Consider the following 72089-nt stretch of genomic DNA (forward strand, 5'->3'; position numbering starts at 1 on the left):
TAGACATGTTATTAGCTGCCACCTACCAGCTCATTTTGTTCTTCACCATTCATTCCATGATCATACTGAACAACCATGAGGTCATCTCATATTCTTACATCACTCCCACTTTCACCTCAAAGCTCTCACTTACTTTCACACAAGCCTTCATCATCATCATCATTTTACGGCCATTATCCACACTTGCGTGGATTACCTAGCCACGGTTACCTGATGACAATTCTCCATGCTGCATACTCTCTTAACTCTAATGTAGTTTCTTACAACTTCCCATGTCATTCTTGGCTTACCCCTCACTCTCCTCCCCTTTACATTTATGCCCAATCACCTCTTGGCCCAATTGCTCATCCAATCTCTCCACCTGCCCAAACCATCCTAGCCTGCCTCTATGCACGACTTCAACAATACTCAACCAACCTTTTAAAATGTCTTCACTGTATCAAGCAGCTTTCCTCCCACTCCATAATTCATTATCATATACCTTCTCCAAATCCATAAATGCTGTTTCCTAGTGTTTCCATTGTATTTTTCTGCCAATATTTAAATAAACATATGTTTTATGCAACCACTACTTCCTGTAATTCCCCACCGTTCCTTGTCATAATTATCACCATTTTCCATGGTTGTGTGGGTTATTCATGTTTACCTGATGGCAGCTCTCCACACTGTAGCCTATCTAGCCAGGTCCTTTTCTCTGGGGTTATATCTTTCAACTTCTCCCCAGGTCATTCTTGGCCTACCCATAGCTTTCCTGACCTCCACTTTCAAATGCATGCACTTCTTAACCCGATAAGTCTTATCCATCCTTTCCACAAGCCCATACCATATCAGTCTACCTCTACACAAAACCTTGCCAATACTGTACTCTCAATACCTACCTCATAGCTCTAAATGGGTGACCATCTTTCAACATTGTATTATATGTACATCCATCTCACCATTCTCACTTCAGCTCGCTCAAGCCTATAGATGTCTTCCTTATTAACTTCCATGTTTCACTGTCATACAATAACACATTACTCACTCCACTTACATACAGCAATCCTTTCACATGAAGAGAGAGCCCTCTCTTGAGGTTTAGTGCTCCCCATGTCACCCGTGTAGCAAAACTCATCAACAGTCCAGGGATATATCCCCAATGTGAGTTCTCCAACCTTGACAAGACTACATGATTAGTAGCACACACTGCACACTTAAAGTCAGCAATATCCTGCAGTCTGTAATATACACTACTGCACCTCTTGTGCACTCACCGTACATTATTGAGTTGTTGCAAATACCCTTCTTACAGACAGCACATGATTATTTTCCAGTTTCCAGAGGTACTTCATCTGCCCCACTAATAACTTCTTTTGTATTCACTTTCACTCATCTGTCCCATTTGGTTATTTTCCTCGCCCTCTCAATTAAAACCCTTCCACATACTGATAAACTCAGTAGACCCATTCTTCTATACTGTACAGTACATTTTCCGTGTTCCAACATGTCATGATACGTTCCATTCCCAGAGCTTTCCTCATTATAGTTCGCTTACTGCTGTTTGTATCTTCTTCACAGATATTTCCTTCTGTACTTTTAGTTCCCCCCTTCTACATCACCCAACATGAAATACAACTCTTCATCATAATTATGTACCATTAAACCTTCAAAATATACCTACCACTAACTATCTCTTCTGTTTCATTAATATTCTTCCCACTGCATCTGTATCTTTGTTGCAGTTTCTCCTTTCCCCCCTCCTACTCTTTTATAGTTACAGTTGAGTCTGGATTTACGCGGGAAGCGGCGCGGGCAGGGTGCGCACAAGGTCGCCCAGTCATCAAAACATTACCGAGTTCTTCACCCGCCACCCACCACCGCCGGCCCAAGTCAGTGATAGTGAGGATATGGACTTTGAGGGGTTTAACAAAGAGGCCCTGCAAGCCTATGTGGTGGATAGTGATACAAGTGATACAGGTGAGGGCCAATAATCTGCCCTCTGCCTCGGAACCAACCTCCCATCCCCATGTGCCCATCCATCTTTTCTACAAACGTAGGTGTTAAAAAACCTAATATTATTGATATTTCTCTTAATTATTAATTGTGTGCATACCATCATAAAATTAAGATTTTATTTTGACTACAAGGTACGTAATGTATCGGAAAAAGTGGAGTTTGGGGGTCGGCCCAGTCTCTATTTCAATTAATCCCATATGTTCTGTTATTTCATTTACGCGTTTCTCGTTTTACGCGGGTTCAATTGACCGCGTAAATGAAGACCCAACTGTACAATAATAAAATTGTCTATTTCCTACCAAATCACTATTAAACATTCAATTCTGCAGGCTATCCCTCTCTAGTATCTTGTACCATTTTCTTCAGGACTTCATTCTTTTGTCTCTTCAACTACTTCTCTACTGGTATATTTTTTGACAAAGACTTTTTTCTAATTCTTGCTCATTCCTTTTTCTCTTCCCTTTTCTTACCCTCTGAAAGTGTCTTTATTTTCTATAACCTCATCAAACTCTTCCAAGTTTTGAATACAAGGTGGTCCACTCTTATCCGGCATTCCAACAGCTGGTAACTCCCAATTAACGTTAAAAAAAAAAAAAAATATATATATATATATACCTGGCAAACCTCCCAATTCAAGGCATGTTCAACCTCCGTGTACTGTAGTTGTCCACAAACCCATTTCTACCATTATTTCTTGATATTCAAACAATAATCACCCCATAAAATAAATTAATAATCATAAAATAAAATAATAATTCAAATAAAAGAATGAAGTCATTGGTAGCTTATCTATTTGCACTGAAGCTCTTACACTTTACAGGCAGATGTATGATCCTGAAGCTGAAAAAGAGTTGTCTCAACTCATATACTGTACAGTACAATTTGTTATTTTTATAATGCCCTCTGAAGAAAATTATTATACCGTACAAGGTACAGTATCTAAAAACAAAACAAAAACATGGCAACGGTATTGTACAGTAGCTGACAGCTAGATTTTTCAATTCGTAATTCCACACTTATCAGCCTACTTGCTGTTCAGGCAGGTAGTCTGTTTTTTGTTATGACCTTCATTGTCCGGTTAGTACACGAGGAAACCGAAGTACCAAAAGAAAATCTGCCATGTTTGGTTGGGTCACACTGAATACCATCCTTCTCACATCAGACCCGGGATTGAACCCAAGACTTTGAGGTCAGGTGCTGTCCTGCTGCTTTTGTTGTGTTTATAGATATTTAATTATTATTTTACCCCCAATTCACAGAACATAATGTCTTATAAGTGACCATTAAATTAATCCTGGCTTTATTTCTTCCAAGAAGACACACACACACACTAACTACAGTATACAGTAATACCTGTAGTTTCGTGAAATGTAAGATGTTGGTTCACTTGTGCATGAACTGAAGTAGCAGAAAGGGGAACTTCTTGATTTTTATGTATACAATTGTCTTCATTTAGTATGGTTCTTTGGTGAAATATTAATTGTTCCCCCCAAAAATATAAATATTTTTCAAATTTCAAAATTCTTAAGATAAAACTTTAAATTGCATGTATTCAACTAGTACCTCCTAGATACATAGAGATACTTGTAACCAGATTTTTTGCATATGTATACAGTACAATAATTTCTTTACAGATCACCCCAAACTGTGCATTATGACTATAAAAACAACCTGCCAGTGCTTCACCCAGCACACTTTCTATCAAGAGCAGTGAAAGAGTATTAGTTTAAAGGAGAAATTTGACATTATTAAACAACATGAGTGAGGTGAAGGAACAACAGCTGATCATCAGCCACGAGAGGGCAAACATGACCCACAAGCTTCTCATTAATCGTTCATTACCACAACTTATATAATTCTTTTATGCAATCTTACAATTATTAAATACTTGTTGTTTTAGTATTGAATGATAATAATGGGTATAGATGGATATGCTGGCTAGCTGATGCAGGTTGGTCATGGTGCTGGTGGGTGGTCAGTAGACCAACAGCTGTGAGATAGAGATTATGCACAAACTCTTTCTTTATACAGTACAGTACAGTACAGTATTACATTTACTAGGTAATTTTTTTTTAGAAAAAAAAAAAAAAAAAAAATTGGGTGGAACATAGCAGTGAGAATAACTCAAAATTGTTTTGGACATCAGATCATTGGTGTTCTTATTTTAAGTACCCATCTATGACTGAGCATAGCTAGGATACATGAATTCTACATACAGGTACTGTATTTTTTTTTTTTAATTACAGTACAGTATTATTCAATTTCTTATATGCAGTATTTACTGAATATTATTGACATAATACTTGTTTATTTATCAAATATATTCACTATGATGTGTGTCAAATTTGTATACAAATAAATCCATAACTTTTAGGGGCATTAGGCGAAGCTGCACTTAGCCTAACGTACCATCTTGTGCATCGTGACGTGAAGTACTTCAAATACAATATTTGCATCGGTGAATCAAATCCCACCATTAAACTTTAAAAAAATTTGCCACACGAAAGTTTTCAAAATAATTGTGTCAAATTTCCGTGCATCATACATGACTGCATCTTGCAAGAAATGCTTCCAAAAAGTACCAAAGTGTGGGTAGAGTTCCACTGTCGATCAGTTTTCTTCTATCAGCCGTGCTGGTAGGTCGCATTTGTTTATCACCTCTCCAACCCTCCCCACTATTAGTTGTATCAAAATGCCAAAGTCACCGTTGGAAGTTAATAAAATTCTGCTTCTATAACTTTGATAAACTTGGTAGGTTTGTGAGAAAATATCCGAGATATGATGTTGGGAACACATAATTTTGTTCTTTATTTGGAGTAAAAAAATGGTTTTATTCGCGTCTTTTTTTCTTCTTCTGCTTACGTTAAAGCCAAAACAATAAAGAAGGCAGTAATGTATAAATCGAGAAAAAAAAAGAAAAAAGTATGAGATGAATTGGCCGCAGAACGAAGATGACCAAACCTCATGTGAGTGGTCTCATATGAATTTTGTTGTGATCACGGAAACTTAAAAACTTATTGCATGCGCCAGAGTTAATTATCAGCCTTCCATTTAATAGGAAGTCTTATCATCCAACATGGCCCTAGTCTTAACGTTGTTAGACTGTTAAAAGTCCATTATCCCAGATACACTTTATGTCCACTGCTGTTACCTATCATCAAGACCAATGCTCTCACCATGCTAACCAAAAGCTCATACACACACACCATGTCAGACACCTATGTACCTGTTGCCAATCCAAAAATATACAGGTATCCCTCGTTTAATGTTGTTGTTGCGTCCCCCCTAAAACCTAACGTTAAGCAAAATTATCGCTAAACGAGAGATAACAGCAAAGCACTGAGGGTAAACAACAGGGCGGTAAACACCGAGTACAGTACTGTACTCCCTAATAATAATATCAATAAACGAGTTTGTTATTAACGGTTTCAAAACTTCTATATAAAACAATGTGGTTCCGAGTTAATTAATTTAGTGAGCAAAAGGTGATCCTAATTCGAACAAATTTCAAATTGCATACGTCAAAAATGAAAAGAATTGCTATGATTAACAATAAAATTAATACATAGCATATCTATCATAAAATAAAATGGCACATATTTTATTATTAAAAAAAAAAAAAGCCCCTTCCAAACTCAACCATCCTCTGGGCAGCACGACACAGTTCAGCCAGGAAGTCACCCTGCTGACTCAAGAAACATGTGGTTGCTGTCGTGCTTGCACTGTGTGTATGCTATGATGTCACATTGGGGGAGGGAATCAGGGAGCACGGCTCAGCTCTCGACACAAGTTACTGTCCACTACCTCCACAAATATGTTCACTTCACACATATATACCCATCCCATGCTCTTAATTTTTCTTATTTTATAATTTTATATTATATTTTCTTTACTTTTAAGCCACATTACAGTATTGTAATGATTTTTCCAAAATGGCAACATGCCATCTCACAGGCTGCCACATCCCATTTTTTTTCTTCTTTCCAGTCAGTCAAGTTACTGCTAAACCAAACTTTGACAGACTGTTGAGTGAGAAACACTATCATATATTTTAAATTGCTGAACCGAATTGAAGTTAAGTGAATTAACGCTAAATGAGCGATACCTGTACTGTAGTTGCATCCAATATTAAACATGTGTAGATGCACATTTGTCCAATACTGTACTAAACACAATCATCATGCCATTCACATGAGTGCTGTCACAGAATCACCAAATTATAATCCAGGCTGCTTCTATACATGCCCTTAGTCAATATCAGGCCCACTCAACTGGTTGAGAAGATTAAAATCTTCATGCCATCAGTGTGACTACTACCAAACAATCTCCCCAAAAACTGATTACAGTGTACAACCATGCTCATACCAATGCAGCCTTGTGTTTGTTGACTTTTATTTCATACATTTGCTTCCAAGCAAGAAAATGACTATTACTGAACTCATATTATGCCACACACTTGGCTGTTAACATGCACTCACTAAAGTCTTGATGGTTTACCTTCATCGAAACTTCAACAAATCCACATCACTAAATCTTGGTTTACATTCTCACACAGCACACCCAAAAAATACATAACTTTTAACTTAATATTAAACATGTGTATGACTTTTGTCTTTGTTTCAATCTTAAACTTTTCACTAGTTAGCTACCCTATTCCTTGAGTAATATATGTTAGAGATATGGGTAGTCCTCACTTAACATCAATGTTTCATTCCTGAAAATTGCAACATTAACCAAAACAACCGTAATTTAAGTAAAAAAAAAATAAATAAAAAAAAAACATAGGCCTAATATTATAGGTATGGGTTGTGCACAAGGGGTATTTTGGGGTCCTGGGAAGGTTGAGTTTTTGGTAACTTTCCCTCACCTACAGTAAATGTTACTGTGCTTTAAGATATGAAACAAAACTCTTAAGTAAATAATGTAAAATAAAAAATAAAAGTTCCTGGAGAAGAGTAAACACAGTTGAAAGAAACACAACTACACTAATATCAGGTACAGTTACACTTGAATTAGTCTTCCCCTCCAATAAATTGCTATTGTAATATTTACTGTAAGTATGTTTCCAAATATTTTCTAGGGAGTCTTGTATCTGAATACTTGATGCTCACTAACTTCCACACATCTTATGACTTGCAGTTTAACATTCATATACTGATGCTTTTTCTTGACTGCTTGGCCACATTACCTACAACAACATTGCAGACCTTTTACCAGACATTAGGAGTAAAAAATAATTTAAAGGGAGTTAGTACCAGTGGGGTGAACAATGGCTGCAGTATACATTTAAAACTGAGATGGGTGCTATGTGGTAATCAGTATACAGAACAGTACATCACTCTCAGAAAAAAGATGAGTGTTGCATGTTATAGTCTTCCTTGGAACTTTTGAACCATTCTATTGATTTGATTTAATTGTTATAATAAATATTTTTTGCCTGACAACATAAAAATGAAACAACATTGATCAGGGTGAAGTTAAGTGAGGACTTCCCATTAATTGCACACATTTAATCCCCCTATACAGTACATACTAACAAAACTAAGCTTTTAAATCTTTGTTCCATAAAAATTAATGAGACTAGCCCCTCATAATTCTAATAGTGAACCAACACTACCTTGTAAGAATGAGCTATACATCCTACCTTTTGTTTCTTCATTCATGTGCTTATATACAGTACACAATTAATTCTAGTCAAAGTCAACTACAGGTTTGTCACTTAGTCATAAACTCCAGTAGTATGGGTTGTCAAAAAGTTATCTCTGTCAGTCTGGATTGGTATTACAGTTGGTTAGAGCAATTATAATTTCCCTTTTTTCATATTTCTCCTAACCTAACTAAAGTTACAGACAGACAGACCAAGAGGTGAATATCTGACACAAGAGGGACGAGACAGAGGTATCACCCTTTAGCTTTATTAGCCAGGAGGCCAAATATTTCCACAAGCTACACTTTGGCTTACACACCAACACTATTGCTTACAGTAATAGCTGGGCTTAATCTTGAAGCCAATATTTTTTACAATTTTAATGTTTTTTTTTTTAGATCTTAATATAGTGTTTACATACAATGTACATTGTGCATATCAGGCATTCATGTGTAAACAATTTAACATGAATTAAAATAATAAAATGAGTAGATTACACCAAAATATTCAGAGTGCAAAATTTCAATCTTGTATAATATACAGTACATCCTTACATTACCATCATCAAAAGTTAAGCCTGTGAACCTTTTGCCATTATGACACTCTTTCACTAAAGAAAATCTATTTTCATATGAGTACCTGCTTAATGCAAACTCAAGTGCAGTTAAAATATATTATTTTTAAAAAATTCAAACAATGCAAATTAAACTGCCTGTCTGTTTTAATGAGTCAAATAGATGCACATGCAAAAGGAAATAACATATAAGTCCCCTTAGCTGCAGACCTATTTTTAAAACCCTATCAACAGTCAGGGTGCTTGGAGCATCACTCAAGAAATAAAGAACAAAGATTCAAATATATCACATACGAGGAAAATAGCATCACTTTATCCATACCCTTCATTTAACTGCACTGGGTCAACAAGTTCAGATACTAACAAACCTGATATTAAACAACTAAAAGGAATTCAAACAATTGGGGAACCTAAATAAATTTGTTTTATAAGCAATTTCAATGAATTGAATGTACTGTATATATAAAATGACTCTCTTGGTGCTACAATGATCATGCCATCCAAGTAATTAATTCCAATCTTATGGCAGGATACTGATGGTTCATTAGGGATGACAGCTGTAGTTACTTACAATCAAGAATATTGGAGAACAAGCTTGTGCCTATACCTATAGCTATGGGTCAGTTTGTAGCCATAGTACTAAAGGATATATCCAATCTGAAGATACAGTATTAAACATTTCTGGTGATGGCCAAATAGAGAATTTAAACAAGCTGATGACATGATATCACTGAAATTTGGATCACTCTTGCAAACATTACTCTATGTGACCGTGTATCAATTTGCTCAGACATGGAGAGAAATCAAAAGGAGTAAAGTTTGATGAAATTAAAATAACACTTGTTACCTTTCTAAAAATCAAAACAAACTGGAGGATTGATTCTGAAATCTTAACCTCTAGCTAAGCCAGTAGCAAAGCAGCTCCTGTTAATGCACAATACAACTATTTGGGGATATTTGACAGTAAACCCTCCTAACTGGTACCTGGGGTTAATCTTATAATTGGCCATCCGTCATAAATATCTCACCTGAATAGGTAAACTGGAAACAAAGATTAACCTTTAGAGGCAAGAAGTCTGAAAGGTGGCCGTGTATACTGGGCCAGTACACTAATCACACCAGCCAGAGTAAATCTGCTGTTTTGGATATTTTCAGCTGGCTATTGACAAACTGGAGGGAGGTTGTCCTACCTACCTGGCTGCAGGCTCAACTAGAAAACCAGATTTCAGAATCAATCTTCCAATTCTAGCGTGATGCCCACTAGGCAGTTCCTGTAATCACAGCCAGTAAAAAATTGGGGAGGTGGTGGTACTGTACTATCAATTCCCCAAAGAGCAGCAGACAAGCACTTCACAGACGAGTTCCCAACTGTGACAAGGACAGGAGCTGCAACCCAAGCTCATTTGTACCACAAAATTATTTGACAGTACCCTCTAATCTCAAGGAAAACATAATGGGAAGGTATCCAGAGCCCAAAGGAAAATGAAATATTTATTTAATGTGCACATTCAGGGCAGGCCAAGACTATTAAAGACATGGATATGTGAAATCCATGGCACAAAAATGTAATCGTGACTCAATATATTTACTGACTATAAGTTAGAGATGGTCACTGAACAATATAATTTCAAAGCCTTAATATAAAGGGAAATCAAATTTTAGCATGCAGGAGAACAGAAGAAACATATAAACCTGCTTCCATTTTGTCCAAGAACAGGAAAATATATTTCCTATTAAAAAATCCTCCTGAAAAGCAGTTTGGACATACAGTATAATTGGAAGTTGTTCTTAACCTATTCCCTCTATATGGTAAAAAAAGAACTCCAATGCTGTCATAGACAGCATCACAGAGTCAGGATGCATCAGGATGTGATTCCTATGGTATCTATCATAAAACCACATGATCTCATGGAGAAGAAACTCTACCATCCAGTAAATTTGCTACTCTCCACATTCCCAACTGAACATAGGAAGAAGGTACAGTGCCCTGCCAGAATTCCTGAATTTGCACATAAAAGACTCCAATCAAATAAACTTGACTGAATTCTTAATTGGAATCCTTCAAGTCCCTGAAATACATTGGGAATAATGCCACTGCAGGGGTTCAGAAAAATCCTAGAGAGGAGAGGTCCCTAACATACAGCTCCTGCAACATTTTCCCTCAAGCAGAGGAAACAATCCAAGGGGAGAGGAGTGCCAGACATGCTTCTGCCCAATTATATTCTATGCTAAGAAAACAAGACATTTAAGCAAAAACCTAACCTGCACTAAGTAACACAGCTCAGATGCAATGAAGTGTGAAACTATCAATCACAACATGAAAATTCACATGTGCAATACTGTTTACACAGCTGCTATATGGTACCCCTATAATATCAAATCATAATGTTAAGTGACCTTCCCCTATTTATATTTAATGAATACAACTTAGAAAGCCTAAACCCTCATTACTGTTCTGGGTGCAAAGATGGTCTGAAGTCACCAGCACATTGAAGTGAAATAGTAACTCAGGTAGTGGAAATTATAAGGGACTTTGAAGTCACTCTTGAAATTGAACTCGGTGAACTCAATCTATCCAGGCCAGATAGCAGATCCTCTGAAGGGATTATGTTTAATCTAATCATGAGAATCATGTAAGCACATAAAACTCCTTGGACTAAAGCTACAGAGAATATTACATGTTGACTTCTTATATACCCATGTAGTCACAAGTAAGTCATCAAAACCCTTATTATGATGTTCCAGAAACCATAAGCCAGTTTTCTGTAACCCACATAGGATGACCAGTCATCAACAAAAAAAACAAAATAAACATGAGGTACTACTTGAGCAATGTAATTGAAGTCACACTCCCTCGTGCTAAGATCATTTCACTTGCTGGTGTAATAACCTGGACTTGGAGGAGCCAGTTGGATATATACAAACCCAAAGAACTGAAGCAAGAAGACAAAATGACAGATTTACATAAATGTTTACACTTAGAACTGTAGTAAACCTCACAATTACCCCTCAAAGCATATCCAAGTTGGAATACGATACTTAGCTCAACATTATTATGAAGAGCTTTGGGATACGCCTACTAAGATAAGCATCAGCTGGTAAAATTCAAAACAGCGAAGTTTCTCTGAAATTATGATGGCAGCCATGGCTGGTACAATGTGTTTAATGGCCAGATAGACATCCTAACTCTAGAGGGTAACCTTTGCTTCCAATCCAAACTATTAATGGTGATTGTTGTAACAAGGAGAGATGATCAACCATAAGCTGTCAGTTAGAGGTAATTAACTGTCCTGGTCCCCTAAAAAAGGCTTCTGCATAAACAGAAACCCCTTGGCAGAGGGCTAGAAAAGCCTATTATTAAGGACAGTTTACATATCTGTGAGCATTCAAGTTCTGCATATAATGAAATTAATATTGCATATTTTAGTCTGATATACATTCAGATATTTAATTTGAAAAGCACACTCATGTTTTCAAACATCAGATCACCATAAACAATAAAAAGTTTTGGCAGACAAAAATAATTTATGTACCAAGTACAAACAAGATTTCCTATGAATCTGGATAAAATCCAATGATTACAGATCTTAATAAATGCTTTCTATTAAAAAATAGAACCCCTCTCAAGAAATATGATGTATTACATATTACAGTCTCTAGCCACCATAAAGAACCTTGGAAGCAATAACAAGGTGGAGAGGATTTTCCTTAATGGAACATTCAAGGAACATTCACTTCACATGAGTAGGAATATTTGTACCATCTACCATTAACACAATTTTACATATTTTCACACATCTTTAACATGGATTGTACAGTTTAGCTACTGATAGTGAAAACAGTAGGCATAAAATTTTTTCTTAAAAATTCAAAACACTACTATGCCAAAATATTGTATCGATATTTACCACCAACCTCTTCCCCCTCTGCCACCTCTCCTGCCCCCTCGTCCTCCACCGTATGATTCTGACCCGCGAAAACCTCTTCCTGATGGGTTGTAAGGAGGAGTTCCATGCTGAAAGTCGCCATAACGGCCACTATAAGGAGGTCCAAAGCTGCCTCTACCTCTACCGTGTGGTGGATAAAAGTTGGGGCTTCCCCGACCCCTTCCCCTGTAGTTCTGAGGACTACCGTAATATCCTCCATTGCCCTGCTGTGGACTATACCCGCCTCTGTATCCTCCACCTCGATTATGGCTCTGACCCTTGGAATTACCCTTGCCTCGTTGCTGATTAAACTCTTCATCTAGGCTTTTCATAACATCTATAACATTTTTTTCACTGCAACTACGATTATTACTATAATCCCTTCCTGTGTTTCCTCTTCCCCCGGTCTTAGCAATTACTGTTGGGATATACTCTTCCACCGGACTCTTTTCTTTGTCCGATTTCTTGAAATCTTTATACCACCCCCTCCCTGCACTTGAAGCTTTATAATCCTTGTCGCTGATATCCCCGTTTGAATCATTTCCAGACTCTTTACGAATCCTCAGAGGTTGAGGTGTGTAACCCTCACTTTCATCACTGTCTACTGATTTTCTTTTTTCTGCTTTCTTTCCTTCAGATTTTAGAGCTCCAGTGTTGCCAATGACAGATAGTATGGCACTTACATCAACAATACCCGATTTATTGTTGGGTTTAGTGGTAATGGAAGTAGTGTCAGCAGTTTTACTAACTCTTGCTATTACACTGATAGCTGAAGTGGAAGTAGTAGTAGTTACACTCTTTGTGACTGCAGTACTCGTACTACCGGCAGGTTTTTCAGGTTTAGTCTCTTTGTTATTATTTACCTTTTTAAGAGCTTCTGTTTTATTTTCTTTGGACTGACTTTTCTTTGTTGACTTTGATTCACTTGTTTTTTTATTATTACTGTTTCCTTCTTTCCCGGACTCATCACTAATATCCATGTCATCTGATTCTGAAGCACTGATGTCCATGTCAGATCCTGAATCATCATTACTTTGTTTTACTCCAGGCTTTTTTACTCGCAAATCTAAATCATCACCACTTGCAAATAATGCGTGAATAGAAGGTGTTGGAACTGCCTTTGACTGTGCTGTATGATCTGAAAGAAAACTGTAATCATAACAACGGTAATCACTGTCTCTTCCTTTTGGTTTAATACTCACTAAATTTGTTCTGTGATCACTGTCCTCCCCTTCCGATGCCAATTCTCGTAAATTGCTTCGAGATGGCGCACAAAAAGCTGGGGGCAAGGGAGGTGGAAGTAAAACCCCCGAGAATCCTTTCTCAAAAGTTGGGGGAGAGGATGGGGTATCTGAAGTCAGTGCTTCTAGTTCTTCATTGCCAGGAGGCTCACCCCAGTTACGATCATCTGACTCATCATCATCATTTACATCCCCAGGGTTACTATATTGTTCATAATCAGGCCAACCTTGGCTAAAACTCCTAGAAAGTATTTCATACTCATTTCCCGACCCACCGGTTCCATCATCTAATACTTCAGGAGGAGGTGGGGGCGGTGGTGGAGGAGGCACCCATGCAGTTTGGGTTTCATAAGGTGGATAAGGAGGCTGTTCACCAGGTGTTGGAGGAGGGGGATATGCTGATTTGGGAGATGACTCAGGTGGTGGTGGATATGGCTGAGGAGTGTAAAGTGATTTTGGAGTATATGATGTGGGGGCACTGACAGGCATTGGGGTATATGGAGAAGGGGAATCTGTGGTAGGTGGATTACTGGGGGGTAAGGGTATGGAGAGGCTAGGAGGTGGACGAGAAAGATCAGGTATTGAGTGATTGGGAGTGGATGTGTTGGGAGGTTTGGAAGGTTCATATGGAGGAGGTACAGGCACAGGTACAGGTACGGGTACAGGTAAAGGTACAGGTGACTTAACACTGCTGCTTGTACTCCCACTTCCTCCGCTGGATTTGCTAAGGTAAGCCTTGCCAAAAGTATCCAGCAATTCGGCAGCACTCATGGGCTTCAAATCCTGAAAACAATTAAATTGTAAACATCTTTTGTTAAACATGACAACAACATATATTCTACTGTACATGTGTCAATGAATAACAGAACAGTATAGCATTGAGTGTCTTATGGATGAACAGGCTGCTGATGGGTGGTGGTGAATCATATGAAGGAAAAGAGATACACCAAACATATTTTGGGGCCTTGTTGTGGTAGAGGAACACCACAGCAAAACTCATCAGTTACAACAGTGAAAAAAGAAAAGCTAATGTAGAGAAAATATATACTTGCTCTTGGCTCTGACCACCCTGCAATATAGTAAGAAAAGGCTTGCAAGAGTGGAAAAAATTTAAAAAAGAGATGTCGTATATTGAATAACAACAACGGTAAAGTATGGATATTCATACCTTAGGAGGATGAACTGGGGAGTCATAAGAGCTAGTAGGAGTGTGAGAATACTCCCGGTCTCTAGACTTGTGGGTGTAGTCACGCTCACATGTTGCACGGTCCCTGCTACTGCCCCTGTAGGCTTCACGACACTCTGAGGCGCCATCCCGGGAATCTCGGGAGTCCCTAGAGCTTCTAGAATTCCTGTGTTCCCTTAATGATACATAGTCCCTTCGGTCGGCAGAATCACGATCCCACGAATCTCGAACGTCTCGAATCTCTTGAGACTCCCTTCTTTCATCGGGATCCCTCGAACTTCTCGACTCCCTTGTGTCTCGGGTCTCCCTGTTATTTCGCGAGTCCCAGACTTCACGAGCTTCATACCCATCTAGAGAATCTTCAACATCCCAGACTTGAATATTATCCATAGTTGACTCATTAGTTGACAGTTTAGGTGACTGAACATCTTTAATCTCTTGGGAAGCAGATGTTTTTGGAGATGATTTTTTGGGGGATGCTTCACTTTTCCTGATAGCTGATAAGCGACTCTCCAGGTCTCCACTTGTTCCGCCTAAAGCATCCTTAGCAAGTTCAGCAAATTTTGATGAATTCAAAAATGAATCAAACCCTGTAATAAATTAGTGAAAATTAATACGTATCTCAACTGTTATAATGGCTAAAGAGACTCCATATCATATCAAATCAATATGAAATTTTTCTAAAATTAAGGATGGAAGTATAAAATGTAATTCACAGTCAACAAAAAGAAAAGTAACATGTGTCGGCCATACCAATAAATCACAGCCTGCCTACTGCCAGAGGGCCTTGATGTGTTTAAAAGCAGGATTCACTATCCAGATAGGACAAGACTAGATAGTGTTTTGCTTTGTTTGTTTTTTCTACTCAAGTCAAATCTAGTATACTGTATTGTGAATTCAATTCCACTTCATCTGGTACCCGACTGAAGGTTTCAGGTTAGGATTTGAAACTCAAGCACAATCATGCAATACATGGTCATAAAAATTCATTTGCCTGTCATCTACAGTAAGTTCCTTCCAATCACACCAGGGAAAGAGAGAGGAAATTCATGTCACTTCATTTCTTCCTCTCCGTCACCCAATGTGATTTCATATACCAATCCATCATTTATGAACTACAGGTCACTAATAAATGACCTGTGAGAGTCTAACTAGAAGGAGGATGGAAAAGGTAATATGTAACAAAATCTATAAATAGCATCTCGATTAAGAACAATTTATTTATTTATTTATTCATTTATTTTGTTTTTTTACGGGGAATAGCCCACCTGGGCACAGGCCATCGACCCAAAACGGGGCCTAGGGGGCAAAAAAAAAATAAGAGTAAAAAGAAATTAAAAATAGAAAAGAAAAAATACTATACTGTATTAATCTACATCACGAAGATGCCGGAAACCAGTTTCTTGAAGTGAGACAGATTGTAAGAGCATGGAAACAAAGAAGAAGGCAGAGCATTCCACAGTTTGGCTGTGTGAGGAAAGAAGGATGTACTATAACGGGTTATTCTAGTGTGACCGACATCCACACAGAAATGGTGGGCACCGCGGGCAAGACGAGGTTACGAGCTCACGGCCTTGCCGGCGGTACACAGGATGCCAAATCCATCGAACATTGCCCGTTAAAGTACCTGCAAAAGAGAGAGTGAAGCAACATTGCAGCGAAGAGAAAGGGAAGAGAGATGAACAAATAAAGGAGGAGAGTTAATAAAACGAAATGGAAACATGCACAAACAACAAGAAGCTTGCAAATGCCTGATTAAGGGCTTAGCCCCATAAATAAGAAACTTGAGTTCCCAAGACTACAAGACTACAGGAAAACTTCCCATCAAAAGACAGGGTAAACAAAGCAATATGATTGAGCAACTCACTACTTGTTTCCGTACTCTGAACTTTCCATCTACTAAGCCCCTAAAACTTACTACAAATTATATTTGTCAGATTTCAGATCAGCACAACTAATATAAGCTAGTCATGTTATGTCATTTAATTTTCAATAAAACTCTTTCAACTGAAGAACAAGAACACCACAGTTAATTATGCAATTAATCACATTCTACACATCCAAACATACATGTAAGAAGTCCTCCAAATGGTGGAAGAAAAGTTTGATGTCATGTGAATATGGTCAATTGCACTCACCTGAGTTGCCAGATTCAGGCAGGGACAAGTCTTCATCATCACTGTTCTCTGGTGAGGGAGCATCTACAGTTGGGGAGGGCACTGGACTGGGTTCTGGGAGAGTCTTCATTTTTTCTGTTAATTTGGTCTTTAGAGTCTTTACCCTATTCCCAAAGTTTTTATATGCCTGCAATAAATATTAAATTCACATTTTATATCAAATTAAAAGTTCAAACATATATTAGAAACTTAAGTGCAGAAGTTATGTACAGAATAATCTATGGGCAAAGCATGTATGCCTTACTTCCCATTAAGGTGCAGTGGGAACAAAGTAAACTGTAGACTAAGCCCTTTTTTCAGTATACGTACAAGGAGATAGTTTGGCCAGCACTCCACTCAACCACCGTAACTTCCCTAACTGTACTTAAGTCAGGTACCCATTCAAAGCTGGGTTGACTTTGAGTGGCCCATGAATGAATAAACCAGTGACCCTTGGAGCAGGAGAAGAGTGCTGTATCCACTTGGCTGCCTCAATTAAGGTTAAAAACCAGCACATCCTAATTGTATACGAAACAGGTAAAAATTTGATCCAGTTTATTTTCCCTCTGTAAGCTGTATATGCCCAATAAACTCTTACTTGTTTAAGTGATAACTGCCCTATTTCTTAATTATTAAGCAATTAATACAATATTAACTTACATTGGCCACCATTTTAGCCTCCCCACGCTGAGTCTCGTAGAATATCTCGGCCTGTTCAAGTAGAGTTACTACCTGCGTCCTCTCCTCTACTTCCTTTTGCACTGAAGCCATATAACATTCAAGGGCAATTACAGCTTCTTCAAACTCCTCCATGCGCTCTCGACTTGTTCCTCGCTCTGTTGGTTACAAAAGTTTAATGTTCTGTTTATTTTTTATATATCATAAATACCAGTACATAACAGAACTATATTCAGTGTGTAATAATAACAAAGAAGTGCCTGGAGAAAATTACACAATGGTAAAAGCTTAAAGTTTACCAAGTTAAAATATTTCAATGTCATTAGCGAGTCACTTAAATATGTTAATTTTTATTACTGAAACATATATACCTTAACATATTTAAAGTTTGATATTTGCTTAAATGTTTTAATTTTCACAAATAATTCATAAGACAAAATGAAATAGATAGCTGGTCAGAAAGCCATCAACTGTTGTGTAACGATAAATACAAAGTGTAAAAAAGAAACATTTTCAAGCATAAATAAAGTCTTTTAAAGTTGTCCTTATTAAAAAAAAATGACTACATACACACTGTATTTAAAATGTCTTATTAACCTCATTCCATATCCCAACTATGATGTGGTGTGGAACACAGACAATAATTCTCACCTTGGTATGCTAAAACCAAAAATAAGGGGGACAGAATTTTGAAATTCCCATTTATGATTGAGGGGAATTAATAAATTGTGATTTAGAAAGCATATTAATCCATCATAACAAAGTCCATATTGTCAATTCTGGATACAGCAGTGAGGTACAGTACTGTTACTCTTCCAGGTGTAATCATATCTTATATCAATTCTTCTATGAAAGGTTGTTACCATGTAAGGTAGGACAGCCACTGAATTAGTGTCAAATACCTGTTATTTGTTTTTCCTCATAAATTGCTGTCTCAACACATAAAACATGGTCTCCTGTATATAGCCCATACTTGTAGCTGCCTTCTTGTTATACATGTGAGAGGAGGGAAGGGAACTTAGTCGTTCTTTCTCTAAAAAAAAATCAGGAGTCCAACACCCATTTAATTATTACAAGCACAACATAAAAAGAGTCGATTTACAAAAGCCATGGTTCAAGAGAGGAAGGAGACAGAAATAAAGCAAAGTTTGTCCCGTTTGGGAAGCTAGGTTATTTTTAGACCACAATTAGTGGAGCCAAGATATTAACTAACATTTCATACTTCTCAGTGTCATGCAGTCCTCGTTATCTGAGTCATCAATATCCATGGTTTTGTATTTACAAGGCCAAATTATTGCTGAACTATACATAAAAAGTCCCCGAACTTATGAGGATTACAAGGAAAAATATCTGTGAAGATGGCATGTTGCCATTGTTACATGAACTGAAACTATAAGAATTGTGGAATAATCTAAATAATAATAATAATAATACAGTACAGTCAACCCTCGTTAAAACGGACTAATAGGGGGGGAAGGGTGTCCGTTTTAGCCGATTGTCCGAATTAACTGATTTAGGGGTTAATATTGCATTATACAGCTATGTGTATGTTCATTTGAGTGCCCCGTCATAGGAGTCCGTTTTCTCTCACTTCAGCACTCCTGAGTCGTCCGTTTTCTCTTAATCTTAGAGTGCACCAGAGACTGTTATATCTTAGTAGTTACACAGAATTTGATATTGCAACTGGGGTTGCAATTGTTGAGGCAACTTAGGTATGTCTGATTACAGTTGGAATATTCAAGATCCATTGTGAGTGATGTTTAAAGCTTCAACTGTCTTTATGGTTGGTAAAACTTGTCAAGTCTGTCAGTCTGAATGGCATGTGTGAGGCCTTGTGTTTGTACAACTGCTAAATATATAAATATATAATGTTATGGTAATTATCAGAAAAACATAGGCATAACGAGGTTTATTACAAAGTGATGAAAAGGATACTGTACAGTGGCTAGTCCACAAAACATGTAGCCATGTCTCTTTATTTGAGTGCCCCGTCATAGGAGTCCGTTTTCTCTCACTTCAGGACGCCTGAGTCGTCCGTTTTCTCTTAATCTTAGAGTGCACCAAGGACTTTGTTATTTCTTAGTAGTGACACAGAATTTGAAATTGCAACCCCAATTGCAACTGGGACAATCCCAGAACCAGAAATTTGATATGGACAGTTCAGATTTCGTCCAATTTATCCGAAATCCGGATTAAAGGGGTCCGAATTAACGAGGGTCGACTGTACAGGTACTCCTTGACTTACGACCACCCAGACATACGACCTCCGCAGTCATATAAAATATTTTTCAACTTAGGTATTTTAGAGTCCCGACATTAGTGATCGTGCTGTGTACTGAAATTTTTTTTTGGGTAATTCCCTTTAAAATGGCTGGCAAGCGTAAAAGTGATAGTTCTCGTGGTGCCGAGAAGAAAAAAAGAGACCCATTTTATATTTTCGATGGATTATTTTCGCATTTTTGACTTACGACCTGGTCGTCGGTCTCTAACCCCGTCGTAAGTCGAGGACTGACTGTACTCTAATGTGGCTGAGAAATAAAGAAAATACAATATAAAATAAGAAAAATGAAGAGCAAGCTTGTGTATGTGTGGGAAGTGAATGTATGCATGGGCTCTTGGAGGCAGTGAACTGTAACTGGTCACCAACTTGCCACCCAATAGCACTCAGAGCGGCTGAGGCTGAGCTGTGAGCTATGTTACGTTTATTTTTAACTCATAATTTCATATAGACATATGTAATTTTCTTGAATTTTTTACTCTGTTACATGCACACACAATCTTCATTACAGAATGTGCAATAAAATAATAAATCATTATCATAAGGTCATAAACATAAAGGGAATAAAAATTTCTTTGAGTGCAGGAGTTAGCCTACAGATTGTGGGAGGAGGAGGGAGAGGTGTGGGGGATCTCAGCTGCTCGTCTCCTGTGTCTTGCGTGTAGTGAAACGATTGCCAGATTGCATTGCAGTATTTCTGTTTTATTTTATTTATTCGTATTATTTTTATTTATTCTTCAGACTTAATGGTACACTATACACACAACCCTTCTAATGATGAAAGGTAAAAAAATATTCCCTTTGAATGTTATTTACTATCGTATGCTCCCAATCAAACCCTATTTCAATTATTTCCTATGGTCAGAAATTCTCCGCTTTTTAGTGCTTATTTTCCTTTCACTAATAGCAGCAGATAATGAGGATCCCCTGTATATCCTCATGAAGGCATCTTGAGAAGAAGGTCCTACTATAGGACCAAGATCCTGCTTATATGATAGAAGAAAAAGATATGTTTCAGGAAAGCCAAAGAAAAAACAAAGGTCATGAGATTTATCTATGCAGCCTGGTATATCAATTTAATTACCCTAGTAATCAACGTAGAAACAAACTTTCAAAGCTTTATATTCTGACTTTAGAATCAAACCCAAGAGACCCTTTTTAAGGAGTTTTGTGTCAGCACACAAATGAGTGTCAAAGAGGGAATTGTATCCATTTTTGTGATGGATGAACCTGAAGATAAAGAAATGCCTGACTCAGTGGCTCTTCTACCTTAAAGAATGACATTCTTTTGCAGGAGAATCATTATGAGATCCAGTTATGCTTGGAAGAGAAGCTGTTTCAATAGCAACTTGCCATTGTATCCTCATATAATTAACACAAGTTCTGTCATGAAGGATTAGAGCACTTTTTAAGTTCTTTGTCATTCACTATGCTCATAACTACAAATCAGGGACTAATCCTGAAACCCCATTTCATAGCCCAGCACAGATTGGGTACATAATTCATATGCCGTAAACAAGTTTAAGGGGCTGAACCACTGATGTGGTTGACAGGTGGTAATATAGAAACAAATTCCAAACCAACTAATTCAGATAAACATACTAAAATTAGTTTATCTTTCTAAATGCAACCCTAGTACCTTAAAAAAAGAGGGTGGGGAATGCAACGGTTACCACTCAAGGCTGAAGGCAGAGTTAAAATCTTAAAGATCATACAGTATACCATTTTAAAATAATTTTCACACTCAGCAGATTTGATACAGTAAATCCACAGCAAGCTTTAAAGTGTGCAAAGTGCTACACAAATAACAGATTGAAGCACAAATGTAACAGTGCAACATGTGCTGAATTCCACTCTGTCCTTTCTCGTGCTTAGAGGACTTCACAACAAACATTTTCAATATTTATATATGAAAAAACAAGGATGACCAAGACTTGGCCATAAGCTGTGTCAGCACAGGTTAGTTATCATGGGCAGGACAGATAGATTTTTCAGTGGGTGAGTGAATCAGGGTCAACAGAAATGACTGACACAACTGAAAAAATAAAAAGTAATTTGAACTTAAAACTCCTTCCTAGATCCTAAACTGCACTTCAATACACATGCATTAAAGCCTGCATTACTATTAGTTTACTGAAAACACATACGACAGAGCGAACCTGTGGTGGGTGACGACCGGAGGAAAATGCTTCTCGCTGGGCAGTCTGCAGCGCGAGTGAAGTTAATCAGTTAAATGCTTAAGTTCTAAATGTATTTTTAGCATGGAAAGTAAATAATAATACTTGGAGGATATCCTTTCTTCCAAAACCATATAATACTATACACAAATAAGATAAAACAAATTTAATAAGAAACTCTGAGGCCGACCTTTCACAGTTTGTCGGAGTTGATTGATTTCCTCATCTGTCAGGGAAAAATCTTGGTTCTTGAGGTCTGTCATAAGAGATTCTGTTGTCTTCTCTAGGGCAGCAACTCCCCTTATTCCTTCTACTAACTGCACAGGCTGTAGATAATGTTAAATTTATTAAAAATAAATAAATCATCTTCACAGGAAAAGTAATAATGTATATATAATAAAAACTGTATATATAATAAATACTGTATATATAATAAATACTGTACATATAATAAATTCTGTAGGGACCAATGTTAATGGCATAAACAACAAGGTGCCTGTGCCAGCCAAGAGATGTACAGTCACCCAAAAAAGTCCTGTCGCCTCTCGTCCTGAACCGCGAACCCCGAGATTCAGACTTGTGAACCCGAAGCAGTAGACACTGATAATTTATTGTCCATAAATGCTTTGGATTCAAGAGTCTGAATCTCGGGGTTCAGGGTGAAAGGCAACAGGACTCTTTTGGTGACTGTACTTTGGTCCAGGACCTGGTAGGTCTGAAATTATATGATTATTGGCTGGTTGCATCCAGATTTTCAGGTTCACATGTTGAATATTCCTCTAAACTAAAGATGTAAGAATGCACCCTTAGTATAAAATTACATCCAACAATAACAATAAAATTACAGATATTTTACCTTTTCTAATTTAAATACAGACTATTGTACTCATTCTTTGCACAAATTTATCATGGACAAAAATAAACTTTACTGGTAATGTAAACACAGTAAGATCCCTCTAAGTCTGATTTTGCAAGCTGGAAGAGACTCTGAGAGTCTGGCTTAAGGGGGGTCGCACCAGGCGGAGCTAGGCGAGACGTCAAATACTGTGTCATGTACTCTGTGTTTTACTTGTATTCATTGCCTCCCTAGTCTATTATTATGGTGTCTCAAGCAATCAAACATAAAACAACACCACTGAGGGCCACTGGAAGAAAAGGAATGGTGCTTAAAATTACCAATTGATGAGAAACTGAAGATATGTGATAGAATTGATGTTGGGATATCCATGATTGTGATCTGTGAGGAGTTTGGGTTGAAGCAGAGTACTTTTCACGACATCAAGAAGGCTAAGCAGAAGTTGAGGGACTAGGCTTTGAAGCGAGATGTTGGTACAGCTAAGAAGAGTAAGAATAGGATTACAGCCCTGAAATATGAACAACCTGACCATGCAGTGTACCGGTAACATAATCAAGCCTGCACTGCTAGACTTCCTGTGTGTCACATTAGAATTCAGTCAGCTGCTGAGCACCTTGCAGTTCACCTTAATATCCACAACTTCAAAGCAAGCAAAGGGTGGTTATTCAAGTTTGGGGATGTATCACTGCCTAGTGAATCTCAAGATTGTCAGAAAGTCTTAGTACTGACATGACGAGTGTACAGCCCTTCAGGGAAAAACTTAAAGCATTAGTGAAAGATTGGACTGCTCCTGAGTCAACTGTACAATGAAGATGAGGCTGGCTTTTATTGGGAGTAATACCCAAGATATCCAGGTTAGAGGCTCATGTTCCAGGTAGGAGGTCTGCAGCATTTCTGCATTGTTGTATGCCAATGCAGATAAGGGTCACAGGAATAACTAGTGATCATTGGTAGAACTAAGCATTCCTTGTTATCAAGAATGTCATGGACAATCTTTCTGTGCATTACAAAGGTACTGTAATATGAGTGCTTGGTTTACTGTACTAAGAACTTATTTAAGTGGTGGTTCCATAAGCACTTTATACCTGAAGTGGTTAAGTTCCAGATGGAAGTTCTGAAAATTGAGCACGAGTGTGAAACCTTTCTACTCCTGGATGATGCGCCTGCGCACCCTAACGTGTAGGATTCGTGTAGTGAGGACGGTAAAATAAAAGTGATGTTCCTACCTGCTAACATAACTTCTGTGTTACAACCGATGGATCAGGGTGTGATTGAGTCCTGCAAGACTGTACAGGAAGAAACAAATGAAAGACTGCCTAGTAGTACAGGAAACTGACCAAGATTTGGTGGAGGACACAAGGGGCACACATTTTACAAAATTTCAAGAATTTCAGTTTATGTAATGCTATTTACAATGTGGCTGATGCTTGGAAACAAGTGTCTGTTGTCTACCTTAGCTAATGTGTAAAGAAAATGATAGAGGGCATTGCTGTTGACGTGATCTTCCTTGGTTTTTGAGTGGATGATTTCACTGACCTTACACATAAGATGATGAGATGGATGTAGCAAAATATGTAACAGAAGAGGATATTGCGGCTAGTGTTGTGGAAACACTTGATAAAGTAGAGGAAGACATGAGTGAGGATGACTCAGCAGATGCCAAGAGTAAGTTATCTGAGGTATGAGATGGTCTGGACAAAACACTGTTGTAGATTGAAAGTCAGAGGATCAGAACTGCAGATGTACTACCCAGGGCTGAGGGACTTGTGCACTTGTGTGACCAATCAGCAACATACACAACTGAATATATGCACCTGTGTGATCAATCAGAAAAATGCACAACTGAAACAAGTTAAAATCCACTAATTCTTCAAGCCAAGAAAACACAAACTGTCTACTAGTAGTAATTCTCCCGCCCTTGTCTTATCAATGTCCTTTGACAGTGACGTACCTGGATCCATCTGTTAATGCACACCCTTGTTTCTCACAGTGATTAAGGCAAGAAATAAGAGCTAAATTTAAGCAAATACTGTATTACTGTAAATATAAGTGTAACTAAATATAAGTGAAACTAAACATTGTGTACAGTATAACTGCTGTACAGTAAATATAAAGTGTACTTAAATATAGGTGTGAATATAAGTATTGTATTGTACTGTACTGTAAGTGTAAGCAGCACCCGATTTTCCTCCACCTCAAGATTCATCTACCACAATAAAAGTAAGTGCAATGTAAATATGTACTGTGAACTTTTAATTTTGTTTTTGGAGCCACGAGCCCCATACAGGTACGACTTATAGAGGTCTTTCTGATATTTATGTCACATTTGTACATATACTGTATAAATCCGATTTGAGACATGTGAACAACTTTATGCAGATTTTACTATCTTGTGTCCTAGAATTACATATATCCATACCCAGGTTGAAGGAATAAACTTTGTATCTTTTGATAAGTATACAACAGAAAATACATTACCTGGAAACTAGAGAGAACAATTTCATTCTCTGAGGCATTAACTGTTCCCACATTTTCCACTATTTCGGTCAAGTCTGAGATGAACTTGGCATCATAGATCCCTCGCTCCTCCCAGATGTTGAAGATCCTTATAATCTTTGGACGAATCTTTTCATCCCTGTCAAAATTCATCCAATATATAATGACAACAACAAAAAACCATATTTGTAATTCAACTTTGACAAAACTTCAAGTGTATGTAAGTACATACTGGTACAGTATATAATGAACACCTGTGGTGTAATGGTCAGCATGCTCACCTCGCAAGCAAGCAGACCCCAGTTAGATCCCCGGGCATGGTGAAACTATGGGCAAGTTTCTTTACGCCATTTGACTCTGTCTACCCAGCAGTAATTGGGAACCTGGATGTTAATCGATTTGCGGACCGTGTTCCGGGGTAATGGTTAGCCAGTGCAGTTGGCGAGTTGTCCGGTCTTCTCGGACTATTCCTTGCCACTGGGTCAGGCAACTCGTTAACTCAGGGTGTGGTTGTTGTGTTGGCGACAGCTTCTACACCTTAAACAAATTCACGCCTCGGTAGCCCTTGAAGGGCAGGCCATCCTCGTTACACGAGGGGCAACCATTATAATAATGGGCACATAAAAAAACTGAGCATACAGTATTCTAATTCACTGTTTAAAAATACAGTATGGTTAAGATTTTTAAAGTTTGTACAAATGCTATATAATTTACGGTATGTGATAGCCCATAGAGGCGTTGTGGAGGTTAGTGATGACCTCGACAGGTCTGCCAAAAACCATTTTCCATGGCAACAATTATCTCCTGAGATGGTAGCAGAAGAGAATTAATAATATCCCAAAATGCCAGGTTATCATCTGTGTTAGGAAAATTTGATGTATTTGAAGGGTTGTATATTGGGTGAGTTGGAGAAGGAAGGGAGGTGGGGTCATCGATACCTGCCCAGCAAACACCAAGAACCCAGCACTCGCCATACACCCCTTCAAATACATCTAACTTCCTCGATATTGAGGTGCAACCTGGCATCCTAGGATATTATTCTATATCTTCTATGGACTCGGGGATAATTGTTACCAATGAAAATGGATTTTGGCATATCAGTCAAGGTTGTCACCTCATATTACAATGGGTGAAATACAGTACATACAGGTACAGTACTTATATATTTATAACACGAGAATAGTCAAAATCAGTAATCCTGGTACCAAGCAATACCTTAGGCAGATTGGGATTTAGATGAATCTTTGTCTGATATACTGTACTGTATTTGTGTGTCCATGCTTTAAAAGAATTTGATCGTTAATAATACTAATCTAAGAAAAACTGTACAAAGGACCTGTTCCTGGAAAAACAACTGTAGCAATTTGTTACACGGGTATCTAGCGGGCAGTCACAGGTGCAATAAATGTGATTGTGATGTGGAAGGAATATGAACACCGTTTGATATGTATTAAGCACTGTACTGTACACAATAAAAATTATGGTAAGAGTACAGTAAAGCTATTGATTTGAACTGTATTGTGGAGTCCCCACAAGAGCTGTACATAAAGGCACTAATGACTTTATAAAAGAAGCATATACTGTACTGTATTGGGCAACTCATGAATTCAATAAATCAATGTAACAACCAGGATTCCCAAGACTCCTTATATGTGTGACTCAGTCTGCATTACAGAAATTCCCAACACTGCCATCCCCCCCCCCCTTTACTGCTGTTCCACCATCTATATATTTGTCACTGTTTATAAAATAGACAACATAATCAAGCCACTCAGATCTGGCTCACCTCTACCCCCACCCCTCTCCAAGGGAGGAGGAGGAAGAGGGAGAGGAAGGATATGAGTTACCCAGTCAATTTTCGGTTATAAAATGAGATTTCATGCACTAGTCCCTGAATTTTATGAAGATCCAATGTAAGTTCTCCATGTGAATTTAACAATCACATTTATTTATTAGAAACTTATTAGAGGTCACTAACCTGACTAGAGGTGCTGCTTCCTTGATAGCTGTGGCAAAGTGCTGCACAAGATCTAGTAATTTTTTGCGTCGGCTGTTTTGTACGATGTCATTGCACACATAAAATAAGGTCAGTCGGTGAGGTACCTTTGCTGTAAAATATATGGCTGTAAGACATCTAGAAAATACTGAAAATATTTATTATAAACTAAATATAGAAAACTGGAGGGAAAAAGACAATTGGCAATACTGTACAGTACAGTACTGACCAAATATGCAGAAAAAATGAGAGAAAATGTTGGATTGACTTTGAAATCCAATTTTATTACTGTGATCATAAGAGGCGACTCATACAGCCAGACTATATATTTGGGATTACAACCAATCTAAACTCTTGAATAAGCAGCTAAGTGCTGCAAATATCTCCTTCCAACTCGAACCAAAACCCTTCCAAAATGGTTACTACAGTCACTTTTCAGATGTTATCAGTTTTTGTATGCCTAGGCCTACTAATTTTATAATAGCTTAATCCTAGACCACAAATCTAATCATACATAATTTTCTACTTACATCTGCACTTCCCGCCTTCAAGATTTTTTTTTTTACAATAAACACAACTTTTGCCTCAGTATTCTTCAGTACTTAAGTTTTGTTCATGCTTGGTTTAATTTTTTGTCACAGAACTGTAGATGAAACATTGAGTAAATTTCAACAATGACATTCTCTTACTCACTATCACCACTGCTTCTTGTCACATTTCCATGTTAGTGGTTTTGTTTGAGTACAGGATTTCTTAATATTGTGCAGTAATTATAAAATCAGCGTTGAGTACAGTAGCATTCCAATGATTTGCAAAATACATATTGACGTTATTAAATTAGTGAGTACCTCTATTACTACCCCTTTACTGTACAGTACGCCCGGATAATTCACGGATTTTTATTTTGCGGTAATCTATTATTCGCGGATGACACCCTGTATGTACCCAAGAATGTCTAAGGGTAGTTTTAAAGTTGCTAGCATTTTTGTGACCAGGACAGGGAGCCATTCATTCCAGAGACAGTAATTTCCTTTACCTGTATTGTATATACTGCATGTGTGTGTGTAGACACACACAAAACACATACAAATAAATAATACCCCTGTAATGGGAAAATCCTCTCACAAATAATCAAAATTTTTTGTATTAAAAATGTTGAGTCTACCCTGAAGTGTACTCCGTGCTTTATTAATAACAAAGCACGGAATGGACTTGAGGGAAGACTAATATTTTTCAAACAATTCTTTCTGATTGTACTGTATATTTGTACATACAGTTTTGTATTGTATACATTGTGTGTGTGTCATGCACACATACAGGTAAAATAAATAATTGTCCTAAGGGCAAACACATAAAAGGAATATACAGTACATTTCTTTGTACAAAAGTAAAAAAATCTACCCCCCCCCCAGGGCCAGCAAATGTGTTATTCGCGGCCATATATAGTGGAGTCGAGATAATTCTCGGGTTAGGTACCAGAAGACATCCTGAATTATCAAATCACAAATTATAGTTTAATTGGTTTAAATGGAAATAATTACCTCGTTACGATCCAGATGTAAAAAACTAAGCATAAACTGTTCCAAAACTGCTTTAATAAACACCAAATATCAAACAAAATACAGCCATCCCTTGTTTATCCATGAGGTTGTGTTCCTGAAAAACCTAATGTAAAGTGGAATTATCAAACAAGGGATAACAGCAAAGCATGGAGGGCAAACAACAGGTTCAAACGGCAGGGCGTTAAACACCGAGTACAGTATACTCCCTAATAATAAATGTTTGTTATAAACAATTTCGTAGATAAACGAATGATGTATGAACGCCAAACTTCTACTGTATATAAACGATGTGTTTCAGAGTTAAATGATTTGGTAAGCAAAATGTGAGCCGAATTTAAACAAATTTCAAATTGCATATCATAAAAGAAAAAAAAACTATAAGATTAACAATAAACTTGATACATTGCATAGTTATTATAAAATACAATGGCACATATTTTATGAACCAAAAATAATGCCTTCTACACTCAAACTATCTTCTGGGCGATGCGAAACAGTTAAGCAGGGCAGTCACCCAGCTGACTCAAGACACATGGCTGCTGCTGCGCCGTGTGTATGCCGTAACGTCACATTGGGGGAGGGAATCAGGGAGCACGGCTGGGCTTGCGACGCAGTTATAGCCCACTGCCTCCACAAATATGTTCACACACACACACACACTATTCATTTTTTCTTATTTTATAGTTTTATGTTACTGTATATTTTCTTTATTTCTAAGCCACATTAGAGTACAGTATTGCAATGATTTTTCCACAAGATGGCATCTCACAGGCCACCTCATCCCCAGTTTTTCCCCTTCCCAGTGAGCCAAGATGTCACTAAACTGAATGTTGACTTAATGTTAAGTGAGAAAGGTTGTCAATCATTTTTTTTCACTAAACCGAATTAACGTTAAATGAATTATCACTAAATGAGGGATACTGTACCTGTTTATCCAGAAAATAGATATTATACAAAAAGTACTTCTATATTACATAAACAGCTCCTTCCCTCTCATAATCATCCTCTGGGTGACACCATTACACCAACATGGAGACAGGAAGGTGCCGGGGCTTGCTGGCAATTTAATACGACACAATTATTCATCTGGGGTCAAGTGTGATTTTTTGGGAGGGAAAGGGGGAGAATTGATTATTTTACGATAATGTTATAAGACCATGTGAGTGCAACAGGTGCTACAGGTTGGTCAAGCTGTCCCAGTGATGTGACCAAGACAAAGGAATGAAGTGAGGCACAGAAATAACACCTTGACTCATTTAAACCCTTTGTCTTGAATGATAACAGCAGTTGCTTAAAGAGCCCTTGAAAGAGCTTGGGTTAGAGCTGGAAAGAGCTGTTTACAGCACTTACTGGTAGCTGATATATCAAGGCATTATATATATGGGTTCTAAATCCCATAGATTTAGTCTGGCTGTATAAGTCCCCCAGAAAGGTAATTAAATTAGTGATCACACATTACCAACAAAAAATATACACACAGTGAACACTTCTGTTATCCACTACACAAAACTTAGGTTATAACTCAAAACTGGAATGACTTATTGAGGAACTGGCAGCAACAAAGAATACTTTAGCAGCTTCTATTCTTTACATTAAAATTCTTTAAATGTACCCAAGGTTAAAAATATGACTTAAACTTCATGATAGAAAATCTTAAAAAAAATAATTTACTTCAGTATTACACTTATCACACATTATATACGAAAAAAAATACACTCACATTTGCGAACCGAGCGAGACCACGCCTGGATTATAGAATGATGATGGTTCTTGTGTTGAAGACACCACCGAGACAATGTCTGGATGTCCTCTGATGTCTCTCTCACTGCCGAGAGACGCTTCTCCAAGGACCTCGAGTCCATCTTGTTTTCTTTGGTCTTACTCATTTTAAAATTGAGAAAAGGAAGTTGCACAAATATTTCTTATGCTTCCCTCTTCCTTACCTAAGCACTTCTTGACTGCTTCTCTGTTTCCATTATTTCTTAATCTTTGAAAATAATCTTATTCACTACTTTTCCATATAATAATATATAAGGATTTTTTTAAAGTTCAGACACTTAAATCATTCATCATAAAACTAACATCAGTGAAAGACATCACCTCATCCTTATATTCTATTGACAAATTCCATCTTCAAGGGCCCTTAAAAAATTGGTCAACATTATAATACAGTATACAGTACAGGCACAACTTTAATAAAATTATTTCCCTAATGTAGCAATGCACTGTACACTAAAATATGAGTGCAAACCTAAGGACGATTTCTAAATACACATGATACATATAGTATTTGCAAGAAACTAGCATACATACTGTATAACTTGAATTTCACTCTCTGGTAGATGGTACAGTCCTAACAATTAAATACGTACAGTATTGTGGTTTGGCTACCACAATACAATACCATCAGTAGACAACATCCAACACTCTCTTGGCAGCTACTGACTTCACCCTCTTTCAAATTCACTGCACACTACAGCTAATCTGTGGAGAGAAATTACAATAATTAGTGACAGTACTGTACAGTACAGTGCATTTTTTCATTTTATGCCCGTGTATATATTTCTCCAGATCTACTTATCTATCCATCAATCTACTGGTAGAGTACTTAATATCAATATCACTGATCCACTTCAATATTTAGTAGTACAGTATAACCATTGACAAAAGCTTCCCAGTGACTAACCAAACATTAAGTGATGGAACATTTCCCCGTGACCTTATCATACAAACTGAATTACAGTACTGTATTAACACCCTAATTTACCAACCTAACCTTGAAGTGTTATTATGTGTTGAAAGGACAATGCTGGGAATTGTTTGTGTGTATTGTACAGTACTGTAATGGTAAACTAATACAGCACAGGTTACAGATACTGGGTACTGTATTATGAAAATTTTAAATCCTTTACCTTTTGGGGGTTTTCTTAATCTAAGATAGATTTATCATAAAGGCTTCCTAAACTTTCTGTTTCTCAGTGAGTAGAAAATGAAAGCATTAATGTGGATGAAACATTCCCTTTCATGTACCGGTAAAGAAGTGAAAAACAATGATGGCGCTTAAGGTGGCAGGAAGTGTCTTCATTTACAGTGGGAAAAAATAATATAACAAATGTGCTATTTCTTCACCTGACTTTTTTTATTCTTGAGGTAAAAAAAAAATATTTGTCAATAGATATTTAAATTTGGTATCTGGCTAACCTGGACCCCAGTCATAGAATGATGATGGAAACTGCAGTAGGCCTATTGGCCCATGCTATGCAGTTCTTGCTTACACCAAACCATTTACACTCCTATAGCTATCTGTCCAACCTATATTTGATGAGTCCCAATGGGTTCGAGTTAATGATGGTTGTTTGGTAACTTGTTCCACTCATCTACAACTCAATTTTTTCAAGGCAGTTTACTGTTGCCTGTTCATTAACATATACAGTAGTTACTGTATTTGTAAAATGAATCAGGAATCTCATTCAAAATTTTCAGGTTATACATAATACTGCCCTTACTAGGGATAATAGTTTAGGCATTACCCGATTTATGAAAGGACTCCGTTCCTGAAAAACATTTAGTAAATCGGATCACATTTTCCGAAAACTTCCATTATACTGTACAGTAAAAGCTGAGATACATTCCTAAAAAAAAAATCTCTATTCACCCAAAAATCTTTAATTGCCACAAAACGTGCTTTTCATTATAATTTTTTTTGGTGTACACAATGATTAAATGCCAAAACAAACACCATAAGTAAAATACAGTACAGTATAGGACAATAATATTTTATATCTGTACTGTACTTACAAGAAACTGATTGAGATTTAAATCAAAGTGAACAGTATGAAACACTACTTTAAGTCAGCATATATAGCAAGTGTATTACTGTAGGACAGGCACCCCCCCAGAGTTATGGCTGTCCGAGTTATGGTCATCCGCACTTACGATCATCGCCCTATTATATTAAAAATAAATAAAAAGCAACTTACAACCGCTTGTAATACTTACGAACCAAGTGTGGAGCGCTCTACTTTGTACGGCCCACCGTGCCAGCTCACCCACTGAGCCAGCTAATTCGTGTACAAAGAAATGTATACAGCTGCTCCTCGACTTACGATGAGGTTAGGGACCCAAATCCAGGTCGTAAGTCGAAAATGCTTAAATAATACATAGAAAATCTAAAATGGGTGTCTCTTTTTCTTCTCAGCACCACAAAACTCTCACTTTTAAGCTTGCCAGCCATTTTAAAGTGAATTACAAACGAAAATTTTGTCAATACACAGCGCAATCACTACTGATGGGACTCGAAAATACGTAATTCGACAAAATTTTGGAACGACTGAGGGTCGTATGTCCGGGTGGTCGTAGGTCGAGTATGTTGTAAGTCGAGGAGTGGCTGTATTCTCTTTATGTGTTTGCCCTTATGACAATTATATTTTTTACCTTTTTTCACATTATGTACATGTAGGATGGTATGTGCATGTAACCGAGTAAAAATAAATGAAGAAAGTTATGTATATCTATTCGGAAATACGAGTTGAAGAACAACCTTAACACCTCACAGCTTGGCCCAGTAGCCTGGTGGTTACAGTGACAAGTCCAACTTGCCTACAATGCTGCCAGCAATGTTAAGAGACACAAATGTGAAAAGAAAGTTATCTGTTAACCCTTCATTTATATTAGGTACTCTATTACATTACATATCATTTTAAAATATGGAGTAAGAAAGCAAAAAGCTGGGTGTGATTAGAAATGAAGTGAAAAGGAGTGTTGCCAAGCACTCCTCAACAGCTGATCTTTATCTTTAACTCACTACCACGCAGTCACACATGTGTGCATCAGCATGCATTACAGCCACCCATCGACTTACGACCTACTCGACTTACGACCACCGCAGTCGTATAAAATATTTTTCAAATTACGTATTTTCGAGTCCCGACGTTAGTGATCACGCTGTATACTGACAAAATTTTCGTTTGTAATTCCCTTTAAAATGGCTGGCAAGCGTAAAAGTGAGAGTTCTTGTGGTGCTGAGAAGAAAAAGAGACACCCATTTTAGATTCTCAATGTATTATTTTCGCATTTTCGACTTACGACCTGGTCGTCGGTCCCTAACCCCGTCGTAAGTCGAGGACTGACTGTATGTATCTTTGTGCTTGTGTATATCCAGCTGCTTAAGTGTCCCATACAAGTATCACAAACTATGCAATATCACGTAAACTAGGGCTTATAGCAAACAAGCTAACACGCGGGTGACACCTGTTTAATTAATTGTCAAGTCAGGGATAGTAAGTGGTCAGGTTAAATGTTGTTAACTTTCAGCTCTCGTTCATTCTTTAACGAGCGCTATCAACGATGGCTTCTGTACCTTGCCGTTGTTCAGGATGTCGACAAGAGGTCCGACCTAGACAGGACGCCTTGTCCTGTAATGTGTGTTGCAGATGGCGACATAAGAGTCGTGGTACGGGAATGAAAAGGGAAGAATATTGCCAATTAACAAAACAATTAAGGAATGGCAAAGAATTAAAGTGGATTTGCCCTGCTTGCACCATTACTACAGATGTTAAGTTACTGAGCCATCAGTTACTGAGTTGACAGCAGTTGAAGACTTCGATGTTGACAAACTACAGAGAGACTAGACATTGCCGACTTCAGGAGTTGTACCCCTTTGTACTTATGGATATACATTTTAACCGACTCCATTTGTATTTTAAACGAATTCATGGAGGCACCTGTATTTTATGTACATTTAGATACAAGTGGACATGTTACGCTGGGTAAGAATCGTCGGTAAATTTTCATTTTCGCCCAATATGGCTCTCAAGTTGAGCAATGTGTTTTTCCGATGGCTTAAGAGATTTTTAAGACACTTTTCTTCCATGACATTTCCCTCGCAAATGACTTTAATATACAGGGGAATCCAGGCCCCCCGGTTAGGTTAGGTAATTTTAGGTCATTTGCGAGGGAAACGTCATAGAAGAAAAGTGTCTTAAATTGGAAAAATTTTGGTTTCGGTCATCCCTTTATTTAGATATCCAAACTACGTGTATGTATATTTCTGACAGATATGAAGGTCCAAATTGTTCAAAACGCATCAAAAACCATCGGAAAAACAGGATATCTAACCTAATCTAACCGAACATAACCAACCTAACCTAACTGGATGACCGAAACTAAAATAATACCCTAAAATAGTCTCAACTGTCGAAAAAATGTATTGCTCAACCCAAGAGCCATATTGGTTGAAAATGCAAATTTACTGACCGAATCGCCTGGGTACGAGTAGTCCTGCACCCATTCCTTACACTCACAGATATAGTTCTGGAAAGAGGCTATTACGCCTGTGCATCCAGCTTTAAACTTTTAGCTGAATTTTAGCTTTGCAATCATATAGCAAATCCCAATTTCTCCAAGCTTTGTCCAAGTTTCTTCCAAAAGTTATGACTGACAGAGATTCAATTACACACTGGGGTAACACATTCCAATTACTTATTAGTCTATTACAAAACGAGTTCTTTCTCTTGCTTAGTCGTGATCTATCCTTAAATATCTTCTCATGATGACCTGAAACACTTCCGGGTTGTACACACCACACAAATTCTTGTACGTTTCTATCATGTCTCCTCTTGGTCTTCTGTAAGCTAACGTGAGTAATCTCAGCTTCCTTAATCTTTCTTCATAGGTCAGGTTCTTCAATGTTGGCACCAGTTTACTTGCTGTTCGCTGCACGTTTTCTATTGCTTTTATGTCCTTAATTAAATATGGACACCAGACTTAATTAGCATATTCCAGATGGGGTCTAATGAGTGCCACATATAAAGATTTGAAAATTTCCTTATCTAGGGATATAAATTTATGTCTTATGAGGCCAACTAGGTCATTTTTTGTTAACCACCCATCACCTTTTTTCACATGAAAAATATATTTTTTCGATAGTTTTCTTGCTGTTTTAGATGATTCTGACATTTATCTTTGGGGTAAACCACTTTTTTTTTTTAGTTAGGTTAGGTAGGCTTACCATAATTTTTTAAGCCCAAATCGGGACAAGAATTAATTTAAGGAGGCCATGGTATTATACTACAGTACATATATTTGTCTTTTACTTTGACTTTTTACACGGAAGAAAATAATTTTGGTAACATAATAATGAAAAAAAATAGATAAACCTAAATTCCTTTGTTAAATACACAATTTAAAGAATTTTTTTAATAAGTTGCAAATAATATAATTCACAAAAAAAAAAAAAATACAAATTGCATTCTTTCTCCAATACAGTCTCTCCCCGACTTACGACAAGGTTAGGGACCCAATTCCAGGTCGTAAGTCAAATTGGCCGTAAGTCGAAAATGCGAAAATAATACATAGAAAATCTAAAATGGGTGTCTCTTTTTCTTCTCAGCACCACAAAACTCTAACTTTTAAGCATGCCAGCCATTTCAAATGGAAAAACAAACAAAAATTTTGTCAGTACACAGCGCAATCACTAACGTCGGGACTCAAAAATACGTAATTTGAAATTTTTTTGGTACGACTGGGGCGGTCGTATGTCTGGGTGGTCGTAAGTCGAGGAGTGGCTGTATATTCTTTTCTTTGACCACCCATACTTCTCACTAAATAGTACAGTACTTTCTTTACCATGTTTCTGTTATTTATTTTTACATAAAACTGTGAGCAAGATAAAATAACATTCCTTCTACTTTGACTTTTTACACGGACAAAATGTTCAGGAACATAATAATGAAAAATATCGGCTAAATTCCTTTGTTTCAAATGACATAGAAAGAAAAATTGCATTAAGTTGTAAATCATATACAAGGGTATACACAAGTATACTTTACCACAATAATACACAATTTACTCCTTTTCCTTTGTCTTTGACCATCCATACTCCTCACTCGATAGTACTTTCTTACACATCTTTCTGTCATTTCTTATTTTGTCATAGAACTATGAGCAAGTTAAATCAATATTAACTTTGCAGGAAAGCAAAACTTTAACAGTACTCTCTGCTATGACGTGTGAGAAGGAATAGAGCGTAGACATAGAGGAAGAATGGCGAGGGGAGAGGGTGGGGGTAGGAGAGGGAGAGCCCTGGGCCCTCTATCTATCTTCCTACTCTTTCTCTCTCTCCCCCGGGACAATCTTACGAACCGAACCGGGACCCCGGGAAAGCTCAAAATCGGGACTGTCTTGGTTAATCCGGGACGTATGGTAAGCCTAGGTTACCTGACCTAACCTAACATGCCACGTCCTAACCTAACCTGACTGAACCCAAAGGTAAATGTCAGAATCATCTAAAACAGCAAGAAAACTAGCGAAAAATTATATTTTTCATGTGAAAAAAGGTGATGGGTGGTTAACGAAAAATGACCGCCAACCATCATATTCGCCTTGTTTATTTTCTCTGCTAGATGTCCTGAGAAATTCAGCTTGTTATGTACCTTATTGCTGTGACACCACTATGTGTGAAAACCAGTGTTCTTAAGTAAAAGTTGGCTTAAATAGGAGAAAAAGGCCATGTGTTAGTTACAAGACTAGCGAGGTCATCTTAAAACTATATCTTGCGTTTGTGAGACCTCACTTGGATTATGCAGTTCAATTCTGGTCACCGTATTACAGAATGGATATAGAATTCTTGGAAAGAATTCAGAGGAGAATGACAAGACTAATCCCGGGCATTAGGAACCTTTAGTACAGAGACAGGTTAAAACATCTTAATTTGCACTCCCTCGAGAGACGTAGAGTGGGGGGCGACATGATCGAGGTGTATAAATGGAAGTCAGGGCTGAACAAAGGTGACATTATAAAGGTACTCAAACTATCCAACCAGGAGCAAACTCGTAACAATGGTTTTAAATTAGACAAATTTAGATTTAGGCACGAAATAGGTAAACATTGGTTTGGAAATAGAGTAGTGGACGACTGGAACAAGTTACCACATATCATCATTAACTCGAATACCCTGGATAGCTTCAAACATAGGTTGGATGGATATATGAGCAATAGGGGCTGGGTGTAAATGGGACTGCCCAGTATGGGCCAATAGACCTGCTGCAGTTTCCTTCATTCTTATGTTATTATGTTAAGTTGTACAAGGTCCAGAAGATAACCACCTAGTTGCCATAAAAAGCTGATTTAGATAAAGAATGATTAGCAAATGATAATACATGTTAGATTTGACTAGGAATGAACCACATCGCAGTCCTTCCTAGCCTGAATAATAATCCTTTTTGATTTGTTTAGATCTGGTTGTACAAGTCATCACATCACCTAAAATGGTAACATACTGGTTCTAGCCCATTGGCCTAACCCATATTCATACAGTAAGGCCATTCACTGGTATATAACATATTTACCACCATTACAGGATAACCACTTTTGCAAGTTTTCGTATTTACGGCGTGCAAAGCAAAATGAAATGCATATGTTTCTGCTCAGCACTTGAACCAACTACGTACTGTACTGTGATCAAGCTTTAACAAAAAATAAAAACTCAATCTGCCGACTACTCAAGCTCATTCATATGTCACCAAAAGTCCCTAGTAACCAGTTAAATAATTATTATTTACACACCTAGTGAAGGACTTATTGGCAAATTATGTATGAACTTCTGTAAGTTATTAGATACCGAAAGCTGGTGCATCTTACCTTAATGTGGTATTTCCACTACTCCGGTATCATTTAATCACTTTGAAACTCGATTAGTATTTTCCACAATAATCACGTAACTGATAGCTTTCCATTATAAGATATGGCAAGTCGTACTTTGCAAGAAAATTAAAAATTTTCCATCACAGTCGAGCTCATGAGGAACCAACACAAAACGCAAACAAACATGGTGGTGAAGCAGCAGCGGCCACACAGCTTGTGCACCTTCCTCTCTCCTTAGGTCGTCATTCACCACCGAATATCTTTAAATGGAATGAAAAATTTCATCATTAAATCTAAGTGGTTACATTAGTAAATAATTTGGCTCAGTTAAAGACTTCTACTGCTATATTTGTGAGCATTCGTTTTGTATTTAGGGAAAATGTGATTTTTAATTGTCTAAAGAAAATGTACAAAGCGGAATACTAAGTGAGTAACTACGATAGATAGATAGATAGATAAATAGATAGATAGATAAATAGATAGATAGATAGATAAATATATAGATAAATAGATAGATAGATAGATAAATAGATAGGTAGATAGATAGATAGAGACCTTCATATAAATTCACATTGGTTCAGCATGTATAGAGAGTTCAGGTAAATAAAACTAGTTTTACAGGCTTTCCGGAATATTTCTTGACAACTTCTACACCTTAAACAAATTCACGCCTCGATGGCCCTAGGGTCGGCCATCCTTGTACACTGTGGGGTACGTTTGTTTGGGTTCACACTCAGGATGGGATGGAGAAAGGAAACTCACAATGTGCTCTCTGTATACATGTTGTATTGGATGTACAGTGCAGCTTGGTGCTGGGAAGGCAGCATGGTTACAAGCGTGATGTAGAGAGAACTGGTTGGTGAGGATGCTCAGAGAAGGACAGCTTGTGGGTCGCCAAGCTCGCCGGCGGGAGAGAGGACCGCCAGGCAGCGGCGGAGGAGGTGGTGTTGCTTGCTGGTTGGTGTAGGTAAAAACAGACAGGTCACCACGAGGTCAGGTCTTTTATAGCGGAGGTTAGGCGTGGGTAGATAGTTGACCCCCGCTCCGTGGAATTCGCGGGGTCGGCTACTCAGCGACAAACAGCGTTTGTAGGGGAGAAATCCACTACAACACTACACTATCTCCACCACTACACTACACTATCTCCTCCACCACTACACTACACTATCTCCTCCACCACTACACTACACTATCTCCTCCACCACTACACTACACTATCTCCTCCACCACTACCCTACACTATCTCCTCCACCACTACACTACACTATCTCCTCCACTACACTATCACCTATTTTATTATCCGCCCTTCTCCTATTCCCCATTTATTCTTGTATATCTGTCAGGGTGTCTGTATGTCTGTGTGGGTGTCTGTATGTCTGTGTGGGTGTCTGTATGTCTGTGTGGGTGTCTGTGTGGGTGTCTGTATGTCTGTGTGGGTGTCTGTATGTCTGTGTGGGTGTCTGTATGTCTGTGTGTGTGGGTGTCTGTATGTCTGTGTGAGTGTCTGTATGTCTGTGTGTGTCTGTGTGTCTGTGTGTGTGTGTATGTCTGTGTGGGTGTCTGTATGTCTGTCAGGGTGTCTATGTCTGTGTGGGTGTCTGTCAGGGTGTCTGTATGTCTGTGTGGGTGTCTGTATGTCTGTCAGGGTGTCTGTATGTCTGTGTGTGTGTCTGTATGTCTGTGTCTGTGTGGGTGTCTGTATGTCTGTGTGGGTGTCTGTATGTCTGTGTGGGTGTCTGTATGTCTGTGTGGGTGTCTGTATGTCTGTCTGTTGTGTCTGTCAGGGTCTGTGTCTGTGTGGGTGTCTGTATGTCTGGTGTGTCTGTCTGTCTGTGTCTGTGTGGGGTCTGTATGTCTGTGTGGGTGTCTGTATGTCTGTGTGGGTGTCTGTATGTCTGTGTGGGTGTCTGTATGTCTGTGTGGGTGTCTGTATGTCTGTGTGGTGTGTGTCTGTATGTCTGTATGTCTGTGGGGTGTCTGTATGTCTGTCTGTCTGTAGGGTGTCTGTATGTCTGTCTGTAGGGTGTCTGTATGTCTGTGTGGGTGTCTGTATGTCTGTGGGTGTCTGTATGTCTGTGTGGGTGTCTGTATGTCTGTGTGTGGGTGTCTGTATGTCTGTGTGGGTGTCTGTGTGGGTGTCTGTATGTCTGTGTGGGTGTCTCTGTATGTCTGTGTGGGTGTCTGTATGTCTGTGTGGGTGTCTGTATGTCTGTGTGTGTCTGTGTGTCTGTGTGGGTGTCTGTATGTCTGTGTGGGTGTCTGTATGTCTGTGGGTGTCTGTATGTCTGTCAGGTGTCTGTATGTGGGTGTCTGTATGTCTGTCTGTATGTCTGTGTGGGTGTCTGTATGTCTGTGTGTGGGTATGTCTGTATGTCTGTGTGGGTGTCTGTATGTCTGTGTGGGTGTCTGTATGTCTGTCTGTGGGTGTCTGTATGTCTGTATGTCTGTGGGTGTCTGTATGTCTGTCAGGGTGTCTGTATGTCTGTCTGGGTGTCTGTATGTCTGTCTGTATGTCTGTCTGGGTGTCTGTATGTCTGTCAGGGTGTCTGTCTGTCTGTGTGGGTGTCTGTATGTCTGTGTGGGTGTCTGTATGTCTGTGTGGGTGTCTGTATGTCTGTGTGGGTGTCTGTATGTCTGTGTGGGTGTCTGTGTGGGTGTCTGTATGTCTGTCTGGTGTCTGTATGTCTGTCAGTGTCTGTATGTCTGTGTGGGTGTCTGTATGTCTGTCTGGGTGCCTGTATGTCTGTCTGGGTGTCTGTATGTCTGTGTGGGTGTCTGTATGTCTGTGTGGGTGCATGTCTGTGTGGGTGTCTGTATGTCTGTGTGGGTGTCTGTATGTCTGTGTGGGTGTTTATGTCTGTGTGGGTGTCTGTATGTCTGTCTGGGTGTCTGTATGTCTGTCTGGTCTGTGTCGTGGGTGTCTATGTCTGTGTGGGTGTCTGTATGTCTGTCAGGGTGTCTGTATGTCTGTGTGGGTGTCTATGTCTGTCCGGGTGTCTGTATGTCTGTGTCTGTGTGTGTCTGTATGTCTGTGTCTGTCTGTGGGTGTCTGTGTGGGTGTCTGTATGTCTGTGTGGGTGTCTGTATGTCTGTCTGTGTCTGTATGTCTGTGTGGGTGTCTGTATGTCTGTGTGGGTGTCATGTCTGTGTGGGTGTCTGTATGTCTGTCAGGTGTCTGTATGTCTGTCATGTCTGTGTGGGTGTCTGTATGTCAGGGTGTTGTATGTCTGTGTGGGTGTCTGTATGTCTGTGTGGGTGGTATGTTGTGTGGGTGTCTGTATGTCTGTGTCAGTGTGTCTGTATGTGTCAGGGTGTCTGTATGTCTGTCAGGGTGGTGTCTGTATGTCTGTGTGGGTGTCTGTATGTCTGGTGTGTGTCTGTATGTCTGGTCTGTGTGTGTCTGTATGTCTGTGGGTGTCTGTGTGGGTGTATGTGGGTGTCTGTATGTCTGTGTGGGTGTCTGTATGTCTGTCTGTGGGTGTCTGTATGTCTGTCAGGGTGTCTGTATGTCTGTGTGGGTGTCTGTATGTCTGTGTGTGGGTGCCTGTATGTCTGTGTGGGTGTCTGTATGTCTGTCAGGTGTCTGTGTCTGTCAGGTGTCTGTATGTCTGTGTGGGTGTCTGTATATGTCTGTGGGGTGTCTGTATGTCTGTCTGGGTGTCTGTATGGGTGTCTGTATGTCTGTCAGTGTGTGTATGTCTGTCTGTCTGTGTCTGTGGTGTCTGTATGTCTGTCTGGTGTCTGTATGTCTGTCAGGGTGTCTGTATGTCTGTGTGGGTGTCTGTATGTCTGTCAGGGTGTCTGTATGTCTGTGTGGGTGTCTGTAGGGGTGTCTGTCTGGTGTCTGTATGTCTGTCTGGTGTCTGTATGTCTGTCAGGGTGTCTGTATGTCTGTCTGGTGTCTGTATGTCTGTCTGTCTGTCTGTTTCTATTCTCTCTGTGAGTCTGTCATTTTACCCGCAAGGAAAACCACAGTTATGACTCCTCCTCCTCCTCCTCCTCCTCCTCCTCCTCCTCCTCCTCCTCTTCTTCCTCCTCCCCATTTTCTTTGAATTCTCCTTTTTTTCCTTCTCTCCTTGAACCGCCTCACTCTTTTTAATCCCCTTTCCTTCCGTCCTTCCTTCCCTCGCCTTTCTCTCGCCTCCCTATCTTTCTTGTACATTCTTCCCTCTTCCCTTTTTTTAAGCCTTCATTCCTGTTCCCCTTCATCCCACCCCTTTCTCTCCCTTACTTCACCTTTCCTTTCCCTCTTCCCTCCTCTCATCTACTTTTAAACTCCTCCTCTCTCCTACCCTCTTTTTTTTCCTCCCCTGTCCTTCTCCCTCTCCCCTCTATTTTCTCTCTTCCCATTCTATCCAATCCTCCCCATCCTCTCCCCAATCTCTACCTCTTTCCTTCTCCCCTGCCCTCTATCACCCCTCACTCTCCCCTCCCCTACTCGTTCTCCCTCTCCTTCCCCTCTCTACCCTTCCTTCCCTCTCCTACCTCCATTCTTTACTAACTTCAACACTTAAAGTTTTCTCATTGTGTCGTCACCATTTTGTCGCACCAAGTTTCCCGCCACACTCAGCAAAATAATTCTCTCTCTCTCTCTCTCTCTCTCTCTCTCTCTCTCTCTCTCTCTCAGTGGCAGATACACCCTTCCCTCTGTGTCTTGGTGGGACACACACACACACACACACAGTACAATGTTATGGTCCTCTCCACTTCCACTAACTAAAGGAGATATGATAACCCATCCAACTAACTAACTCAATATTTAAGCGTTATAGGAATAGCATCCAAAATGGCCATGAATTTGTACCGAAATTCTACTCTACTTAGAAGATTTAAAAGACTTGGACCCAACTAGTCACTTTTAGCGAATTGTTGATGGGTAATGAAGTAGTTTATGACCTTATATAGCCCGGCTGAGGTCATTGTCAATTAAAAGACCTCTTATCTGTTTAATTCTGTTTGTTGTTTGTAAATTTAGTTTTGGATTTTTATTGAACTTTTTTTTAATGATGGAAAATATTTACGGAAAAAATGCTTAATATTTATATTCGGTAATTTTTCTTATTGTATGTATGATTTTCATTTTATATTATTTTTGCACGAGAAGGACAAACATGACTATATCACTTATTTTATTTGCGTTATTTCTTTGAATCTATTTATTTTTAGTAATTTGGCAGCGGTTTAATATATTTTGTGAGGATTTTTTTTTATAATTTACTTCTTTTTGGTAATTTCGCGGCGGCTACATGTCTACTTGTTTTTGTTCTATATAATTATTCTTTTTGTCAATATGGCTAGAACTTAAAAACACTTCACATTTTTTTTATGCTGATACCGAATTCGCAAGACTTTCAGATCACAATATCGGACTCGCAAGACCTCTCCGATCACAATAACACCAGCAGGTCAAACCTTTTGTCGGCATCTTTAGCGAAAACTTCATTACACGTCAAGAGGCTCGAGAGGTTTTTATCGCCCATAAAACTGTTTGTGTGACTATTGGCTCCTGATTGAAGTCAACTGTAATAGATGGAATAAACAGTATTTATTTTTCTACGTTTTATAAATAATGTTTTGTGCTGTTTATAAATATTTTTAGCCTTTACTAACTCATCTGTGCTAATTAACCTGTACTAACTCAACTCTGCTAATTAACCTGCAATGAACTATTTTAATTAACCTGGACTAAACAAAGATCACATGGAGATCCATTTTTTATTAACGCCTTTACTTGTTAATTAGGCGTCTCAAATAGCAACATAATAAGCAATAGTAACATCAAGAGGAACAGTAACAGTTGTAGGGTTAGTAGCAACAACAACAGCAGAAACAATATCAGAAGTAGCAAAATTAGTATCAGTAAGACAACCAGTAGCATCATCAGCTGTAGTAACATCAGTAGCAACAACAGGGGCGGTTCATTAACAATAACGGAAGCAGCAGTAGCAACATGAGTAACAAGAATAGCAGTACCAGTAACATCAACAATAGCAAAAACATAAACTCTCTTGCCACTAATGCAGGAATCGGCTAGACTGGGGAGCATCACAAACACACACACCATCAATCATTCACATTACAGCACACGTTCTACTGCGTCCATCTCTTTTCACACACCAAACACTCCCAAAAATGTCCATCTGATTTATCCCTCACTCTTCAACACAAACCAGCATCATCCACCACCAGTACGTCCATCTCCCCAAATCACTGGACACTTCGGTAAACGATCATGTACACACGCAGCTGTTTTATGGATGTCCCTCACTTCATTCTGTGTGGTAACTCTTTTACCTAATTCTATCCTATCCAGTACCTACATTAATTCACTCTATCCTATCCAGTACCTACACTCATTCACTCACTCACTCTATCCTATCCAGCACCTACACTCACTCACTCTATCCTATCCAGCACCTACACTCACTCACTCTATCCTATCCAGTACCTACACTCACTCACTCTATTCTATCCAGTACCTACACTCACTCGTACCTACACTCACTCACCCTATCCTATCAGTGCCTCTCTTATCTCATCCTATCCAGTATCTGCCTCACACCATCCTCTCCCCGTTTATTACTGGCCACCTTAGAATCATACTCCTTTTTTTTTGTCGTCTCTATCAAAATGTCGATATTACTCTTACAAAACTTGGTCGGGTCTCTAAGAGGTAGTAGTTGAGCCTTTTTATCAAGTCACTACCCACTTGCATCATATTCACCGAACATAGTCCTCTCAGACACATCATCGCCACTGTTGCCAGCTTGCTTCCTCCCGCCTCATGAGTCCTTGCTTCACACATACGATATTGTCAGCTTAACTATTTTCCTGTATAGCCTGATCTGTTACCTCCCTCGACACACTTTCTTTCTTCTCTCAATACATTTCGTCTTTTTCTCAGCTATTCACATTATATTTTTGTTACGTCTCTTTGCAAACTTTATATTCATACATGTATCTCCTTCTTTTCATTCCCTTCTTATTTCCATCATTTTTTTTGTTAAGGGGAGATTTACGCACATTGAGTAACATAGTAAAAGAAAATGTATAAACACTTTTATTTATTAACAGATTTTTACCATTCAAAGTTCATTTTATTCAGTTATAATTTGTGAAAATAATGACCTAAAGGAAATTTCTTTCTAGTCTTCATAAATATTTTTGTTGTTGGCCATAAAACATAAATATTGTAAACCTAATAAATATTCTTTAGACATTATTTTCACAATAAAAAAAACTGAGTAAAATGAGATATGAACGGTGCAAATCGGTCAATAAATAAGAAAGTTTAAACACTTTCTTTATGGAAGAAGTAGGTTTTTGAGTAAAGTTCTGACAAAACTGAATCACTCTTTGCATCCATCACGCAGGTCCTATTGGTTACAAACACCTGGAATTTTGCAGGAAACACTCACTAGATATAAAGATAAATCTGAGTGAATATCAACTTCCTATTCCAAAAACTAATAGTCAAACTGTAAGCGTATGTATTTTGGTTGCTATTAAAAAGGAAAAACAAAAGAAATTCAGCAGAGAAACTCACACCTTAACCTCCCCCCCGTAACTTTCCTCTACCACACACACTCCCAACTCGTATACTAATATTTGTAAATCTTTTTTTTTTAATCTTGTACTGAAAACCGTGAGCTGTGTTAATTGTAAACAGAGGCTGACTCATCTCCCATCTGTACACTAAAAACATCATCACTCACCACTCGTGTCTTCACCTCATTATATCATCTATGGAGCTAATGAATGGCTAGCACATATAATCCCCTGACTTTGTTCCTCCTCCCCAAACACTTCAACATATGTCTGACTCTCTACATCGGAAGCTTGAAACAGCACTCGACAATGGTCTTGTTTATCCCGTGTGTGTTCAGTATTAAGCATATCACTTCTGTATCCACTCGGACATAAACTTCTTCCAGATAAACAAACACTTAACTCATTCGTCGATTTTTTCCTCTTCTTTTGTTGAGCTCATGATATTATCTATCACATACACACACACATATATATACATACACACAGACAGACACGCACACGCATACGCACACACACACACACACACACACAGACAGAGGATGAGCCACGACTGTCTCAATAATTATATTCAACCATTCAATCTTCATTTTTTCGCTGTTTCCTTCATACAGGTGGACTATACAAGCTGTCTAATGTTATTCTTCTTCTCTTGTGTGAACTAAACACTCTTGTTATCCACTCCTTACGTTTCACTTTCCCATTTTTAACATCCTCTCACCTCTACCTCACGTATACACCTTTTCTTCTTTTATTTTGATGCTTTTCGTATTCCATTTCTTTCTTAACTATTCCATTCCTCAGTTATTTATAGAATTTTCCTTCTACTTCTTCTCTATATTTACCATATTCATTTGTTCTCTCACCCTTTCCACTATATACGCTTCTTCCTATCACAATTTCTTGTTTTATTTGACTTTACAACAACTTTCCTCACCATCTTTGATCCATTTATCGTGTCTGTACTATACTTTTACTATCCCCGTATGGCGTAAATATTTATTGAAATAAATAGTACTTCACAACACTGAAATAAGTAAAAAAAAACATATAGTAATATATAGTAATAGAGTAATTACGATGTTTATTATTCTTTTCCAAAATATCAGACAGCATTAAATAAAACTGCAATTCAACAGAAACCGATAAAGCAAAGTAAAAATGTGTGTTTTCTGAACTTCTTACTAATTAAATCACAGCTGTTAGGAGAGGGAGGTGCCTTCTCCACTCTGTTTAATCAATGACTGTAAAGGAACTAAAATTAAAACTTTGCATCATTAGCTTCCTTTAACCTCTCAACAGGATACAAGACCGCCTGAGGGTTGGATTATTATTTACGTGTCTGTTGTTAACGATACTTAAAAACAATACTTTGTCTGTGGTGAGATTTTATCATTCAACTTTGCTTTGTTAACTTATTAAAGACAATCAAACAAGTTGTTTGTGTCCGCCTCCGGAAGCTTCACTAACTTGTCAACTTCTGCTGATGAGCAAAACCCTTGTCGCTGTGACCTGTCGACGGCAGCCACCCAGAGCTAAGCCAAGGTCACACACAAGCAGGTCAAGTGTCAGACACAAAAGCAGGTCAAATGTCAGACACAAAAGCAGGTCAAGTGTCAGATACTAAGAGCAGGTCAAGTGTCAGACACAAAAGCAGGCGAAATATCTGCTACAAAAGCGGGTCAAGTGTCAGACATAAAATAGGTCAAGTGTCAGACACAAAGGGAGGTCAAGTGTCAGGCACCACACCAACAAGTTATGCTGATATTCTTGGTAAGTTGGTGGAGACACAAACTCTCACTGACAAGTTTGTTAAATAGTTGTAAAGACAAAGTGAAGAGTAATGGCCTGGAATTCTGCTTGTCAAGCCAGGACGAGCCCTCCTCACCACCAGACGGTATAGGAAGACGTGCCAGAATATTAACCCAATGAGTACCATGATTTAACCCTATGAGTACGACGATTTAACCCCTTGAATACGATGACCATCCCACGAGCACGATGACTTAACCCCATGAGGACGATGATTTAACCCCATGAATGCGATGACTTAACCTCATGAGTAAGATGACTTTACCCCCTGAGTACAGAGTCTTAGTACTCAAGAGTTGTCGAAGGGTTGAAATAACTAGTTACAAGACAGTAAATAAAAAAAAATAAAAAATACGAAAAAAAATCCGAATGAAAAAGTCAATAGTAAAGATTTGATTATACAAACTATTTGTTGATTAACTAACGGAATTAATAGTACGACTGAACACAAGTCCTGCACCTATCGTCATGCTGTCTCTAACGTAATAACCATGAATGTCCAATTATGAATCAAGAACGAGAATGAAGACGAATGAAATACGAACATACCTTAACGTTGTACGGTATATTTGTGTATAAGATGATATAATACGTAATCTGATGACTATATTCTTTGTACTGTGTCTTTTAGTAATCCCTGTACCTGTATCAATGGTTCTGAGGTTGATGAGACGTGATAGGAATACACTAATTGCAGGTCGTGTTTTGATCTGTAATATCAACCTTTTGAAATCTCTATAACTGTACCGTTGGTAATGAGACGAGGGGTTTTGACCCTCTGTAATACTGTGTTATCCATTTGAAATCACTGTAACTGTATTCTTATTTGTATTTGAATAGCATGAAGAAAAATCCTGACATTATCAAAAGAGTTAATCTCGTACAATAACAACAACAGGTGACCCTCAGGTGTGCATTTACTAATTATACCTACGAGTTTTTCTGACGAGTTTCTGATACCTGCAAACTGAGAACCGTAAGCCAATTAAACTGGAACTACTGACGGTAACTGTATATTTTGGAGTGTAGGAAGATAGAGTTGCTAGCTGTTACGAGGTCCGTGTTTGATACAATTAGGCTGAACACTGATGGAGGATTTCGAAAACGGAGCTCAGAGACTCATGAATATCTGAAAATGGATACCGCCTCTAGCAATTCCGTCCAGGAGAAAGTAAATCCCAGGAAATCAGTGTAAGAAATCAGATTTTGGTACCAGTAAACCAGTTAAGAGGAAAGAAAGTGGAATGACATGACCAGCTGATGAAGGGGAAATCTCTGGAAAATCTGTAAACCTGTAAATCTGTTCCACCTACTCACCTACCACAGGTACTAAGAGACCTAATCCATCTTCACGTGCCCTAGAAAGTTATGGTCCCTGGGTTAGTAGTATAGGCATTATTTAAGGCTTAGTCATGTACAACATACACATGTAAGTCGCCTCTTACTGCTAGGACGACGCAGTGTAAAGTGTGTAGTTCTTTAAGAGGTCCACCAGCGTATTCACCTCCCTATGGCAACTATACTAACCTTCCATACTAATTACCTCAACTAATGAACCATTTGGACAACAAAAGCACCATTTTAGTATGTTTCTGGTGCACCTAATTATAATTTGTGTCCACGTTCTGGTCACTTAATTAAAAAAAAAGAAACTTTCTCTTCCTGGTATAATTAATTAACCTTTGTACAATACATTACATATAATTACATTCAGGCCACATTCGATGTAATATTTTAGATCCAGTTCGCTAATTTGGTTCCGCTGGGAGGCCTTGTCCTGCTTGTTTATTTATGGTTCACAAGAGGTGGTTGAAGCCGAAAAATGCCTTCATGACTGAATTTCCATTCTTCCACCATATAGATTTAAGGTTGTCCTAAATAAACCATAAGATTGATGTTCAGTTGGTTGTCGCTGTTCAGTAATGTAATTTTAGTGTGTAAGTGATGTTTAGTTGGTTATCGCATCGCTATTAAGTACTGTAATATTAGTATACTCTATTTTAGCTAGCGTGTGTATCTCTTTAATTAATTAATATTACTTCCACAACACACAAAACCCAAATTACTTGAACTATTTGTCTTGCTGTTTCTAAAATTAAACTTGGGAGAATATTAAAGTAAAAACAAATAAATAAAAAATTCCATGACTAACTGAGAATTGAGTATGCATTATCTCAGGTCACAATCCACACTGAAGCAACAGGTCTCAATTTCCATCAAGTATCTTATTATTATTTTACATCACTCAATAAATTCTACGATAATGACAGGAAATACATCAATAGTTTTCAGTCATTATTCTCATGCACTAATAATGTACAGGGAATTATGACCACAAGTAAGTATTAAATAGTTTCTTGTGTCAGGTCCCATAATGCAATATTTACGAGAAAAAAAATATATCACTAAAAACTTCGAACTTGACGAAGACTGAATTAATTATCTACTCACTTGCTTTAAATCTAAATTGAATTGAAAACAAAAAATGGATGAAAGTGAAGATCTTGTCAGGAGATAAAATTCATCATCTAATTAAAGACTGACCAGTGTTTAGGGATTCGATGGCTGGGTGGATACAGCGCTCGCCTTCTCTATTAAAGGTTACTGGTTGGTAACAGGGGCACTCCAGTTCTCCCAGCTGAGAATGGATTACCTAATGTTATTTACTGATTTCCCTTAAAATGCATAAATGTTGTGTTCGTGACTCCTAAACAACATTGGTGAGCTTGGTGTCGGTGTATTAAGATATAAATGATGATGATCAGCTGACTCTATACTTGTCTATTATTATCTATGTCTCCCCAATAATTTTATAGAGCAGTTAAGGAAACACAGGTCAGAGAAACAACTTAACTCCTTTATGTGTTTCCTCTGCTGCCAATAACCCTAGATTAGGCTAGTTAGGTTAAGTAATTTACGTAAGGTTTACTAATTTAATCTCAGTTAGGTTTAGTTTAATTCAAGACCACTGTCACAAATGGTTTAACATCGTAGCCTTACCTAAACCAAATCTGTGGAGTAGAACTCAACACAAACTAACGGAGACTTACACAGCCATGAGCAACTCGGCCTTGTGTGCATACAAACTGATAGCCGGACCCGGATGTGTAGCCACAGTTTAGACTAGAAATATACACTAGCCCTATCCTGTCTGTTTACTGCAGGAAGCAAAAAATTCACGGCTGTACTTCATGTGTCAGCAGCGGCAACTTCCTTCTTGTCAACTGAACTCAAGTCTGGTCTTGAAATATATAAAAACCAGGTAAATGTGGAGACGAAGGAAGTTGCTGTATGCTCTGAGATTTTTAATGAGTGAATAGCGCAATCTACTACTTATTGCTGATGACAAATTTCTACACGGCGTCAAAGAGGTGAAGTAGTGCCCCAACACCACATATAACAATAATGTACCATCTGGGAACACACATACTTTATACAAATGGTTGCCAACTTTTCTGAGGTAGTTTTGGTCAGATATGAACGAATTCCATCATGGTACAGTACCCCTAAGATTTCAGGTACGGCAGATACCCAACATCTCAGTGCTGTGGTACCGTATGGTGGGATGAAGGTGTTGTCAAAAAATTTGTTAGATTTAGGAATGTGATGCCAGTTAGTAAATATTACGTCTTTTCTTTAGTGGTGCTGGAGGGAACCATGGCTAAACCCCACTCGGGAATATGCATACAAGGTCATTCGTTCTTATATGCGAATGAATTGGGGTGTTTATCGCTGACAGATCATTAATGTGTAATTAGAGAAGGCTTGGATATATAGTACAGGTCATGCGGCACCCAGGTACACGAAGACCAGAGCGACAAGCACTGTGCGAGTGGCTAAAAAAAGACGAAATTAAAGAGATTAAAGAGGAAAGACGATAAGAGGACAGTTCGGCAAGTAATGATCGACGCCAAACTTCCACCTGTACCATCCACTGTTGGTCCAGGAACTTACACCAAACGACGTCACAAAGTACAACAGGTAGAGTTTTCATCAAATAACACGTCATCATTTGGGGAACATTAATGACGTTTAATCACACTTTCATACATGTGAAACTCAGTAAAATAAACCCACAGAAACCTAAACGACATGACTGAAATGCACACACAACACCAATGTTCCTGTTCCCTCGTTAGCCATCTTGCTGGGTAGGGTAATAGTGGTGTTTGTGTTGTAAACTTGTTATCAACTGTCTTGAGACCAGCAATACACACACTGTGCTGTATCAAAGACTATCATCACATAAAGCGGCTGAATTATACAGTTTGCTGCTGAAGTCATCTTGTTATATTACATTTTGTACAAAGGGAAAGAGTTAGGGAAGCCGTCCTGTGTGACCAACCATGAGGCGAACAACCCCTGCAGGACTAAACAACACATGATACACTGGCTGTACTTACACAAGGACCGACTGCTTGCACACAACACAGTCTCTGAAGTGCTACGAACATTAGTGAACCCCCACAGCCCACACCAATGAATCTGAAACCCCTCGGACCCTAATTCCAAGCATTAACTTGAAGCCTTTGTGACGTCATAACGTTGTTAAAGTCTACACAAGCGACCAAACGATCAACGAGACAACGTAATCAACAGTAATTACCATGACAATTGTTGTTGCTTGCTGCGCTGTCATTGCATGTTGATAATTCTATTCAGTGGTATATATAGATGCCTTCAAAGCTGGCGAGTGGGCAAATGAGAGGGAAGTGAGTGGGAGAAGTCTGTTGGGAGACGAAGCGAGCAAATGAGTGTGGAAGTGAGGAAGAGTGGTAGGGAGGGCAGGTTCCTCAGACACAATTGTCCCCGTCTAATAAAGGAACTCTGGCTCCTTGTCACTAACAAAAGGCGTCAGCACCACACCTCCAGGGCTTGGCGCTCCTGTTCACTATGTATTAACACTCAGACCGGTAACGCCAGACGAACATCTGCAAACCCACCGCCTACAGTTCCACTCACTTGACATGAGTTTCAATGTGAAGATACCAAAGGGTCACACAAAAGTCGTACCTCAACTTGTGCAAAAACTAAACTACAACATGCTTTAGTACTCCCTTTACACACACACACACACACACACACTCCAGCACAGACCACAGTCACGGCGGACGAGTTTGTTGTACAAATACTCGTTAATTAAAACAATTCCGGCCGGGGTTCACTGGGTGGCCACGCCCCGGCCGTGTTATGCACTCCACGACACAGTCGGTGAGCCACGGACACCACCAACCACGGCCAGCATGGAGTGGTCGTCATGACAACACACACACGTAGGTGCTCACGACAACATACATGAAGATTCTCATAACACACACACACACATACACACACACACTTTTATTGATAAAATAATAAACAACTCCTGATTTATGTACTGTACAGCCCTGTAAATGTATTCAACGCATATCATTATATCTAAATCAAATGTAAGTTTGTATATTTTCAGCCACCGGCTGCAACTATATTAATAAACCGTTTATTATTATTATTATTATTATTATTATTATTATTATTATTTGTTATTATTATTACACACACATACATTTTACTCATTTATTCATTTTTAAAAGAAGGCCACAATATTACTTAATCTTGACCTAATCAAAACTCCACCAGAAACATGAAGGAACGGGGTACTTTTCCAACATAGTAAGCTTGTAAGTGTTTCACGCGTATATATCATAATGTTAAGAGTAAGTAAGGTAAGCTGTGTCTTGCTCTGTTATCTCCAAACAAAACAAACCCCAGTACGTCGCTGTTATTTACGCTAGGTCTTTTACCATTCAGTCATTCATAGTTTGTTACGACCATGTAAAACATCCCGTTCTCTCTTATCAGAAGTTTTCAAGAGTACTGTAACTGACTGACTGATTTGATTGCTTGACTGACTTACTGAATAACTAATTGACTGACTGATTTGATTGCTTGACTGACTTACTGAATAACTAATTGACTGATTGACGGATTACATGTTCCTTCCGCCCGTGTGGGTTATGCAGCCAGTGACCAGCTCCAGGTCAACTTTGTTACGTTAACCGGAGAGGAAAATCTAAGTGGGGTACAGAAGAGCGGACTCCAGCTAACTGAACTGGCGTGAGGAGCTAATAACGAATATAAGATTAGTTGATATTAATGACAATCCGCTCACTCCATGTTGTTGGTGGCTGTTAAAGTCTTCTCCTATAAGGAACTAAAGCATACTTGTAGTCATTAGGATATATATGTAAGGCTATCGAAATGTAAAGTGCGTCGCTCTGCAGTACATAAGTCAAAAAAGAACTAAATCGGAAAACTATAGCCAGAGACGCTGACAATATTTGTGCGCGGTACTGGCCATCACACGACGCTGGTGGATCTACATCACATAAAAGCCTCCCTGCCATTCCTCCCCGCTTCTGGGATCTGCGAATGTCCCCCCCCCCCCAAAAAAAAGGGACATACGTGATAAACAGACAGAACTACTCTGACACGATTTTTATCATAGAAACACTTATGTCACCGATTATATACTGTCACAACATCCTCTCCTTGTTCTATCGTATCAGATACTTCAGCGGCTCGTGTTTTTCATATCGATTTTTTTATTCCAATTTTGCTTGTAGTTATAAATATTTGCCTTTGCGCCTGTGCCCAACCCCACCGAGTTTTCCTTTGCGCCAGAGTCTTACCATATTGAGAGATCAAAGAGCGTCTGAATACTCTTCACGGAGATGTATTATAATACGCATGTTTCCAGCTATAAACGCGAAAACCAAATACTTATTTGGAGTCTCCTGACACAAAATCCTACTCCCGTGAGACCGACGACTATCCCTAATACTTTATATGAGGATGTAACACCAAGGGAACTCTACTCATTTACTTCCTGAACTTCTTAAACCTCGCACTGATCCCACTATATGGGTTCCGATGGCGTTGGGTGCGCGCATAAACTATAAACGCCGGGAACAATATGAGTAAGTATTTCTTTTTATGGCAGCGCTCTTCCAGCCAGGAGACTCAGAGACAATCCGACTCGATGGGGTAAATTAGCATATTCCTCTTAACTCATTCCCGAGCTGGCAAGAAACGGCTTGGTTACCACATATTACGTTTTTCATGAGTGGTTAGGGGAGCTGCTTTTGTTTTATGCAGTGGACTAAGAAATTATTGTGTGAATCTGAGACTACAGCACTCATCTTACATGATGTACAGGAGCTTGTTGTATCAGTGACAGCAGTACAGGTATGGAGACAAGAAGAGTGCAGGCATACGGGTACAGGGACAATTACAGGTACAGAAACAGGTAAAAGTTATAATAAAAGTATCCTCTGAAGTCCACCAAACAAAATAAGTATAATAAAAGGAAGAAGTACAGATATTGATACCGCTATAAGTACTGATGCAAGTACAAGTACTCTAATGTCAACAGTAAGGAAAACAGAAGCTGAAAGTCACAGATCAAAGCTTTGACTAAACAATTCACATGTCATCAAGCTATGTTGAAGTTTTCTAGTAGGAAGTTGAAAATCTATCTAAAAGCAACTCGTCTAATACCATACCCCCACTTTAAGTCATCTGTTGTCTATATACTGTACATGTTCCTTCCATCATGGCGAGATATGAATACAGATAAAAGACATTGGAACCCCAGAATATTTCACGTGAAGATTAAACACCTATAAGGCTATCTTAACCTAACATGCTCTTACCTAACCTAATCTAACCCAACTTAACCTGACCTAACCTAATCTAACCCAACTTAACCTGACCTAACCTAATCTAACCCAACTTAACCTGACCTAACCTAATCTAACGTAATCTAATCCCTCACACATATTACAACACATAACTAAACACCTTGTAGTGGACGGTGATCTTAACTCACTCCACGCGTGTAATTCATCAGGAAAAGGTAATAGATTTATCTTGAGTCACCTGTGTGAAGGGTTAGTTAAGTACAGCTTATAAATAATTCCAATGGCTTAGTAGTTCTTTGAAACTATATATAGCCGGAAATGACTCGAACCACGGCTATGTGACCCGTTATCAGTGAATTTAATTTCTGAGGAATACAAGAAAAAATGTGATGATTAGTTTTAGAAATAATATTTACAACACCAAAACAAATACAATGATCGCCTCGTGTGTATATTTTAAGGCACCAATGTTCCTCATTCTTGAGAACGCCAGAACAAATCGTCTATCTTTTTTCTTCAAATTCCAAATTCGATTTTGTTTTGTCTCGTTGCTTCTTCTGTAATAACGAAAAAAAAATGAAGTCCAAAACCACCGCTACGACTACTATTACCACTACTTCCATTACGGAAATCAATCCCTATTATTTAACCAAACCGATACCCTAAAAAAGGTGACATAAAAGGCCACCTTCCTTGACGTACCTTCAGTATGCTTGCCTTAGGAGTCGATGCTCCAAGTCCACCAAGTTATCCTTCAACCAGGGGCGAGACATGTGATCCTGGGCTGTTGACCTCGGTGAAGACGCTGATGTTAAGGCAATAATAGGTGCCCAGAGAGAACTGAAAACCCTTTACAAAAACACCTTTGATCCTTGACGATACCTTGGGATCCCTACACCCGGGTTATACAACGGAGTGATATTTGTGGAGTTTGAGAAAGTAAGAGTGAAATACTTTAATTCAGAATTTTTTTTACAGTGTACACCGTGTTTGAGTTCTAACAATACCGTAACTCGGCACAAAAAACCTTTATAGTAAGTTGTATGAAAATGAAATCTTACCAGATAATAACAAACTTACATAAATATAATTTACACACGACACTAAGGTGACACTAAACATCTGACACAGGACAATAATCTAACATTAACAAATATACCAAAAGAGTGACACCAACATCGTTCCCACAAACCATCATATAAACAACGGCGAATAAGTGAACTTTCTAGATCTGGGATATAGTACTTCTTTAAGTCTGTCATATTTGTATCGTAGGTTCAGTGAGTCAGATGGATTCATTCACTCTCTATGAGGGAAAAAATAGCTTTAAAGTCCTTAGGAATCCTGCCCTGGAGTGTAATCCGTGAGGTGTAGACACATCCTGTTTGAACCTGGGACATAACACGACCTAACCGAGGAAGACACCAGTTGACCCGCGCCCTCCACCTCCTCCACGGCTGGTTCCTCCTTCATCAGACCTCATTTAAATGCATCGTCGGTCCGAGCTGCCAAATTTATGTCTTCGCCAATAAGCTGAGGAGGTCGGAGAAGGGCCAGCACTCATCTTGGACTTGAATTCTCAGAGGTTCGTATGTCAAATTTCCCTCTCCCACGCTCTAACTGGAGGGAGCAGTCAACTTATCTGTCTGGCTCACTTAAAGCTACGGTACAAGGCAAGCGGTCAACTTTGTTACGCCAAAATTTCCAATCGTGAGACGCCACTTAAGGCGGATGCATCCTCTTATAGTCACCAGGTTAAGGGAACAAAATCTACCCAACGCACACCGGAGAATCCACACACTCAGATGCTCTTTCCACCTTAACATGGCGACGGTCGTTTGTTTTCTTACTCTCGTTTTCTGTGAGTCGATCCTGTGAACGCATCTCTTTCGTTTTTTTTCTCGCGTTTATTGTCTTTTTACGAAGCGTAAACTATGCCAAGTTCTTTTGCCCTTCGTTTTCCTGGTTTTTTTTTTACATCACCTGGTTTTTATAAAAGTAAGATTTTTCTTAAGATTCCCTGTAGTCAGATTTATTCGTTTTGATGTTGAGTTTCATAGAGCCCTTGGATATTTTATTGTAAGTTTTTATTTTATGAACTGTACTAAGTTCATTGTTGTCTCTTACGTTACACCTGTTTATAAATACGAAGTTGGACAAATCTAGTTTTTCATGGGAGGTTGTAGCCAATTTTCCCTGAGAGTGACTCATTGAGTTTAACGATACGAAGTGAATAATTTTTTCCTTGGTGAGAGCACAAGTTTTAAACTGTGTATAATAGAATTTTGTAAGGTCTTTGTTATTTTTATGTGTACGAGGAGCGGAGTGATGAAGGAAACACACACACACACACACACACACACACACACACACACACACACACACACACACACCGGGTTCTTCTGTCACAAGATGTGGCACAATACATAAAATTATACCACCACAGATGTCCCCCCCAAATGTAGGGCTAATAGTTTTTTCTCTCGACAGAATTCATTGCACTTTCTTAAGAGTCAACACAGACATAGTGTTTCCATGAAAATATAAAATAACATTGTCATATATCATCAAGATTTACGTTTTATAGCAGTCTAACGAATATATCTCAATTTAAAGGTCTATTCATCATTCCTCGAGACCATTTTCAATTTAATACAATTGGAACAGGAATTACCATCTTCAGTCAGGGCAGGACAAGGCAGGGCAGGGCAGGGCAGGGCAGGGCAGGGCAGGGCAGGGCAGGGCAGGGCAGGGCAGGGCAGGGCAGGGGTATGACTTTTAAGAAGTTAGTAAGATATAACATAACTATCAATATGAACAACACTTGGGTATCATATCACGAAAAACCCACCTATTATAAGTATCTACTACAGTTGCTCCTTGAAAAGACAACCCAGAAAAAGAAAACGGAAGAAATTAAACAATGCACGAGCAGGTCTGATGAGGTCAAACCTTTCCGTATTTCCCCTGATGTTTGGAGCCCATTACGTGTATTAGGTCCGGGTGAAACATTATCAGCACGCAGCAATGTATCTCTATTTCAGCCCGGGTAATGGGAGCAAAATGGGCTTTAATGTGAGAGAGTTAATTAAAGAATCGTTTGAAGTATGGCGGGGGGCGGGGCGAGGTTGTTGTGTGTTTTATGATTGTCTAAAACGGATTAATGTTAAAGTCTTATGGCAGTTTATCGTTTCTGGTTAGTTATATCGTGCCTTATTTTCTTGCCTTATTCATAGACACGCACATGAAGGCATTGGGACACACACACACCCACACACACATGCATATGAAATGAAATTAGTCACAGCTCATCACCTTGTGGGATCGCTCTGGCTACACCACAAAGCTCCAGCCTTCATAACCCACGTTTGTTGACACTCGCTGCCTGACCTTCGTTAACTTGCATTATCTTGTCCACACCTGTCCTCATGAGTGTCAGAGAGAGAGAGAGAGAGAGAGAGACTTGTCACCACTTCACTCGGATTCTCCTCTATTTCTTTCTCATCCTCACTCACTCGTCCCTCTCGTCTCTTCCCACCTCCACATCTCTCTCTTTACAAGTCCATACAACAGTGATAACATCTGGCACTATACTGATACTTTATCTGGGGGGGGGGCTGCTGTGAAAGAGTCGAAGAGAGAAGGGAGAAGGGGTAGGAGGGAGGAATGGGTTATGAGAGGTATAGTGACACCCAGAGTATATTTACCTCACAATAACTCAAGCGATTACCTATGTGTGATGGTCGCTGGTCCATCCACAACAACACGTGAGTCGCGCCAGATGAAGCTGTAAGGATTATCTCTGAGCTTGTTTGTTTTTAATAAACTTGGTTGCTTTGGATGGCGTTGTGTTTGTGCAGTTATTAGGGTATACGTAGAGAACAATACCTTTCTAGATGGAATAAAACCTGAAGATAATAAAGGCGAATTTCAAAACTAAAGAAAATTATATCTTTTGCAGGTGACTGACAGCTGATGAGGAAAATTGGTTTCACAATGAAGGAAGATTTGGCACCAGTGTAGAATTTGAGGGAAGATGTTGCCTCTTGTTATAGTTTGTTTACCCGCCTATGAGCTTTAGTCCGGGGGGAATGGGGGCACGATGGAACCAATTTACTTGACATCATTGATAATTGAAATAAATCCAAGTAACACAGGATTTTCAGATACATCGCCAGCATTTTTTGTAGTAATCTTAATACGTGTAATAGAAATATAATAACGAATACAAAATAAATACAATAAAACGATTGGCCACGAGAAAAAAAAAACGTGCATTGACATCTATTAATTGTTTGAAGTGGATGTAGTTGTCAGGATTTATGATTTATGATCGACACATGAAAGCTAACACATGCAGTTGCTACCTTGAACTTTCATCAATATTTTTTTCTTCTGAATTCACCTGATGATAAATTTATAAACGATATCGAGGACCATAAAACAAAAGAGAGAGAGAAAAAAGACTAATATATATTGACAATAGCAGATGGTCACGTCCAGAGGAATAAGTCATGACATGTGTGGTGGCCCAGGTTGCTCAAAAGCTCACAATTTAAGGTTTCCCACTAACTGGTAATATGAACGACCATTTAAACACACTTAACCCTACTTATACAATAGGATGGTGATCAAACAGGGGTCAAAAGTACACTGGGAATATACTGAAAGAAATATAAAAATTTAACATCGGTGAGAATCAGGAGAGGCGAGGAGCAGGTCAGCATGAGTCTCCAGGGTCACATTTACCTCCCCCTCTCACCCCCTGGTCTCCTTCACAACAAGATAAATTTCTCCCGTACTCAGAGCCAAGTCAGGGTCCGGGAATCTCAAGGTTTTGTATGTTAATTTGGTTTCCTGTAAGTGAGAATTAAAAAAAAAAAAAAACACACGGGGACAGGAGGTTAAGTCTAGAGTTTCAGTTCAATTTGGTCGGCACTTTAACCCGCCATTTAGGTGTCCTTGTGTAAGTGGGCCAGTTGGATGCGGTCTCACATCCCCAGTTAAGCGAAAATTTGATAAATGAATCTGCGAGCATCAAGTTCCTGGGCCACGGCTCTCTCACATATCTGGGTTAGACCCCCACCCCCGGGCCTGGCTGGAGACTAGAGAGTGTACCCCCAGGCTGGTGACTTGAGAGTGTACCCCCAGGCTGGTAACGTGAGAGTGTACCCCCAGGCTGGTAACGTGAGAGTGTACCCCCAGGATGGTGACGTGAGAGTGTACCCCCAGGCTGGTAACGTGAGAGTGTACCCCCAGGCTGGTAACGTGAGAGTGTACCCCCAGGATGGTGACGTGAATTTGGAGGCTGGTAACGTGAGATGTACCCCAGGTTGGTAACGTGAGTGTGTACCCCAGGCTGGTAACGTGAGAGTGTACCCCAGGCTGGTGGTGACTTGAGGTGTACCCCCGGGCTGGTAGCATTGAGTGTACCCCCAGGCTGGTGACTTGAGAGTCTACCCCCAGGCTGGCTAACGTGAGAGTGCCCTCAACGAGGAACCCCCCAGGCTGAGGTGACTTGGAGGTGTACCCCAGGCTGAGTGACGTGAGTGCGCATCCATACAACTTAATGAAACAAAGTTGTTCGTCTACAAAGAGACGAAACAATACTTATGGTATTTTGCCGCCGTAGTTTGACGCACTAAAATATATATATATATATATATATATATATATATATATATATATATATATATATATATATATATATATATATATATATATATATATATATATATATATATATATATATATATATATATATATATATATATGTCCAAAGAGAGAGTAAAAAAGCCCGCTCTTTACACTAAAGATCATTTTACATCATCAACTGTGTTTGTCATGGATGTAGACTGTTAAGTTTTATACCAGAAAGGTTTAGTAAATCGGTATTTTTCACTGAATGTGGCCAAGATGTCATGTTGGTTGTGTGTTGCATTCGCCAAAACTACATTGACTTCAACAGATTTTTTTATTAACTCAACTCAGATTACACTCACTTTTTCTAACCTTCCCGAAAAAAGGTGAGTACACACACACACACACACACACACACAATATAATTTCCACAAATTTCGTTTCTTTCTTGAAAATTCCAACTCATCTCATCCTCAGTCTCTATCCCAGCCCCAGCCGGGGAGGTAAAAATTAGCAAGTGAAACACTGATAACGTAGATATCTTAAAGTGAAACAGGATTATTATTATTATTATTATTATTATTATTATTATTATTATTATTATTATTATTATTATTATTATTATTATTATTATTATTATTATTATTATTTACGGGGAATAGCCCACCCGGGGACAGGTCATCGACCCATAACGGGCCTTGGGGGCGAAAAAATAAGGACTTTAAGCGTGTAGGATGGTTAGTAATTACACTATTCCTAAAACAATTAAAAATTATGAGATAAAACTTTCTTTTTAATTAGTTAAAAACGATCAGCGGCGTTTGCCGTCATCTCGCTACTCAGGCTCACCCGGCGTGACTCGTCCAGTGAAGACCTTCCTTTGATTTGGCTCAGTGAGCAGAGTAGAGATGAGTGACGTGTATTGTGACAGGTGAGAATTTACTCAATTTAATTAACAGACTGGCCAAGGAAATAGTGTTATAAAAGTGACGAGAGGGAGGAAGTGTTGAGGTGAATGGCTTTACTCGGTGTTAGGTCCCACCAGTGGTGAGGAGGGCTGTGAGGCGCCTTCTTGTACGTGGGACACCTAATGTCTAGGATGTTTTCAGTGCTTCTTGTATTTTCTGATATAAGTCTAAGTAACTCGCACTAATCAGTCACCTGTAATTAACATTTGAGTTTCTGTATGAACGTCAAGATTTCACAACTCAACAGAAGAATGGATTTAAAAACAACTAAATGTGACATAACCTTCCCAACTCCTTCACAGCTTACCACACAAACATCCGTAGAACGTCACCAAGAAAACACTACATCATGAGGTAAATCTTTCATCGTTTGTTATACGTGATAGACCCGACGGTTTTCTGGACAAACATCCTTCACGTAGCGAGTTAACAAAGCCCTGACACCTTACAGAGGGTTCATCAATCACCACAAACCTGTACGCGTAGTGACGGCAGCAGACAAAGAAGAGGACCAAAAGGGTGTTTAGCTGAACATCATGATAACATCGCCAGCATGAGTAGACAACAGAATCCTGGAGTACCGTTTACCACCACTGATACTACTACCACCATTACCACCACTAACAATACCAACGCTACCACGACAACAACCACCACTACCAACATTACCAACACCAACAAACTTCACTATCACTACAACCTCCATCACAAACACCAAACTCTCCACCACCACTATTCTCCCTCCCACCAGCATTAACACAGTCGACGAAGCATGGTTGGGTTATAGCGCCATCTATTGAGCAGATGTGACAAGTCGGAAATAAAAGCCTGGCGAGACGGTTGCCAGTAAGTGTATTATATAACCAATGTTTGCTGAAAGCGTAAGATGGTGACTGGAGATCCTTCCTACACCGTCCCACACTGGATCTGTTCGGCTGACTGCCTCTCTTGGACACGTTAAGTCCACACAAATACGTCACCAGTCTTACCAAAAGTTTTGGTGAGGGAAAAATTCAGGTGGAAGGGAAGGGAAAGGCATAAGGCGTAAAAAAAAGGAAAGCTTATCACGAAGGAAAACTCGAGCATGGAGGGAAAACTGTGCGAAGAGAAAGCATAAAATGAGGAAGAGTTTTGTGAAGAGAAAGTATAGCACGAAGGGTAAATTGTGCAGAGAAAACATTACACGAAGAAGAAAAAGTTTCATGAAGAGAAAGCAAAACATGAAAAGAAAATTGTGTAAAATGAGATTAACTTGGAAAAAAAGTTAAATAATGGGAAGAACTTTATCATGAAGAAAGAGGACGTGCATAGAAAGCTTAGCGTCAAGATAAAGTTTTATAAGGAGAAAAACAGCAAGTCGTGTGAAGAGAAATCATAATACGAGAAATAATTATAGAGCGAATAGAAAACACTGTAAGCAGATAAAGCATAGCAAGTATGAGAGATGCACCAATAATAGAGAAATCATAGCATGTATACGAGACATAGCAGGAAGTGGAGGCATAGCGTGAGAGGGAATAATACATGTTGATCTTTCACAGTACTTAACATAGGTACGGATTCTCAGAGGTCCGTAAGTTAATTTTTTCTCCCTAAAGTGGTGTAGTTAAATCGACTTCGGAATTTACAACTTGACTTTGGCCCCAGTGAACGCATTCATTTGTTCTTATGGGGGAAAACTTGAGTCAGGGTTGATGGTGATGTAAACACCAGCTGTCCGCCTCCCCGCATCCACAGTCACGCACGGTCACAACACGTCTGCCAACACACGGATATACGACCATACGTTTACTTGACCTAAATATACACAAGCATGATATAAGCGCTTACGTACTCCCGAGTATACGCCTCCTCACTTAGAAAAACACGCACACGGGAGATATACTGGGAATACTACACACCCACACATAAAAGCAAGGTCTACACACACGTATTCTCTCTGGCTACACAACACCTACACATTTATAAACAAATGGGATTTCTACACGCCTACACGGTCTCCTATCCTAAGGGTCTCTCATTTGTGTCCATAGCACCCCTAGTTCACTTTGCTGTCGTTCAGGACAACTTTTTTACTTGGATACGTGATAAGAGCTCGACTGTAATGCCGACTACCCTGCATTCTTGTGCACCGTAAGTTTAGTGTACCGTATGCTGTATCCATTCTGCCCCCGAATGGACCGTCACTCCTATGGGACCTACTTCCACACATACAAACACGTAAACCACTTTTATACACACACCCATGAGGTACACCAGTTATACAACTCTCAAACCATCATATACAGATTCAAGATTTCTAAAAAAGTAATCCTATACAAGAAGAAGAAGAAGAAGACACATTGTAGTACATGGACTTGCTCTATTGTCCTGCAGGCCCCAGGGTGGTCCTTGTTAATATATGAGAGCCATGGGTGAGGTGGCCTTGCCCTCTTGCCCCAGCCAGTCCCCCGGGGTGGCCTTGGCTAATATGTGAGGGTAATTATGCCTCACACATAAATAAAGAACCACAACAACGTCAGGGAGTTCGGCCACCACTGCACCAAACAATGCAGGCTGCAGGACTGACTTAGGTATGTAGAATTATTTGGATTCATGATCAGGGCACAATTACTTGAGCATTTTTTCATGACCCAAACAAAAGAATAGTGTACGTTCATGTGAGTCTGACTGTGAAGTAAACAAAACTCCAGATTTTTATTTACAGTGGAGAAATATTACTCGACTTGGGTTAGTCAACATATACTAAACGTTTTGCCATTATCGAAACAAATTCACACGTATTTTGAGTTCCTACACCAACAATATTACGTATTTTCTACCATGGATCTACTTAGTACCATGACAACTACTATAAAAAAAAGTTTCTGAAATGATCTACTCAACAACATGGTACGCAAATACTATGAAATAGTATATATATATTTTATGGAGTGTGTACGAACGAGTAGAACGAGAGGAAGGGTTTATGGAGAGTGTACGAACGAGTAGAACGAGAGGAAGGGTTTATGGAGTGTGTACGAACGAGTAGAACGAGAGGGAGGGTTTATGGAGTGTGTACGAACGAGTAGAACGAGAGGAAAGGTGTATGGAGTGTGTACGAACGAGTAGAACGAGAGGAAGGGTTTATGGAGTGTGTACGAACGAGAAGAACGAGAGGAAGGGTTTATGGAGTGTGTACGAAAGAATAGAAATGGAGGAACAGTATGGTGTGGGTGTGCCAGAAAGCTTGAAAGAGTGTGTTGTTGTGCCAGCGAGCAGAACGAGATAAGATTATTTTATGATACACGTGAGTTACAAGGACGAGAAGAATACATATTGTTACGTGCACGAGAAAACTAAGGAAGAAATATACAGTTGTGTTTAGTAAATACGAGAAAGGTCAATCAAATGTAATCTGTAGGTACGGACGAACAAGCTAAACAAATATAAGTATTTTCTCTAGTAAATAAGAACAAATTAAACGAGCATAATATATATCTCAGTATGAACAAGTGAACAACGCTAGAATATTAACATTATAAAATATCGTACAGGATCTGGGGTTTACGTCATCAAGTCTTGTGAAGTTATAATTATTTTGGGTTTTACCAAAGTTCAGAATTTAAAAATAACCTTTAAGTAACACCTGCTGGATATGCCAATGATAAATCCAGACAGACTGATACAGAGAAAAATTACTTTAACAACGCCTGTGTGTTCAATTATTTTTTAGAACGATAGGAGTAAAACATTGAGCGTTAGTGTACTGGTGAAATATTGCCGACTGACTTGTCCTTGTACTGTATGTTTATAGGCAGTGGCTATTCAGCCGTTACCGGATGAATAGCCTGATAGTTGCGCAACCGTGAACCCATAAATTTATTTAACAAAAGTATATCTGTAACTAGACCCTTGTGGACCTAAATTAACGGAACTTGCCTGCAGACAAATCATTATCAGTTATACACAAACAAACACATTTCGTTCTGAAAACTTCTGTTTGTAGCTGGTCGTGTCAAGCGTAGATTCACGGATGAATAGCAGGCCGCGTAGACTACCAGGCTATTCAACCAGTGACGGCTGAATAACCAATGCGATCTTTATACTATCATTTGCATCTGTTTGTATGTGCATTTGTACTATTCTTTCTGATTAATAATAATGTTCTTGCTTATCTCAGTGTGTGTGTGTGTGTTAGTGATGGCTGGACAACACTAGAGGCTGAGACCTTCCCTCGTGGTGTTTTAGTGAACCATAAGTACACGTTAGATAAAGCAGTGAGACCCCAATAACGGTCGCTGCTTTGATGTTTACCTCTGGCAGTCACGTGATTATGGCAGGCCGCGGGATTTTTTCATTAGTTTAATAGGTTCAAGTAAAATATTTATCTCAGACAAGAAATTGATGATACTACTACTACTTCTACTACTATAAACTACTACTACGTGGCCTCCAGCCTCCCCCAATAGCCACACCTTCGCCACCATTTATTTACCTTAATATTAAATATCCTAATACATAAGAAGCTATCCTATCTGTGTTAAATTAGTTGAGCCGCAGATCTATGCGGCATTCAGTGACTGTAGCCTCATAGTCAATATCTGCAGCAGTTGTCGGAGTAGGGGCAGAAGCTCTCGTTCCCCTGAGGCAGAGTAAACAGTCATTCTGGCGGAGGGACTAAGGTGGGAGAGGAAAGTTCTTTCAGGGGATATGTGAGTTTGTCAGTCTCAGGAAAGGCTTCATTATAACTCATAAAATTATTAATTATTTCCTTCCTCTAAAATAAAATTCTTTATTTTATGTTTCATCGTTTATTCTTTCCTTATTCTTTCATTCACTATTTATTTGTTTATCTCTTCATCTCTTTATTCTTGCCTATCACTTCTCCTTATTTTAATCACCATCTCTCTCTCTCCTTCCCATTATACCATCTTTATTCTCTCATCCTCACTCTATTAGTCTCTCTGGCCTTCTTGTTTCTCTTCTTTCTGCTCTCTACGGAGAGAGAGAGAGAGAGAGAGAGAGAGAGAGAGAGATTGATTGATAAAAACTACAATACCTAGTCAGAGTTACGACTTGGGACGACTTATGATGTATAGGAGAAAACAAACTAAAAACATTAAAGGAATACGGGCCTAAATATTATGATTTAAGAGTACAAGCTAAAGGGCGCCGGAGATTACATATACTTTTCTAAAGGGTTTTGAGGGGATTAGATGGGTTTCTGGGGTATGTAATTATTCAGTCGCCTCCTTAATATATAAGTAGAGAGATAACGAGCTTAAAAATATAATAGACACAACAATGGGACGCTGAGTCGTGTGTACTTCTAATGGTAGATGTTATTGAGTGTGATAATGGGTTCTATTTTTACAAGGTTTCGTTAGTAATGCATAATAAAGGCAAAGCTGAATAAATGAAGAAATATTCCATAGTTCGAGTAGTCATGTATATTACTTTTTAAACACAAGAGATAAGTGTGTGCGTGTGTATGTGTTTTTTGTGTGTAAAACTATCGTAATTCAAAAGTGCATATAATACAAAAAAAAATCACTCACAAAAGTTACGTCTCGTGTATATATTTGGCCCACATATAATCACTACATAATATTAAATGCTCATATTTCAAAAGAATTATCGTTAAATAAGATCTTCTGACTACAAACCGTAATATTTGTCATGAAAATTGGTCTCTAAGGTAATGAAATAAAACCGAATAAAATAATAAGTAAAGTGAGTAAAACCATAACATACAAGTAGCGAAATGAAGTTACGTACAAGCTGAAAAAAAAATCCTATAGTGGAGAGCAGGGTAAAGGGATGCTGGCAGCTCTGTACTTTGTCAGTGAAATTGAGAGAGAGAGAGAGAGAGAGAGAGAGAGAGAGAGAGAGAGAGAGAGAGAGAGAGAGAGAGAGAGAGAGAGAGAGAGAGAGAGAGAGAGAGAGAGAGAGAGAGAGAGAGAGAGAGAGAGAGAGAGAGAGAGAGAGAGAGAGAGAGAGAGAGAGAGAGAGAGAGAGAGAGAGAGAGAGAGAGAGAGAGAGAGAGAGAGAGAGAGAGAGAGAGAGAGAGAGAGAGAGAGAGAGAGAGAGAGAGAGAGAGAGAGAGAGAGAGAGAGAGAGAGAGAGAGAGAGAGAGAGAGAGAGAGAGAGAGAGAGAGAGAGAGAGAGAGAGAGAGAGAGAGAGAGAGAGAGAGAGAGAGAGAGAGAGAGAGAGAGAGAGAGAGAGAGAGAGAGAGAGAGAGAGAGAGAGAGAGAGAGAGAGAGAGAGAGAGAGAGAGAGAGAGAGAGAGAGAGAGAGAGAGAGAGAGAGAGAGAGAGAGAGAGATTTATATAACTCATCATCATAATCTTCCTTAAAACAAACTGAATTACCTTAACGTCTAATTTCATCACTAAAACGCCTATGAAGACACTTAAAATATGTAAATGAATAACACAGTCCAAGTCAAATTAAGATTAGCATAAGGTTGACATAGTAAGTAATAATGTTAAGATGTTGGTAGAAGGTGTACAGAGTTAGCATGTTGCTGGGATTATGTGAATAAGAACCCAAAAAAAAATACAAGTACGTGAAAACATTATGATACGAAGGTCGTTTTCTTTATTACTAATTAAAACTTTTAATCTGAGTCATGGGGGAAACAAACAAACACACACACACACACACACACACACACACACACACACGTTGGTGAGGTAAGAAAGTGGGTAGACTTCTGGTGATGTTGCCAAGACGACCTTGGTTGTTCTTATAGACGAGTCCTTGATGTCCGTTTGTCTTTCTGTCTGTCTCTCTGTCTTATTTTTATTTCTTAACTTTTGTGTGGTTTTGAGAGAGGGGGCTAGAGGGCGCCAAGAAAAGAAGGGAGGGGTTAATGAAGGGAGTAGTGTGGAGTAGTGTAGAGTAGTGTGGAGTAGTGTAGAGTATGGTCAATCCTTCTCTCTTAACCTTTCACAATCTTCCTCGTCAACCTCTAACCCGCCATTATCATTCATAGCTTTGTCAATTATCTTAACTCTTCGAAAATGTCTCTCAAACTACCCACCTCCACTTCTCTTAGTGTTAACCTGTCACTGTTCTGAGACACCCAGTGCCATGTTTATAAGTACAGTACAGGATGGAGGCAACACTCACACCCTGCAGCCAGTCTCCTCACACTCACACTCTTCTTATTAATTAACGTTCTCAAGGTCTGATTTGTTCTATGTTGTCTAATTTTATTGTTTGCGTAAATTTCTTCATTGTTTGGTTGATGTTACACCTGAAGGCTCACACACCGACACATTATCGTACAGAGAGAGAGATACAGTTCACAGACACACAGAAATAGTTGCGTACAAAAGTTTGACCCCCGATGTGCAATTGAGTCACGGATTGAGTCTCCGAACTGAATTACCCTGACTGTCATCTGGTGCGGGTGTGCTGTTTTATCTTATTTGGGGTCGACACTGTTTCAGTTTGGAAGGTAGTGAATTTTTGTTTGCGACTGTACTGACCACACACACACATTCATCTGGCGTTATCTCTCATACTGTGACTCGACTTAAAGGAGAGAAAAGCTGGGCACTGTTGGGTGGTCGTGGTGACACTGTTTATAAGGCAATTGAGCTTAACACTCGTACAAGCAGAAAGAGCAATTTAGATGAAAAGAGGACGAACGTTCACTGGGTCGCGTATCCCCTCCCCCCTAAAAACACGTCAATGTCGGGTAAACGAAGAAAAAGAAAGCCAGATCCTGTCCAGCTCTAGTATACAAACAAAAGTTAGGCGCATGTTCGTCAGGCTCATGTTCGTCAGGCTCATGTTCGTCAGGCTCATGTTCGTCAAATTGTAACTACCACAAGCATGTCTGCGGAGTGGAAGAGGGTGAACTCCGCATACAATTGAATGCTTGTGCTGGCGGAGTCTTTCATGGCTTGGAGGAGAGATTTATAGCTACCTGGGGATTAATTAACAGTTGGCAGGTGGAGGGACGGCGCCAACATCACAAAGGTTCCTCCCTACCCCGTGCTGAGTCCCGTATCTTTGACGAGTCTTATTATCAAGCCTATCTGGTACCTGTGTCTGTTGGGGTAGTGGTGGTGTAAGTGGGTGGTAGTGGTGGTGTAAGTGGGTGGTAGTGGTGATAGTGTACGTGGGTGATGGTAGTGGTGATAGTGTACGTGGGTGATGGTGGTGTACGTGGGTGGTGGTGGTGGTAGTGTACGTGGGTGGTGGTGGTGGTAGTGTACGTGGGTGATGGTGGTGGTAGTGTACGTGGGTGATGGTGGTGGTAGTGTACGTGGGTGGTGGTGGGTGATGGTATGCGTGGGTGGTGGTGGTCAACCCGTGGGTGGTGGTAGTGTACGTGGGTGTTGGTGGTGTGGCCGTAAATTAATTGGGTATGCTGCGTAGTGGTTGAGTCAGTGAACATGAAATAATGAATTGGTGACAATGCTCGTGGAGGTGATGGTGGTGTACGAAGGTGTTAGTGGCGTGGGTGATGGTGGTGGTGGTGTGCGTGGGTGGTGGTGGTGATGGTGCCGTGGGTGGTGGTGAGAAGTGGTGTGCGTGGAATTGGTGGTGGTGTGCGTGGGTGATGGTGGTGTGCGTAAGTGGTGGTGATGGTGTGCTTGCGTGGTGGTGGTAGTGTACGTGGGTGGTGGTGGTGGTAGTGTACGTGGGTGATGGTGGTGTACGAAGGTGGTAGTGTACGTGGGTGGTGTACAGAAACATGGGTAATGGCTGTGAAGACTTACCTGGGTGACAGACTACACACACTGATCGCTATTTTCGTGGCCCACACAGATGCCAACAATGCCACCCATATGAAGACGACTAGTGGCAGTGTGGCACCATTAGACAGACAGACAGACAGACAAAGACCCAACACACTAGAACAAAGAACCACAAGGAATGAAACAGTATAAATCTCACCTTTCACGAGCACTATTTTTCGAGGTGTCAAAGCGAACGGGAAAGTTTGTACCGACCAGGTAATGATAAAGGGCTGAATTTTTCTTGGTAATTACAAACAATAAATTAGGTTACTGAATTCATGCGTGTGTATGTGTGTTTAGGTGCTTTCCATTTTGTCTGTTTGTCTATCTGTTGTTTTGTGAAGCTGTCTGTGTGTCTGTCAGTTTATATATATCTGTCTGTATGTCTATGCGTCTGTGGATCTAAATATATATTTAATTATCCTGTCTTTTTGTCTGCCTTGTTTGTGTCTTTTTTTCCTGTGTGTGTGTGTGTGTGTGTGTGTGTGTGTGTGTGTGTGTGTGTGTGTGTGTGTGTGTGTGTGTGTGTGTGTGTCCTTCTCTCTGTCTTGTATCTCTTTACCTCTGTCTGTTTCTCTCATTCCCCTCAGCCTGTCAGTCTGTCTGCCTGTATATCTCTCCGTCTCTCTATCTCTCTCTGTCTCCCCCCTATGCACTTCGCTACATCATCCAAAAAACAGTATTTGTGGGAAAACATTGGACATATGAGATAAATATTTGAGTTTTTGTAGGAGAGAATTTGTAAATACAGGTGAAACACAGGTAGGAAATACACACACACACACACACACACACACACACACAAACTTTATACAGTCATGTGTACGGATAGAATGTATAGAAGCATGTCAACACAATATATACAGGAATGAATATAAACACATTGTATAGAGAAATGAAGACAAGGATGATAATACTCAGAAGACAATAACAATTTAAACAGATAACCATAAGGGAAATTTAAATAAAAGAAGCACAATAAAGGAACAGCCAAGCACGAATAGAGAAAGCTAGAGACAGACAGACAGGCAAACACTCGCCACAGAGACGTAATGCTCCAGAAAGGGGGAAAAAGGCGAAGAACCCAAGAAAATGGTCAGCACAAGTTTGTGTAATGTCATTCAGCGGAACAGGGTGAGTGATTGTCAAACATGGCGTTCCCGAAGTGTAAATATTATGTGTGTGTGTGTGTGTGTGTGTGTGTGTGTGTGTGTGTGTGTGTGTGTGTGTGTGTGTGTGTGTGTGTGTGTGTAGTGCTTGTTTACATGCGCGCATACACACTCACAA

General features: G+C 39.1%; 1 protein-coding gene across 4 annotated transcripts; it reads right to left on the reverse strand.

Annotated features, from left to right (window-relative positions):
- Window positions 1-7479: 7479 nt before the first annotated feature.
- Window positions 7480-38603, reverse strand: LOC121873725. Of its 4 annotated transcripts, none has more exons than XM_042377429.1 (10): window positions 38525-38603; window positions 30489-30910; window positions 27189-27318; window positions 25193-25349; window positions 22049-22184; window positions 21841-21885; window positions 17386-17561; window positions 16708-16873; window positions 14552-15159; window positions 7480-14166 (listed from the first exon to the last, which is right to left on the reverse strand). In XM_042377429.1, the coding sequence occupies exons 2-10, from the start codon at window positions 30652-30654 to the stop codon at window positions 12121-12123; spliced, it is 3630 nt and encodes a 1209-aa protein (XP_042233363.1). In that variant the 5' UTR covers window positions 30655-30910; window positions 38525-38603; the 3' UTR covers window positions 7480-12120. The 4 variants fall into 4 exon arrangements, with proteins under 4 accessions (XP_042233363.1, XP_042233362.1, XP_042233365.1 ...); XM_042377428.1 differs by having other exon boundaries at window positions 30489-31252; window positions 38408-38602; XM_042377431.1 differs by lacking the exon at window positions 21841-21885 and having other exon boundaries at window positions 30489-31252; window positions 38408-38601.
- Between the last annotated feature and the right edge of the window lie 33486 nt (window positions 38604-72089).

Source organism: Homarus americanus, unplaced genomic scaffold, assembly GCF_018991925.1.
Source record: "Homarus americanus isolate GMGI-L3 unplaced genomic scaffold, GMGI_Hamer_2.0 scaffold42433, whole genome shotgun sequence".
NCBI lineage: Eukaryota > Metazoa > Arthropoda > Malacostraca > Decapoda > Nephropidae > Homarus > Homarus americanus.

Bases quoted from the DNA above. Each gene is read 5' to 3' on its own strand.
- LOC121873725 (XM_042377429.1), bottom strand. From the start codon at position 30,654: ATGAGTAAGACCAAAGAAAACAAGATGGACTCGAGGTCCTTGGAGAAG. The intron at 27,319-30,488 runs GTGAGTGTATTT...TATATTTTACAG, and splicing joins GTCTCGCTCGGTTCGCAAAT to CAAAGGTACCTCACCGACTG. The intron at 15,160-16,707 runs GTGAGTGCAATT...AATTTATTACAG, and splicing joins GCCTGAATCTGGCAACTCAG to GGTTTGATTCATTTTTGAAT.